Below are 52,876 nucleotides of genomic sequence, written 5' to 3'. Positions count from 1 at the left end.
TTTTATTTTTGTTCAATTTCTTATTCACTTTTTTTTATTATTTTAAAAAATTTTAAAAAATATAAAAATATATAAAAAAAATATCAATACATTAATAATTATTTTTTTAACTATTAAATAAAAAAATAAAATAAAATATATGACGTGTCAAGATGAGTAAGTAAAGTAACATTTCTCATATATATATATATATTATATACGGAAATGATGACAATTAATTAATATTTTAATTAGTGGAGCCCATCAAGCGACTATTAGTAAAAAGTGTATGGCTATCCTTCATAGCTAGCGAGGTTAGGAAATGAATATTAGTTCAAACTTCAAAGCAAACAAGAATAAAAAGACACATCACAACTATTCAATAATATTGAAAATGAAAGCTAAGAGATCACTTGGTTATAACGTAAGTCAGGGCTCTTTTATTTTTACGTATAAGATGAGATTAAAATTAAAAAATTAAATAAAATATTATTAGAATATATTTTTTAATATTATTTTTATTTTAAAATTTAAAAAAATTAAATTATTTATTTTATTTTATATTAAAAATTAAAAAAATTATAATAATTAAATAAAATAAGATATTTTTTAAAAATAAACAAGACCTTAAGATGCAGCCCCAACGACCGGAAGAGAGCCGGCCTTCTTCTCAATGCAAGCTAGCTTGGTGGTCTTCCTTATCCTTATAAGAAAGTTGCAAAAACACTACCAAGAAAATTTATCAAAATTCTCTTATTATTGTTATTATTACTTTTTATCCGCATAAAAGGCTCCGGCCATTATCCAGGACGGACAACACAGCACAGCACAGCACAGCACGTACCCCAAGTCCAAGACTTTACCACTTTGAGCTAACTCCTCGGAATTATCTGTAATCAATTCTTATTCTACTATATGTGAACACGTTGCTGTTTTCATTTTTTTCTCAGTCTTTCCTAAATATATATAAATAAATAAATGCTTTTTTCACAAATGTATTTTACGCGGCCACCGCTAAGTCCAAGAAACCTCCCAATTTGTATGAAGTATCTCCCTATTATTTTTTATTTTATTATTTTTTATTATTTACTTTTTTATTATTTATTATTTTTTATTATTATTTAATATTTTATTATTATTTTTTTACTATTATTCATAAATATTTTCAATACCTTTTAAATATTCTCACTATTCAAACCAAGCTCACTATCCATATCATGCAAGGAGGCAAAACGATTTCCTATTTGTCTTTATATATAATATACGGACGATGCTACGTCGTGGTGAAAGTTATGTTAGGCATAATTGATCTTTTTTATTTTTTTACATGTATTTTTTAATATTTTTAAATACTTTTTAAAAAAATAAAAAAATCAGAATATTATTAAAAAAAATACTTTCTTAATCACTAAGTAAAGAAAATAAAAAAAATAAAAATAAAAATTTCAACAATAACACCAAACAGTAAAATCTAATAGTGAAAGTTTTATTTTTCTTAAAAGATTACAGATAAATAAGATACTATAACCACCGGTAACTCCTTGGGAGCTGTAGGAGCTATTGCTAGTTATTTTGGTGTTTTTTTTTTAGTTTTTTTTTATATGTATTTTTTTAACATTTAAAAAAATTTTACAATATTATTAAAAATTACTTTTTTAATCACCAAATAAAAAATAAACAACAAAAAAAAAATGTGAGCGGTAGCTCCCAGGACTAACATTATTCATAATATACGCGTACACGTTAGGATCACCTAGCGGCCACGTGCTCAATTTTAATTAACTTCATGTAATTAATCAATTAAAGCTCGATCGTTTTGATCAATTCCCATCTATTTCAGGTATATATGAATTATTGTCAGTACCCATCGAATCGACACTTCACAACAAATCACTAGATTATTGATTAGCATCACCATATTTTTATTAGTAATACCAAATATTATATCGTCCACATAAATTTAAATTAAAAGAATATTATCATTTTTGTGCTTAATAAAAATGATTGTGTCGATTTTTCCTCTTGAAAAATACTTTTCAACCAAGAAACCACTGAGTCTCTAATACCAAGCTCTAGGAGCTTGTTTGAGTCTATATAGTACTTTTGTGAGCTTGAAAATATGATTTGGAGAAATATTATTTTCAAAACCTGGAGGTTGCTCAACATATTCCTCTTCATTTATAAAACAATTTAAGAAAACACTTTTAACATCCATTTGACAAAGTTTGAAATTTTTTTAACAAGTATAAGCTAGTAGCATTCAAATAGCTTCTAATCTTGCGATCGGTGCATATGTCTCATTATAATTGATTCATTCTTTTTTATTGAAACTTTAGGTTACAAATCGAGTCTTGTTTCTAGTGATGACTCCGAACTCATCTTTTTTGTTTCTAAAAACTCATTTTGTTCCAATAATAGTATGATTTTTTGGTCTAGGAACAAGTGTCCAAACATCATTTCTTTCAAATTGATTTAGATCTTCTTGCATAGCTAGAATCCAAAATTCATCAAGAAGTGCTTCATCAATATTTTTAGGTTTAATCTGAGACAAAAAAGCAGTATTATTGCAAATATTTCTAAGAGATGATTGGGTACTTACACCTCGTGAATGTTCTCCTAGAATTTGTTCTGCTGGATGATCTTTCATAAGTTTCCATGTTGGACTTCCTCTATTGTGTTCTCTTTATTGAGATTGAGACTCTCCGCGTTATTTATACATTATGTTTCTTCATCAACATATTTGTATTCCTATGATCTTCCATTTCGAGTTGTCTCCAAATGTCACGTGTTCTTCTTCTTTAGATGTAAGATCAATGAATTTAGTATTGTCGCATGTCATGTGTCTTGAACATTCACTATCTAAAAACTATTTACTTTTGCTTATGGGGGACTTCATGCATACCTACAAAAACAATTAAAATGATTTTTCTTGGTACCCAAGTTCTTTGGGTCCTTCATTCATTAGTATTAAAAAAAAAAAAAGATTTTTAGGTATACATATGGCCTTAATAATCATTGTATGTTTTTTTCCTAGTGTGACAAGCATGATAATTATGACTATTTTTATTACAAAAATCGCAGATAGCATGTGACAAATACGAAAAACTTGAGTGGTTGTAATAGTATATTTCTTTGAAAAATTTTCCTTTATGAAAACAATTTTGAATACTGTATTTTGATTTAGAAGGATATCAAATAAGTTTTTATAAGGTTTGTATTTTTGTTTTGGAATGTATCCCAAGCCTGCCTTGTCTAAAACACATCTTTGACTACCAAAAAGTTTTTCAAAATTTTTTTTTCATTTGTAAATTTTTCAACAATCTTTTCTAAATCAGTCACTTTCTTTTTCAACTCATGATTTTCAACTTTCGAAATGATGTTTTAAGAAAAATGATGTTTTCTTTTCTTAAAACATCAATTTCGTTTGTTAAAGAAGAATTTTTCTTTTTTAAAATAGTATATTTGATACCCAATTTCTCAAGTTCCTCATATACCTCTTCCAAGACATTTTGCAATTCTTTATATGAAAGATTTCCAATATTATTAAGATTTGTTACCCCGAGGTCGTCTTTAGTAATAAGACAAAGATTTGCAAATACTCCATTACTTGTTTCACTGTCTAATTTGCTTGAATCATCATCCCATGTAGCTTTCACTGATTTATTGCCCTTGTTTCAATCTTTCTTTAACAGAGGACAATCCGCTTTGATATGTCCAGGCTTATTGCATTTATAACAAGTTAAAGAGTCATTTTTACATGTATCCTTCTTGAAATTTTTTTTGAAAGATTTCCTTGGAGGAGCTTTATTTCTCTTTAAGAATCTTTTAATTCTCCTTGTTATCATCACAACTTATTCATATTTGTCATTACTTTCCTCACTTTCATCACTTTCGCTTTCATGAGGAACAACTTTAAGTGTCTAGCTCTTATTTGGCTTTTATTCTTCTTCCCCTCTTTTCAATGTGTACTCATGGGTAGTAAGTAACCAGATAAGTTCATTTATTTTGAGTTTCTTGAGATCTATAGCTTCAAGAATCACTGTCACTTTGACTTCCAGCGTTTTGGTAGAGAGTTAAGAATTTTTCTTAATATCTCCATGTTAGAATAGACTTTGTCGAAAGCTATCAAGTTGTTTATGATATTAGTAAAATGAGTGTATATACTAGAAATATATTCATCATCATTCATTTTAAACATTTCATATTCATGAGTAAGAATATAAATTTTTTATTCCTTGATTTGCAAAGTTCCCTTCATAAATAACTTCCAAGTTATCCTAAATTTTCTTTGTTGTCTTGCAAATCATTATTCCATTGAATTCATTCCCGTTGAAATTATTATCTAGGAGATTTATAGTCGTTGAATTCAATGTTGTAATTTTATCGTCTTCATAATCGAACTCTTCTTGTTCCTTTTTTATCCTTACTCCATTAACAACTTTTGTTGGGATATAAGGTCCATTTATAACGTATATCCAAATTTTTCGACCTTGAGCTTGAAAGAAAATTCTAATTCTAGCTTTCCAGAATGTGTAATTGTCTCCGCAAAATAGTGGAGGCCTACTGCTAGATTGGATTTCACCAAATGTAGCTGCAATGTTAGTCATAAGATCTTAAGTCAAAATATAGTTAATCTTATAAAAAACCTTTACTCTGATACCAATTGATGCCCAAATGACTAACACAAGAAGGGGATGAATTAGGTTGTATTTAAGAAATTAACAATTATAAACCAAATCCACAATATAAAATATGAACAAAATACGAATCAACAATAAATATAAAGAATAAGGATAAAAGAGAAGCAAACTCAATATTTTAACGAGATTTAGCCTCACTGCATACGTCCTCGCCTCAAGCTACCCTTTAAGGATTCTCAAATTCACTATTCAACTTCCTTCAGGTGGTAATAGAAACCTATTACATTATTTAACAGTACCGCTGCAAAGAATCCATGTAGAACACCCTCTTCATTTGCAATCACCTTACACTTAGTGATTCAACTATTCCCTGTGTAGAACACCTTCTACACGTACAAAGGTTGTACACACCCTTTTACTGATACAAGAGCGGATAGTGGGTAAGTTATCAAAGAACACTCATCAATGAGTGAAATAAGAACAATACAACACAAACTATATCTCTCTCAATGAACAGGGGTTAAGACTCAATGTTTAGAGAATAAAAATTAAAAGTTTTAAATGAGTGTTGTAAAATTTGCAATACAACGCATACAGGAAATTCATCAGGCTCAGGGCAGAAATTGACATCACAAATCCTCAACAACAAGGTTTTACGTTGCTAAGATGTGGAAATCACGAGACTTGGGTCTCCTTTTAATATGAAAGACTCTGTTTTTTGCTATACATGTGGTCGATTAGGTGACTCCCAAATTTTCTACAACAATCTGAAATCCTCACCCATAAAGCTAACCTATGGACCATGGCTGAGAGCCAAATTCACAAACTCATCCACCACTTGGTTATTCTATCAAACACAGGACATGGAAGAATCGGAAATGTATTATTCAGATCAAAATATTCAAGCATCCGAGTCTCAAGATAGAAGAAGAAAAGGAAAAAAGCTTCAGATCACAATTAACCGGCAACAAAGAAGTAACAATCACTTTCCTAAATCAGAACAAGCTTACCAATAGCACTAGAGAGCAATTCGCAACTGAGTTGCCTGAACTTCATCACTTCTTCCCATCGCCCGAGCCGCACCAAGAACAGCCTTTGATTTCTTCTCTTTCGACGTTTCCGAGCTCGAGCCCACTATTCAACTACAGTAATCCAGCAGCATTAAAATCGGCATCAACAACAAAAATTAATTTGTTCATTGTGGAACCAAACCCTGCTCCAACTCAGCCGAACTCAACATTCAGAAGTAAATTCCCCCTCTCATCAACTGAACAAGAATTAATTTTGCTGATAGGATGAAAACGATGCAGCAGAGAGGCTCTGATCTCACATCAAGGAATACATCATTGTTGGCTAAAAGATACACTCCATGGAAAGCACAGTGGAAAAATCTACTCAGCCATGTAGGGGTTTAAAGCTCAGCAAGAAAAGCAAGGGTCAAAGGCCTCAGACACCCACATCGGTGAGACCAGTTTAATATCATCTTCTTTTATTAAGCAAATGCCTCTTTTAATAGATGGAAAAACAAAAAGAACTTTCTCTGTAAAGCCCATAACTCTTTATCCATTAGGCCCACCCCCTCTTTTAATAGAAACCCAATCGGGCCCATCTCCTGAATCAAGCCAATCCCCTCTAATTCCCATAAACATCCCACTTGCAATTTATTCCATCTCAAGAAAAGAAAACCCAACAAAAGGAAACCCAACTAAAAACCCAAAACCCAACCCAACCAAACTCATAGCCCATCCCAATCAAAACAAGCTTTGCCCAACAATCTCTCCAACCCAAGCGTCCTTCACAAATCCATCCTAACCATCAGACCTCCCTTCGTCCCCACCACAAACAACCATGCAACCAACCCAACAGAAATCCCAACCGACCTCACCAATGACAACTAACCCCATAAACCTTCCATTCAAAAGAAAGAAAGCCTCAACTGCCACTGAAGTGTCTCAACCTTTAGAAACGGCAAAAAACAGATTGAACCAAATCTACCAAGAATACAAACATGCATGAGAAGGAAAGAAAAGAGATCAAGATGTTTTCTGAAAACCTCCACCACAAAATTTCAAAAGCTTCTCCTTTGACACCGCAGTTAGAGACTCATTCTCATCATCAATAGTGATATGCAGAGATCATAATAGAGTAATCCTGGAGATTAGAGCAGAAAAAATTCAAACCATAAATCCCTTGATTGCTGAAGCTTCAACAACACTTTTAGCCTCCAAAATAGCATCACAACATCAGCAAATCGTGGCAATAATTAAAGGAGACGCTCAATTAGTCATCACTGCCATTGAAAGCACAGACACAACCCTACATTGGCAAATCTCCCCAATCATTGAAGACATTCAACAAATCTTTCATCATCACCAGGCATGGAAAGTAGCCAAAATTCATCGATTTCAAAATCAATGTGCGCACTCAGTGTCGTAATGAGCAGCAATCGACCTAGTTTTTGGATGCATACCTTTAGATATTTTCACTAGATATTTTCTTATCCTAGATAGTAGAAATGATCCACCTTGAACACTTTGTATTCTGGTTTCTTTATAATATAAGAGTATTGATATACACACAATATATTTTTGTAACACATTTTACAACAATGCTGTGAGATTAGGGTATTTTTGTAAAGTAATGTTATTTTTATAAAGTGTTTTACAAAATTACCTCTCATTTAATACATTGATGTGAAATGTATTCTGAAAAATATTGTGTATAAATCATTTTCCGAAATATAATGCTTGATTAGAGAAAAAAAAAGGTTGAAAATTGTAGCTATGTTTGGATTCAGAGATGAGTTGAGATGATTTTAGATAAGTTAAATAAAATATTGTTAGAATATTATTTTTAATATTATTATTATTTTAAGATTTGAAAAAATTGAATTATTTATTATATTTTGAGTGGAAATTAGGAAAGATTATAATGATAAAATGAGATAAGTTGAGGTGAATTTTCAATCCAAACAAATGGCTAATCTCAACCGCTTTGTACTCAGAAGTCAATGATCATCATGATCACTATATATAAAAAGCCATACAAAAAATATGGGGAAAAAATTATAAGAAAGCATATTAATTGCATGCCTAAATAAAGGCTTGACATTATTTTTGATAAAAACAAAAGGCTGAAAGGCTTGCTTGCTTTGAGGCATGCATTGTGGCTTATTTTCTTGTATATGTTGATTATCTCATTTTGACAGGCAACTCTGGATCTTTTACCAAGTCTATTATATCTTCCCTTGGTGCAAAATTCTCTCTCAATGATCTCGGCCCCTTACACTATTTTTTAGGTGTTGAAGTTCTTCCTATGTCAAATGGGCTTCTACTCAATCAACATAAATATATTAGAGATCTACTCCAACGCACGCAACTAGATGGTGCAAAAGCAGTGTGTACCCTTCTGGCAACCACAACCAAACTCCACCTAAATGATGGCACCCCAGCGGCTGATAGCACTGAATTCCGACGAGTCATTGGTAGTCTCCAATATCTCTCACTCACTAGACCGGACATAGCCTTTCCGGTCAACCGCCTTGCTTAGTTTATGCATTGTTCGTCGCAGACCCATTGGAGTGTAGTCAAACATCTACTTCGTTACCTCAAACATACCATGCATCATGGCCTACTCCTCCAAAAAGATTCCAACACCACACTCACGGCCTATTCTGATGCCGACTAAGCAGGCAACGCAGACGACCGGACATCCACATTAGCATACATTATTTTTCTTGGCCGCAATGCTATCTCCTGGTGCACTTGCAAGCAACGAGCGGTTGCTCGCTCTTCTACCGAGGCAGAGTATAGAGCCCTTGCCACAACTCTGAGGTAGCTTGGTTATCTTCTTTATTCACTAAGCTTGGGTTACAGTCCACTAAGCCTCCAAAACTTCTTTGCGACAATGTGGGTGCAACTCACTTAAGTGTCAATCCCGTGCATCATTCTCGCATGAAGCACATAGCCATTGATCTTCATTTTGTGCGTGATTATGTTAACAAAGGAATCGTTGAAGTCTCGCATGTATCTACGCAAGACCGGTTAGCTTATTTGCTCACCAAGGCACTGCCCCGTACCAGATTTCATTTACTGATGTCCAAGATTGGCGTCACTGATGGTGGCACCATCTTGCGGGAGTGTGATAAGGAAACTGAAACTCCACCAGTCACGTCCCAAAAATCACGTTGTACAAACAATAGAATAGCTGGCCTCCTGTACAGCATGCTTTCACGTAAATCCCGCACCTAGTGGTTTTTGGAAATTCCCTTGTATAGCTAGACCACTTGTTGTACATATCTAGTCATTTATGGTCTTACCGTATATAGCTAGACCTTTTCCTGTATATATATTCATGTAGAGCTTTCTTGTAATGTGTGAGAAAATATTTTATTTAAACCTCTTTAATAAGATGTTTTGTTAAAAATTAAATAAAATATTGTTATAATATAATTTTTTAATATAATTTTTATTTTAAAATTTGAAAAAATTAGATTGTTTATTATATTTTGTGTGGTTGTTTGAAAAAATTGTAATGATTATATAAAATGAGATAAGATAGTTTAGTTTTGTGTAACTAAATCAAGGCTCAGTGGGTTGTAAAGGTTTTTGAGTGGTCTTTTCTTCTTTGAGATAGAGTTATAATTAATTTCAATTAATAATCGATCATTTTTATCTTGAATCTTGCAGCATTCCTATACCTCCATGGGTGCTAGAAGAAATCAGCAAAAAGCTTGAGCTTGTGTACACAGACAGATCAGGCAGGAGGAATCCTGAGTACATATCTTTGGGGTGTGATTCACTGCCTGTTCTTAGAGGAAGAATACCCATTCAGGTCTATAGCGACTACATGAGGAGTTTCCGTGACAGATTCAGAAATTTCTTGGGCGACGTTATTGTGGGCATCCATCTACAGACATATTTACAAACTAATTAATAACTATCGGGCCTAATTATTCTGTAAATTGAATACTGATTTTAAACGGTATTAGGAAAGAAAAATATTACATTTTTTTTTTTATCAGGTTTCTTTTTTTTTTTTTTTTTGGTCCTTTATTGGTAGGTTCTTTTTATCAAGTTTCACAAGAACATACATATAAGAAACTACTATTTTCATGTATCAATCTTTCTTTTTCTATGTTTTTTTTTTTTTTCCATCGAGTATAATACACGTAGTTCATGTTAGATCCAAATTTAATGAATCGGGAACACCAATTAAATTACCTGTTTCAGATATCTGTGGAAATTGGGGAGATTGAGAAGTATGGATTGAAATTTAAGGAAAAAGAAAATTTATTTAGAGAATTTTAAAAATTCTGATCCTTTTGGGGACACTGGTGGAGCTGAATGCTTAATCTAGTCCTTCATTTTCCAACAGTACAATTAATGAAATCATTTCTTTCAGTTTTAGGAACTCAAATTCTTTTTCTTTTTTTTTTCTTTTGGCAGGGAATTCAAGTGGGAATGGGTCCTTGTGGGGAACTCAGATATCCATCTTATCCAGAGAGCAATGGAACTTGGAGGTTTCCTGGAATTGGAGAATTTCAATGCTATGACAAGGTAAATGTTGTTTACTTAAAATAGGAAAAAGGACAAGTTCATACTCCAATAGCTTCTGATGATGACCTGAAATTCAAGAAATTGTATATCCCAATTAAGCTCTGTTATATTCTTACACAAGCTTCTATATATATCATGCAGTATATGAGAACTTCCCTGCAAGCAGCAGCAGAGGCAATAGGGAAGAGAGACTGGGGAACAAGTGGACCCCATGATTGTGGCCAGTATAATCAATTTCCCGAGGATACTGGATTTTTCCGTAGGGATGGTGGAACATGGAGCAGCGAGTATGCAGAGTTCTTTCTCGAGTGGTATTCGGGAAAGCTATTAGAGCATGGTGATAGAATCCTTCTTGCTGCAAGAGGAATATTTCAAGGAACTGAAGCAAAACTTTCTGCAAAAGTAGCTGGAATCCACTGGCATTATAGAACAAGTTCACATGCTGCTGAACTAACTGCTGGATACTATAATACTAGGCATAGAGATGGTTACCTTCCAATAGCACGAATGATGGGCAGACATGGAGTTGTATTTAACTTCACTTGCATGGAAATGAAAGATGGAGAACAGCCCGGCAATGCAAACAGTTCGCCAGAAGGATTAGTTCGGCAAGTAAAGATGGCAACTAGGAGTGCTAGGATAGAACTTGCAGGGGAGAATGCTCTAGAGAGGTATGATGCAAGTGCATATGGACAAGTTTTGGAGACAAGTAGGTCGACTGGGAATGGATTGTGTGCATTCACATATTTAAGAATGAATAAGAAGTTGTTTGAAGAGGAGGATTGGAGGCACCTAGTTCACTTCATAAAAAGCATTGTCAGAAGGTGGTCGAGACACAGAGCTTTCAGAGTGTGACTCTAGTGGGAGCAACCTGTACGTTGGATTCATAAAAAGAAGACCGGGAAGAATATTAACGAGGCTGCTCTTGTTAAAAGAGGTTGCTCTTGGGCATAGTTGTGTTGTCCCTCAAATTTTAGATCTGTAGAGATTTGCAGCTTGGACTAGACCATGCCAGTCATGGCTGTGTACTAGGGAGCTATTAATGTTGTAGTTGGCTTGTAATGTATGTTTCAAGTCCAGTTTGTAACGTCTGTTATTAATGAATGCAATATGCTTTTCTCAAAAAAAAAAAAAAAAACTTCAGTCTCCTATACTTTGGTCTGAGAAGGTTAAGAGATCTGCAATACGCTAGTGTTGGGAAATTTTGGGGCCAAAAATTTTTCAGGGCAGTGAGTTGTCTCGTGGCTGCAACATGGTAGTCATTTGACAAACAACTAATTTGCTTGTGACTTTTCTCATTATTACTTTCTTCTCAATACAAAGGTCTAAGCTGTTAAGATTGTGCATATATACACCTCTGGTATCAAAAGCTCAAGCTTAATTATGCTGTCTAAATTTTCCATTTTGTTCTTTGAGGTGAGATCCAACTTCTTTTATCTGTGGAAATTTTAACTCAAATGGAGGTATTTCCTCATATACATGTAATTGTTCAAGTAAATAGAGGACATTTTTTTTCGTATTAGGTGCAAATAGTGCACAAAGGCTGACACTCAAGAGACCATTACTTTAAGGTACAATTTAGCCAAGTGGTTCACATGGATAGAAATGCAATATTGTTAACCTATTTTAACAAACAAAATTAAGCAAGCATCATAAATTAGACGTTGGGCCATAAATTAAAAAATAATACACCATGAACTCAGAATGCTTTTCACTAACAAACATTGGGCTATAACTTCTATCAATGCCAATTCTATAATCTGTGAAAATGTATACGTCTTTAGAAGACATGAATCTACAAAGTGAGGTTAACATGCCAAGGTTTTAGAATTGCCATCTATAGGGCAAAATACTCCTCGAGGATTACATAAGGCAAAGATAAAAAAAATGCTGCCAAGGATGGCTAGAGATCGCTTACAACAAATACCTTAATACCTTAGGGATTTGTGGATCAGCACAAGGCTCAAGCTTTAGGGATGAAATTACTCTTCTCTGCCTTCTGGATGATGTGGACCTTGACCAAGCATCTGAATATGCCAAGATTCAAAACTTTACTTTTTTTTCTTTGATAAGTAGAGATTCAAAACTCTACAGGTTTTTGATAACTAATTTTTCATGGACTTCATCCACATCTTGGGCAACAAGTGCACAACAACAAAAAATGAAACATTGCATTATTATCTTGATCCTCTAACAGGTCAGTCAATATTAGTAGCAACAATGAGATAAAATTGATTTGGTTGATACAATTATTTTCACACCACAAGGTTTCCAGTGTGTGTTCAGGACATTAGTAAACATCCATACATTCAAGAAAAGAGGACGATGAATTTTGTTACCATAAGATCCATTGAAAGTATGTTAATTCATAAGCTAACATAGATCAAAACCTCAAAACTTCAAAACCTTACATAAATCCTTTAATTTTGGTGCAACAAGTATATGTTGCCACCAGCACTACCATCATTAAAAAACATCAACTACAGAGCAACAAAAAAGAGAACCCTTTCTCAGATGTTATGCTTCAAAGAGGACAAAATCCTTCATTTTTCGCCTAGGATCTTTTTGTTATCTTAAAGGAAGTTAAGACCCATGATAGGGAAAGACCAACGATTAACCTCGAAGGGAACATCATAAAAACTGAGAACTTTCATGAGAATATACATGGGTAAAACAAAAGTGCAAACGCTTGAATTTATGAAAAGAAGGTAGGATGAGTTTGTGAGAGGCTCACTTTGTTTTCTAGATTTCCACAAATGGGTCAAATCCAAAGATTCAATCCGAGAAACCAAGAGGAAAACCTAATCTGTAACTCAGACAGACTACTTTTTTGAAAATGACTATGATTGATTACAATTACTTTAGAATCTAACAGGTAATTTACGCTCTAAAAAATATACCAGGTAATTCAGAATCACAACATAATGATACCGTCACATTCATCCTGTGTTTTTTTTGTAAGTAAAAAGAAACAATGAAAGTAACAAATGTGGACGAGCAACAATCGAATCGCCAATAAAAAAAGATGATGACCGAAACGATATCTTGACCATTGATTTTTTGCTATACCTCAAATGTTCTTCCGAACGCAGGAGACACAGAGCTGTCTCCCCTTTTCTGTTACACCGAACAGAGTCTTTGATTTGAAAAGAGAAACGAAAGAAAATCCAAATATGAGCGATTATCAGACAAGGTTGAGAGATCCCTAAACCCCATCGGAAAACCTATCCCTTACATTTCAATCGGCTGTAGAGAAAGAACGGAAACGCAATTCAATGTGTTATGATGTTATCGTCACATTATCGCCAAGACTCAATCTTGCAAAGTGAGATCCTATATATAGAACTCTAGCATTATTGCAAATCAAATAATACTCACTTCAAGCTCATCCCAAACCTTTTTTTTTTTTTTGACAAACAAAATTTGAGAGAGATTCAAGCTCATCCCAAACTTCCATCACAATATATTGTGATACTCCTTAAACACAATCAGAGAAAAGCAAAAGAACCGTTTTTTGAGATACCAATTAGCTTAAGTTTTCTATTAAAATGAAAAAACGAGAATACCCACAATGCAATTTGAACCAAAAGAGAGAGAGGGGAATACCATTTAGGAATGGGGAGGCGAAGAAGCAGCAGAATCAGTGTTTCCGCGGCGGAGATTTTCAATCAAGTCGCCGAGCTCCTTACGGGCAGACTCTCGGCCGAACATGAACCCGTACCTAAGAGAGTTTGCATGGAGCTTAACTTCCCGAGAAAGTGACGGAAGGTGAGAAGGAAGATGGGGAAGTTTTGATTTACCAGAAGGAAACGGCAGAGAACGCTCCGGCGGTGGTGACTGTCTGAATCAGAGTGAAGCTCTTCCCCATTTTTTGCCTTCTATTACTCGATTCCAATTATATTTCTACGGAAGGAAAGAAGAAAAAGTTGGGGCTTTACAGAGAAAGGGCTTAACGTAGACGCCTACCCACTGAGACGGATTGCTGAAACTGGGTTTCTGCAAAGGGTTTAATGTTTACATACCGATAACAATGTCAACTTCAATCCCATATTCGCATAACCAGCAAAACATCTACTTATCGAAGATGAGAGCTGCTGAAGATTTAGTACCGATTCATGCTCCCCTCGCACCAAATGTAAATGATGCGCATACGGCATAAAATAAACTGTTCAGAGTCAAAAATAACTACAAACAAAAATAACTACAAATATAAATATGCAAACAAACAAGATGCGAACCGACCTTAGCTCAGTTGGTAGAGCGGAGGACTGTAGTGGTGGAATATCCTGTAAGCTATCCTTAGGTCGCTGGTTCGAATCCGGCAGGTCGGAATTTTTCGTTTTACTTTTTATCTTTTCCTATGCTGAGCATTTTTAATTCCTATTACTATTAGGAATGGAGAGAGAGCATCAACTTTAGTTCCATAAAATAAACAACACCAATCAAGAGACAGAGAGTTGACTAGAAAGAAAGGAAAAGGAGTAAACTTGCAATCAGATTCCTAGTAAAACCGTTTCTCGAGAAAATGGTTTTCCTCAATAGTCGGTGTTTGGTTGGAACAATAAAATTTTGATCAACTAAATAGATTGGAAGAGTTTGTTGAAGATGTTTAATGCACGAGCATGACTGATATTGGGAGACAGCGTATGACCTCAGAAACCTCTCCATTAAAAGGCCTAATTTTGAGGATTAATATGTGTTTTAACAAGGGGTGGGAGGGATGAGAGTTTTCACATTAGCAATGAAAAGAACAAATCATTAGATTGCTCCAGTTATAAATCAGAAGATTGAAATTTGAACTCCCAAGAATCGGAACACAAAATTTTAATATAGAGATTTACAACCATTCCACATACCAATCTATACACCTCTTCCATTCATCAATACAAAAATCTTGAAATATGGGGACAAAACGTATAGATGATTGAGCGAGGACCACGGTTTGCTTGGTTTAATCGAGTTGAATCAATCTAACATTCCAGACCCAGATGAGTTAGAACTACTATTTATTTTCTTTGGCTCTATGGTCACAAACTTCTCTCGATAGTCCTATTTTGGTTTCTGTTGGAAAATTTTAGATCCAGATGAGCTAGAACTACTATTACCGGGAGTAGTTTCTGGGATTTGTGTTGCTTCCTTCAAGATCTCTACTACCTGGCTCATTGTTGGCCTATCCTTAGCATTCTTGTTTAGGCAGCTATCTGCCAGTTTAGCAATTTTCTGAGCTGCAGAAGGAGGATACTGGTTTCTGATTCTTGGATCTATTATCATGCTGAATCTGCGACTGTTAGCCGGGAACTGTTTCACCCAATCTAGAAGCTTCTGTTCCGAAGTGGGACGGTTTCTTTCCAATGCTCGCCTGCCTGTGAGGATCTCATACAGCACAACACCAAAACTCCATATATCACTCTGGGTTGCAAGATGGCCTGTTTCCACATATTCCGGAGCAGCATATCCATATGTCCCAACCACCTGATAACAAAATAAAGACAAGTCAAGTCAAGTCACCATGGGGATGGCAGAATACAACTTCGGATAAATATATGAGACCAAACAATCCCATGCCTCTTGCACGGTCTTTGGATAAATATATGCTAACTCACGAATTGGAGAGCCAAGGGGTAGTTGGCAACCATAAGATGAGACCAGCTAGCTAGAACTTGATCAATATCAATGAATCTGACCAAATAAACATAGACAACTTGCCGCAGGTATCAAAAAAAGAAGAAAAATGTGTCAGTGATTTGTCCCCTAATTACATCCTTTAATTCACAAACTTACTTCATGTGCCATCAAAGTGTCCCTACTGATAATTTAATACATTGTTCTTAAATTAAAGCATACACAAATTAGTACAACTAAGCCACACTAACTAGGATACAATTAAGGATGGTTTTGTACACTATATATGTCAAGTCAACAAATTATCCGCTTTTAGAGACTGCAAGAATGCTGCTCAAGAATATCATCTATGACCTACTTACCGCAGTGGATACATGAGTATGGTCACCCTGTGGCCCTTCCCTAGCAAGCCCAAAGTCTGAGAGCTTTGCCTTGAACTCCTCATCCAAGAGCACATTTGAGGACTTGAAATCTCGATATATCACCTTTTCAACCAGAATAAACAAAAATGAGTACAGCCTCGTTTGTTTATATAGATGAGATGAGATAAGATGAAAGTTGAATAAAATATTATTAGAAAATTATTTTTTAATATTATTTTTGTTTTAGAATTTGAAAAAGTTGAATTGTTTATTGTATTTTGTGTGGAAGTTTGGAAAAGTAGTAATGATTAGATGAGATGAGATGGTTTGTAAAAACAAAAGAGGCAGACGTTTAGTAAAGTATAGATTGGAATATTTTCTTCACTTTAATGAAAAATATTCAGAAAAACCTACTAAGATGTCATCTACTGCTACTTTTTCTTTTCTTTTCGAGTCTGTAGGCAGAGAGAGTGAAAAGAGGGGCTCAATAGTCAAAGACTAGGAAAAATTAGGTGACAACAGAATTTAGGCCTCTGAGGATTAGACTAGAGGTTGTTTGGATGTTGAGATGGTTTTGTTTCATCTCATCACATCTCAAAATCCAAACACCACTCAAACATACACTTTTCAACTTTTCATCTAATCATTACCTAATCATTACAACTTTTCCAAACTTTCAAACAAAACACAAAACTCCCTATTCAAAGCTTTACAGGTGTAGTATAGAGAATTCCCCATTCAATAGAGCTACTATGGATGGCAAAATTTGAGTTTACTTACAAGATGTGACTATCTAATCTTTATGAGAGGTTTGAATCAGACTTCAACTTGTAGGTTTATAAAGAGTGGTCCAATTTGAACAAACCACTGAATACTGAGCATTCACAAAAACACCTAGAGATACAAACTACACAACTGGCTGTAATGTGTTTTGTTTCCCTTTTCTCGGATGAAGAATTAGAATATGTTTATGGTGCCCATTAGTAAAAAACAAACTAGCTAGAATTCAAAATTGGAGTTAAAGCTCGATTTCCAACATCATTTAATATTCAATATCACACACATTGATGAGAGATAAATTCATGAATTTATGTCAGCTGAATTAGAGTAAATCGTACCTGGACTTGCAGTCCCCATGTAGATAAGCCAATCCTTCGGCCGCACCAAGGAGAATCTCTAATCTTGTTTTCCAAGTAAGTGTGGGCAATGTCCTGTTGAAAAGATGAGCTTCTAGGCTTCTGTTAGGCATGAATTCGTACACCAACAACCTCTGGATACCTCTTTCTTCATCACTAGAACAGTATCCCAGAAGTTTCACTAGATTTGGGTGATTGACAACACCAAGAAATAGAACTTCTGCTAGCCACTGTTTATGACCCTACAAAAAATATAAAGTAACCATAGGAAACAGGTTTTCATCTGCATAACAGCATAATTTATAATAATTTGGCAACCAAAACAAAGAACACAGCACAACGAACTAATCACAATCAGATACAATTAAAACTAGGATAAAAAAAAAAAAAAAAAAAAACTAAAACTAGAATATTGGATCAAGTCTTAACATAAGGAAAAAGATGCCAATACTGTAAGTAAAAGATGGTCCTGTACAAGAAACAAACTAGCCATAAGAAACGGGTTTTCATCTGTTTGACAGTGCAGGTAATAATAATTTTGGCAACAAAATAAAAGAAAAACATCTCGATGAACAATAACAATACGATCCTAATCTCAAGAGACGAATATGCCAATATCACAAGTAAAAGATGGATACTTACCAAGAAGTGTGTTTGGAACAGAGGATATCTAGTGGATTATGCTTTCGTTTCCTCAAACAACAAAACTGGAAGGTCTATCATGACATGTATGGAGCAGCAGAAAATTAAAAAACTTTGGCCATCAAAGCACATAGAAATGACTTATCATCTTAAGGCAATAATCCCAGTTATGAGAAGGCAAAAAGTGTATACAAATAGCAGCCCTTATAGCAATACCAATCAGTCAACTTATAGCCCTGTTTTTCTCCTCGTCAGGGAACTCAGTAGGGCTTACAAGCTCATACATCTACAAACCAACAGAAAAGAAAAGGGAGCGGAGTGAAAGGGGATCAAGGCTGCAGAAAATCCCTTCTTGAGAACAAAATTTCCATTAGCACTCAAAGCAGGATTAATCTGTTTTCCATATCATGTGAAAGAGACTATACTTTCAGAAACATGTCTGAGGATGTTTTTAGGATCTCATAGAAGGAAGTTGATTCAAGTTTCAACTCAATAGTTTTTAGTGATAGCTCCAATGTCTATAGCACCAACATTTTAGAAGATGCTTTGTGCCTCTATGTGGTACAGATAACAAGAGTAATGGTCGCCTGTCATAAGCCATCAATATACACCCTTTGAATATCCCCTTTCCATCAAGACGACTATACAAGTTATTCACTTTTTCAAATGAATCGTTGCATAACTGCATCATTAGCTTCCTATTGAAGACAGCTGAATATAGAACTCAGAAAACCAAGAAAATATATAAATTCAACTAATTTTAACAGCACCATGGTTTGAGAAAAAACCATTTAGATATATCTCTACTTTGTTGTAGTGGATCCCATCTCTCAGCAGAAACTCAAGTTTCTGTTGGTTATGAAGTCATAGATGCTGTGATTTATAGCGGATCTACTGTAACTATTATTTACTGTGTTAATTTTGCGAATGCAGAAATGGGCAAGAAAGCTGTATACTCCATGGTCCAAAGAAAGCAATAGCATTAGGTTGCTTTCTTAAAGTAGCATCTTGAATCAACCTTATGAAGCAAAGATAAGATTTTACCAAATTCTAGAAGCTTCAATTCATCCACTTCCTCTATATATATCCATGTAAGATTAGAAGTTTGCAGCACATTCTAAACCCTAAAGCTAGAAATGTCATGCACCGATCAATGTTGTTAATCAATCATAGGGCTAGGGGCATTTGGCTATTCCAAGAAAGTTCAAGTATAATTCATAACGCCTTTCATATTGGTACAGGACTCTGCTTCTCCCCTCTTACTTAATTCTGTGTTAACATTGACTTCCAGCCCGATTCATAATAGTATCCATTATCAATTTTTTTTTTTTACAAGTACCATCCATTACAATTTTCAGTCTTATGTAAATCCCAGTATCTCTACCTAATTAAAAGAAGACAACACAATATTATTTCACCCGGTATAGGTTAATTAGCATACCATGTTTGGTCTTTAACACAGGCTTTCCAACCATACTTGTAAAAAAAAAAACACTGGCTTTCCAACTGATTCACAGCATGTTAGCCATTTAGTCCTGACTCGTACAACTCCAAACGGAGTCATCATTGATCTTTTAGCAGTTTTCACCTAATAACAAAAAGAAAATTTAAAAGAGCAGGAAACCTCTTGCCCCTGATACCCGTTTTACGCAGTAGTTAATTCAAGTTAAAGTCTTTTTGGCAAAAGGTTTTAACTATCATAGGAACAAAATGCGGTAGCAGATAATATTTATGAACTTATTACACCCAAGTAAATTGTGCAGGATGCAATACTTTAAAGCCAAAAATAGCATACAAATATAATAAATAAACTTGGCAAAGCCAGTACCTGCAATCCATTCGTGTTAAGCTTTTTTATGGCAACAACAGTTGAATCACCTTGACCATTTGGAGGCCTAATAGTACCTTTATACACACTCCCAAAACCACCTTCTCCAATCTTTAGCAACCTATTGAAACCATTTGTTGCTTCCCTCAACTCTTCGTAGGTGAAAACTCTCAAATTGTGCTTCTTTTCTTCGTACAATTCGGGTATGCTCAATGGCGATGGTAATGAACTCGATGACTTGGTTGCGCGCTTTACAGCCGAACTATCTGATTTACTTTGGCTTTGCTGCTCTGGAGCGGATCTCGATCCTCTCTTGGTCTTGGATTTGTCCTTGAAGGGAAAGAAGCACTTCATCTTCTTGAAATTTTGAAACCAAATGCCAAAACTCAAACTGTTGTAGTAGTATTGCAAGCAAGCGAGAGAGGTTGAGATGGAGGTGAACCCAGGAGATAAAAGAAAACCCAGAAAGGAAACTAGAAGAAAGGAATGAAAATGGACCTCCTCCGGATGTAAAACAAAGGGAAACTAGCTAATTTTAAAGACCAAAGAAGGAAATTCCACAAAATAGTTTGAATAGGAGGACTGAGGACACGAACCCACCCAAGGGTTGTAAACAGACAGAAGATAGACAAATGGAACTCAACATTGGACTAAAAATTTGGAGAGCCGTGCTGCTGAAAGATGGGAATTTATAAACCAATAACAAAGCTACCAGGCAAAAACCAGACTAAAAAAACAACCATGTCCACAGAAAGAGAGAGAGCGCGGTGTCGTGAATGAAACGTAAAAGACAACGAATGAAAGCGACGGAAGGCAAAGACCATCAACTTTCCAATATCTCTATCCTTGTTTCCTTCGAATCATTCATATTACACAGCGCGTTCCCGCGTCTGGTAGCCAGTTTGCCTTTGCTTGGACCGTTTATTTCTTGAAAAACGTTAAATGCTTGGACTATGAAGAGTGCATAACAGATCAAAAAACAACTAAAAATAACAAAATTCAACTTCCATGAATTCTTACCATTGTACAGAACTTCGCTCTTTTACCTGTGTTGACAAGTTTACGTTAACATGAGGTGAAGGAATAAAAAAACTCAACTTTTTATCCATAAAAATATAAACTTAACTTTCAAAAAAAAAATTATATTCATCCTTTTTTTTAATTATTCGTTTTTTATATATTTTTTTAAAAAATTTGGCATTATATATAAATAATAATAATAATAATATTTTAGTTATTTAGTATCATCTACAATTAAGTTTTTTGTTTTTTTTAATGTAAGTCTCGTGTTTATCTATTTAAAAAAAAATGTATAGTATTTATACACTTTATGACTGTATGTAACATTATTTTCTTTTTATTATAATGTAAAATTATGTTAATTTGTAAGTTAATTTTTATGAAATCTCTTTTTAGTTTTAGCAATTTTTTAAAAATTTTAAAAAATTTACCTGTTAACGTGTTGATGTTCCAAGACATTGGATCGTGGACTTTGAAATTGAAGGCTTGTATTGAATTTCAAATTAAATACGATGATGCAACCTCCTTCAATTTTTCTACGCACGACTATTCCTTCCATCAACTTGTGACTTTTGCTTACATTTGACAATAGGTTTTACAAATTGATAAAAAAAATAAAAATAGAACGATAAAAATATGGGACAGACAGGTTATGATGATCATGTTTTGGAGTAATCATCCGGTTCTCATAGTGTTCACACTGGTAAAGGTTTATTCCAAAGAATTCAAACATCGTTCAACGTGCGATCGAAGGTTTGGAGAAGCACTGATTGTTTCGATCTGATAAATATTTTAAGCCTCGATTATTTTCAGCGATAGATGAGATTAAAATTAAAAAGTTAAATAAAATATTATTAAAATATATTTTTTAATATTATTTTTATTTTAAAATTTAAAAAAATTAAATTATTTATTTTATTTTGTGTAGAGATTTAAGAAAATTATAATAATGAAATGAGATAAGATGAGATGAGATGAGATATTTCTTGAAAACAAACGAGACCTTAATCTGTGTGAGTGACGACATGAAAAAATCGAGATTGACACAATCTCATCTATATATCATCTGGGAAAAATTTAGTTATAAACAATTCTGCATATTAATACGTACATATATTTAATATGATTAATTAGAAAGTATATTTTATTAAAAATAATACTAATTTAAATTTAGATTAGGAAGATAATAAATTTATACTTAAACTTATTTATATATAATAAAATTTTATAATCTATTAATAGTGCTAGGATAGTAGTACTATCTTATTACTTTTCAAATATATTAATAGTGCAAACCCACCGGTCCCATCGAGAGTGAAGGTCAAAGGTTGGTAGATAAAGTCATTGGATTTTTTTTTTTTATTTTTTTAATATTTTTTAAAAAAATTACAACAACGTTTAAAAATAATTCTTTAATTATTAAATAAATAAATAAATTATCCGGACTCATTTATCGAGACAAGTAGCATTAATTCATAATCTATAGACAGGTTTGGAAGAAATTTCATAAAATAAATTTAAAAATTTATACGAGTTAAAACTTGTAAAATTATTATTTTTTTTAAATAAATCTAACAATATCATATCCAATTATGATTTTAGTTTTGTAAAATCTTTTTACCTTATAGTATGTTTCTAATTTATGTAAATAGATAGATTAATTAAAGTTTGCATTTTTTTTATTTTTTATTTTTTTATTTATTGTCACTAAGAAGGTCTACGTGCCGCCTCCAACTACTTCATAGTCCTTAATAATGATGGCCCTTTTTTATTTTCCTTCTCCTCAAGTACAGAGGACAGTCCTAAGTTTTTGCCTCGTGACAAGGGGTCTCCATGGTCCTAACTTCTTTAATTTGATTTTTTATCATTTTTTTTAAAAAAAAATCTAGGCATGCTGCCACTGCACACACTCTAGTAAAGTGATAGAGAAAAAAAAAAAAAAAAAAAAAAAAGTTATATAGTGTACAATGAGTGCATTGCTACAGAAATTTCTCCCTAATTTTACTTTTTTTTTATAAAAATTTTTTGTGTCTCTGAAGTGGGTGACACAAATTCTTGGTGCATGCATCATTGGCTGAACGGGAGGAGGTCCATGACCATTTACAAGAATAAATTCGTTAATCCCTCGTTTGTTTTTCGCAGATAAGATAAAATTAAATGAATTGAAATAAAAGTTAAAAATTAAATAAAATATTATTAAAATTTTTTTTAATATTTTTTTTATTTTAAGATTTGAAAAAGTTAAATTATTTATTTTATTTTGTATAAAAATTTAAAAAAATTGTAATGATTAAATGAGATAAGATAAGTTAAGATGAGTAGTAAAAACATAAACCCATTGATTAATATATGTGAATATAGTATGAAATGAAGGAATTAAGTAGATGTTTGTTTTTTATTAAACTTAAATTGGGGTCTGGATTCAATTGACTCATTCTAGTGCTTCAATCCAAAGAGTTGTGCATAGATTCTGAGAAATTATACCTGATGGCTGAATTTGGGCTTACAAATTTGGCCTAATATTATTCATTTACCATCCTGGTGTTTACTAAAATTGGCCTTTCTTTTACGAGAAGTGTTACTTTAACCATAAAAAAATTTTACAAACTGACGTGACTTCAAATGATATATTAAATTTATTTTATAATAAAAATAACTTTACAATATGATGTACCACATTTAACCACATCAATTCACAAGATTACTTTGGTGAAATCTCCTTGGGCTTAAAACATTTCTCTTCTATAATCTCTATCAAACTTATATCTTAACCTGTATATTAAGACTTTCCATGAAAATCCCCAAATTACTAACCATACAACTAACCCTAGTTTGTTCAATGCCCACTAGAAGATTTTCATGTCGAAAAAAGATAGCCTACTTTTTTCAACCGAAAGATTATCCATCCAACACGCACACGCTTGCCAACATTAATATCTGATCAAATGAGAAATCAAAGGACAGTTGGGTGATTAGCTCTCTTTCTCTCTCCAAGCATGCACATCCATTATGAAAGATTTGAAAATGGAATCAAGATCCATTTAATTTGTCTGTGAGAGACTTGTAAATAATAATAAATGTTATAATATTTATTTCATGCCTATTCATTTTTTTTATAAGTAAAAATATATTAATATTAATAGGTGTATCCAAGTACATTGCGTGTAATTTCATGCATATTCTATCTTACTTTAGACTTTGAAATTTCGACAAAAACTCTGAATTATTCTAATCCGTGTAAACAACGCATTTCAAATTAACTCGTTGCGACCTTCTTTCATTTTTAGTCTCTCTTTCTTTCCCTTCTTTTGGTTGGATAAACCAAATCCCCTTTCCAACGTATGATAAAGACCAAAACTGCCAATGTGACTTGGTACCCAAGCTACCTAAGTTTTGTGACTTCATTTGAAATTTCAATGGCATACACAATTAGCACATCAATATGACCCAAGTTATGTTTCAAAGCCTATCTATTATAATCAGGTAGTACTTGGACTTCAATTCCATTTGGAATTTCCTTTCTATTTCCTAAAGAAGTTTCCAGCATTGTAAAGAGGTTCAATTAAAAGGTTGTCAAAATGCTACAATTATGTTCCCACCTAACAGATATATTTCCATATGATTTCTGTCAGTTTGTTGGAATTCTGGTGCTTGACTTTTAAGACTTGCCTAACAACAAACCCTAAAGGAATACTAACAAGAAATTTTCAATTATCCTATGGTAGCTTTAATTTGTGGTTTGGAATTTAAACCCCACTGCTCTAAAAGCATGACCATCTTTATATATATATATATATATATATATATATATAAGAGTAATGTTAGATACAATCTTAAGATATATAAAGTGAAATCTATCATTAAAAAAATTATTTTTTCATGTGAATCACAGATTTACCCACTTTTTCAAAAGAAAGCATGAGATAGATTACAATCTCACCAAGATCGGGATTACATGGCTCTTAGTGACAAACTGAAACGTCGTCTAAGGGATTGTTTACTCAGGGAAATGGTATTTCTTCATGTCGGATTTATGTGATAGTTTGAACGTCTCAATGCTGCATATGATGTTTCCGAATAACAAATGGCCAAAAAAAGGGGGGGGGGGGGGGGGGGGGGGGGGAAATAGGAACAAATAGTGGAGCAGACCAATAAGCATCTTACAAGTGTAACAATACATGGTTTGAAACAACACAATCTACACAATTTTGAGTTTCTGTTGAATACAAATTATATTTCAGTCAAGGCGAATAAATAATCAAATAGAACACTTCTAATCGAACTAATAAGCGACAGTTTTGAGGGGACTAGCTTGCACTCAGGAAAGTTGACCAAACTCTCGGAAAACTCATAAATCCACAACTCAAATAGACCAATTCTGTATAATGGGTGCCGCCGACAGAATCCATCCATCCAATCAGATGGCAAAATCATCCTCAACCTCGTGTGATAATCCCTTTCTAACATTTAACTAGCATTCCAAAGTAATCTCCGAGTCATCGCTGGCGGGGCTAATCCAGGAATATCCCGGATGTCCTTGTTGTTTGGGTTCACAAGCTGAAATATACAAGCAGAGATTTGAGCAGATCAATAGACATAGAGAATGCAAACTGCAAAGGATTTATATTGACATTTTGTTTCACAAACTAATGGCTTTTTAAGGGCAGCAGAGACTGCAAAAGATGTGACCTTTTTGTGATTAAGAAACCATTTCATTGTACAGAATGTTTGGACATGTCAACATGTACAACATGAAAGTATAGACTGATATTAAAGGCCATGAAACATAGATCCTCTGGACACTAAATTTAGAAAAGCAGTTCATTCTCCAACTCGAGCTTATATACAACTTGAGTTTAAGATAAGAAAATAAAAACTATAAAATTTTATCTATGTTATGCGTAAATTTAGCTTGTTTCCCAAGAAGAACATATAGGAGCACCGCCAACTCAATTATCCAAATCCAGAGGGTCCATCAAACTATATTAAAATGATATGTGAAAATTCAAATTACTATTTTCCTCAATCCGTGTGATGGAAAGCAATCCGTTCAGAGAGAAAGGGAATGGAGCTTCTCCTGAAGATGACATCATTTACAATCTGTGCATTATTAATGCCAACACTGTAGTAGCTCCCTCATATACTCAAGTGTTTTTTTCCTTTCACGAAATTTTAATTACTTATCAAAAGGAAGAAGATAAACTGACTTAGATTCACTACATTTAACTGCACCATTTGGCGTTATTGAAGTAACTTCTTGTTTCTTTAAGTGTAAAATGAGACAACTTTTGCTTTGAAAAGCAATGAAAGAACTCCCAAAAGGCTAACCAAACAACATTTTGGATATAAAGGCCATCACACTATAACAACCTTATTAATTAAACAATAAAGAAGGATGAGCAGGATAGAAATCACAATGCTATTTCATATTAAAACAGTTGGCCTGAGTGCCTCTTGCAAAAGAAAGCGAAAAAAGTGGCAGTACTTGTGAAGCTAAATATTAAAGGAACTTGGTTACCAGCCAGATGAGGAAAAGCTAAATCTAGTATTAGAGAAAGCTAAATCAAAGGCAAACAGAGATTTTCTTTTTATATGATTTAAACATTATAAATGATAAAATAAGGTGTTGCCCAAACAAAGGCAAATATAGATGTTACCTTAACAATAATAATGGCTACAACTCCAATGACAATAAGGAAGAGTAGTGCCATGATACAACGGTCAGTTGCAACCTAATGAAATTGGGGTCAGTATTGAAAGTAGCAACTAATACTCATATATGACAAGAATAGGAAAAAGATGTTTTCAGCGATTGACCTGCCTACCAAGTTCCTTAACAAGTTGAGAAGCTTTCTTGATTGAGAAATGGATAGAATCCAGCTCATTGACAACCCGACTCATTTGTTCAGTCTAACATAAAAGTAATAGACATCTTTAGTTCCCCTGGGACTGAGATTAAATATGGTGAGAAATTGTGTATGTGTGTGTGTGTGTGTGAGAGAGAGAGAGAGAGGGGGGGGGGGGGGGGGGGGGGGGGGGGGGAAGTAAATTCAGTACTAGAAAGTGCCATGACATCCATTTTCTTTCAAACTGACAAATTACACACCTGAGCCTTTAGGGCTGCTGCAGTCTCAGTTCCAACATTGATAGTGTCATGAACAACCTGTCATGAACAGAGAGATCCGTTACTTTGCTTTGCTATAATTTCAGTCTTACATATGAACTCACTTGGGGGCGTAATATCTTCTTTCTTTCCTTCTTTGTTTTTTTTTTTTTTGTGGGGAAACTACAAGACATAGTCTGACATCTGTAACCTTTTTGGAGAAAAACAAGTATTACAGGAAAAATATAAGCACTCCATAAAAGAGCATACAAAACCTATCACTGTCCACCTCACCAAATGGAGAAAAGAAAATATCTCAAGGGATAATCCAACCTTTTTTGACCTCTCAATAGCTTGATCAGTATCATCCATCATCCGGTTTCCACTATCTACTAGCTGTTGATTTGTCATGGCTGCAAAATATAAAGACTCTGTCAGCATCACTTATACATTATATTGGAAAAATATTCACTGCATTAAATTAACTTTCGAAGGGCATCCCAAGGTATGAAAATATCAAACACAGCTTGATTCTGAATGAAACTTAAGATGATGCATTGTTTACTCCTGAATTGCATCAATTAAGATTAGGATGATGGTGAAAGGACACAAACTTACACGAAGCTAGCAAGACATTTTCCTCCCCATGTCCTTCAGTACCCCCATCAAAGAGATCAATTCGCTTGTTTTCAAGATTGGATGCATATCTGTATGTTCAACAAAATGAAAATTAAGTCCTAAGAAATAATCAGAAAATACAAGTAGTTTAATGATGCAAATGATCGATAAACAGAAAAAATGATGTCATTACACACGTTATTTTTTCCTCCCTCCAATCCTTTTCATTCATTCAACTTGAGCAATCACTATTTCGTGATAGTGCATTTATTAAGGCTTTTTAATGCACAATAGGTGCCACCCTCACTTTAACTGGAGAAAATAGTCTTTTCCAAACAATGACACCTGTATCATCTAAAGGTTACTTAGAAAATGCTTTTTTTTAACTGCTGAAACAGTGGAGAGGCTAGCATGTATATAAATTCTGTTATGAATAACGCAATTTCACAAATTGTGTTCGGGTTTGAGAAAGAAAAAAAATTCAAGAAGCTCAATGCATTGCCACATTATGTCTTATAGTGAGTGGTTTTACAAAATTACACTTGCAGTAAAACAATAAAGGAAATCTTCTGTGCTGGCAAGTTTGAATATTTCTGGTTTATGCATTTAAGTTGTTTGAAATAAGATAATATGGAAAGGTTTAAGACTTCAATTCTTTAAAATTTTACAAGTCAACACTCCATGGAAAGCACATATGTGCATGCACAAATAGGTGTGAAGCTCAATTTGGGACAAAGGGAAGCAACAAAGGGATAAAAAAACCTAATACAAAGAAAAGAATATTGGCAATATATAAATATATATGACATGTCAAATGCATTGTAGATGAATGGATTTATCTTTTGTTGCTTTGAGAACTGAATAATAATTCAATTGATGTTACTTACTGCTTTTTGAGAGCAACATATGAATTCAACTCTTTGATCTGCATAAAGTATGAACATCAATCAGCACATTTTTTGGAATCAATCGGTGTGAGCAACAAAATTTTGGAAAAATTTTAGAGCATCAAAGGCTAAATAGAAATACAGATAATAACCCACCATTGACTGTTTTTTCTCATTCAGCATCTTGTTAGTGCCAAGATCATTTCTACTCTCCAGATCCTTGACTTCTCTGTCAAACTCTTTGATAAGCCTGAAAAAACAACCCATATTTGTCTTTCTGAAAAAGAAAATCGAACAGACAAAAAGAAAGGAAAGGGGAAACATTTTCTTTTATAGGTGGATACAACTCAAGCACCCAAATGGGATTCAGCCGAAGACCTATCTAAGAGGGAAGGAAATGCCATTTGATCCAAAGACCATTGGCAAAAGGAAATTGAAATACAAACACACACAGAGCGGCAGTTGCATTATATGAGACATTTATCTCAGATGGCCAGCTTTGTTAGCTGCAACTTTCAATCACAGATAAGTCAGGTACAACCTTGACTTTGGTGAGAAACTAAACATCCAATGTTATATGCAAATTACATGATCTGTAGGTTTTAGCATGGCATAACTCCTTAAGCATACTATTTTTTATAAAATTATCATAGACAAACCCTCAAAATTTCATTCATCCTATACTTCAATTAATTGCCCGTGATCTTCAGATGCAAAGAATCTCATGGAACCTCAATCATCTTTAGCATGAAGTGCATTACATTACTTTTAGCCCACTACACTAAAAAGAAAACCTGTGTAGTGGTACATTCAAAGTAGAGCTTGTAAATGCTGCTTATAAATATTATAAACGAAACCTACGAATCAGAATTTACATAGAGGCAGAGAAAAAGATCCATTGTCAAATACCTCTTACACTCGCGCATCTTTTCTGTGAGTTCTTCCAACTGCCTACTTTGCCTATTAGAGTCCTTAACCTTCTCCAACTTCTGAAATCCATTTCTGTGATATCACATTACACTAAGTAATCAGAGATGAGAAAATGTATTGCATCCAAAAATTCACAAAATGATAGTGATGATTAAACTAAATTTTCATCCATCACTATACAATCTTCAACATCTGAAAACCATTTTGGTGACTTCACATTATACTACGCAATCAGACATGAGCAAACAGATTGTGTCAAAAAATTCACAAATGATAAAGATGAGCCAGTTAAATATTCTTCTTTTTCTTCTTTGTTTCTTTGTTTATTTGTTTATATGACCTAGCTAAAATTCCATCCATAACTAAGGCAATAGTAGCTCTAAAATCCAAATTGAGAACCAAAACAAGTTTAGCCAAGGCTTCCTTAGCAATTATTGCGACAGCTGGAACCTCCAGGTGAACATTAGATTAAGCAAACTATAAATGTACCGCAATCTGATTGCAAAACAATCGAAGCAGAAATAAACAAAGAAGCTCGTGATCCCTTACGATAATGCTCGGAAGATGTCGCCGATTTGTCCGTCAATCTCCGCGAGCTCTTCGCTGATCGTAGATAAAGGATCCATCTCGAGTTGCGCAAGATTAAACCAGGGAAATACCAAATGAGACTAGTTTTTTTTATATACAGAATGGCAATCAAAACGACAATTTCAATCACCAAAGCAATCAAGTCACGGTGGATTGAACCAAACGCAGCTATCGAGGGAAGCTCCAGTCAGATCCGTACAGAATAACACACCGCAGTCCGCATTCAATGTGGATTCAAACAAAGCCAGAAAACAAAAATGTTTGGCTTCCAGCGAAAAATGAATGGGAATCAAAGAAAACGGCCTCAAATCCCGGTTCCAGTCGAATTCAGATTCGTTTGTTAGCTTTCTGAATTTCGGATCGGATCCGATACGGACAGTGTAGGTATTTGCAGCGACCGTGAAGAGAATATCGAACGCTTACCAGTATCACCGACCTAGAAAATTTGAAAAAAAAAAAAAAACACACACACACACACAATGCAAAACAGAGGCTCCTCGTCCTCGTGATTTACAGTAAATTATTCCGAAGATTATTTGAAATTTTTGATGTTTTCTTTTTATTATTTGTTTTTGTCTCAACGGGTTGGGGCGGGAGGTTCGCTTTCAGGGGCGAGAGATTTATCCTTGAAAATTAAAAAAATTAAAAAGACCGACATTTTGGCCGTTTAAGGCGCTAAAAATGTCCGGGACGACCCGGACGAGGTGCAAGGACCCACGAGGAGTCCAGCGTCATGCAATATTTTTTAACCTTTTAAATATCATTTTTTATAAACTTTTATAAACATGGTGAGGTTTGAAAATGTGATACAGCCCATTACAAATATTGGAAGGGAGATATAAACGCATTGGGCTAAGCCCATATTATCCCCACGAGGCCCAACATTCGTGACAAGAGTAAACCAGAGGAATATGAATAAACTAGGCCCAGACAGCATCCACCACAGGAAGCGGGGTTCGGTCGGCGACTTGTCCCCTCTCCTCATCTCGGTGCATTAAAGGGATTAGGACCACTTAATCTGGTCCTCCAAGAAATCAACTGCATTAAATGCCCGTTCTGAGTGACCTCCCCCAAGGGCGGGCTCGATGCATGTTGCTAATGTCCACATTAAATGCAGCATCCCCCTGCCGTCACCACATAAAAAGGGGAATGATGGTGACAAACAGTTTTCGCGAGGAGCAATGCAAAAGCGAGCCCAAGTCAACGGTTAAAAAGATAGAAAGCTACAAAATACAGGTAGGCATCATTTTTTCTCTGGATCCCTGAGAAATGAAGGAGAATTCAATAGCTTCAGTATCGGAGGCTTCCCAACTTCGGCCAACATTCCCTTCCTCCTGCATGTAGCAGGTTGAAGACCACTCCTTCATTAGGCAGCATACAAAACAAACCTTAACAAATACATTGAAATAAATATTTTAATTATAAAAAAATCTCATAAAAGTAAATACATAAATTGATATGACTTGATGTGAAATATTAAATTATAAATATATTTTTAATATAAATTAGATCTAACATATTATATAAAATCATGTTAGTTTATAAATTTATTTTTATAAAATCTCTTTGTAATCCTTCTCATTTGTGAATGGTTTATTTTTAACTATCTACTAAGTGAAATTGAATTTTATAAGTGATAACAAAGCTTCGAATTAAGTATCATATATAGCCATCTAAGAAAGCCATTTACGTGATATTAGAGTACTGCATGATATGACCTTTAAGAGTAATGCTAATGTGCCATCTAATTTATACTATTCATTTTGTCACCTTGACGGGCATTACAATGCGGTGTTACACGATTTATTAAAAAATTAAAAAAATATTAATATATATTCAAAATAAAATAGCACTTAAAAATACAAAAATATGAAAATTAAAATCTTAAATTTTCTCTACCATTTTATGTTTATATTTTTAATTTTTTTAATAAGTCATCTAATACTGGTACCACGTTAAGAGGTAAAGTAAGTAATATAAATTTAAAGCATATATAATAGCATTTCTCATAGTACTAGCATTAGATTAGCTATCTCAAAGTCAAAATTTGGCTAATATGTGACTTTTTTACTTTTGACTAATTAGTCAAAATTTGAACTCTACGTTGAATTAACTATCACATCTCTATAATAATAAATTACTATAATTTTTTTTAATGCAATTTTTTATTTTTATTTTCATAACCTCCAACTTTCCCCAACAAGTTCTAACAATTATTTTCATTTTTATTTTCACAATTTATAAAAATTATCATTTCTAGTTGAGCAACAAATTAAATTATTACTATCATTTTCACAATCCAACGATGTATAAATACATTTATAGTTGCTATGTAGTATCAACTATAAATGGATGCTGAAATGTACTTGGGAAGACGGAACAAATGGCACAAATACTTGCTGAAATGCACGAGCAGCAGGAAGCAGAAGGATAACTTGTGGGACAGGGTTTGTTGGAAATAATAAAATATACATATGATTTTGCTACCGTTCAAGTCATAAATGACTTGTGGGTTAGATTTATTGTAGTTAATATTATGGATGACTTTAATTTGACTAATTCAATATATGCTAAATTTTAACTACATTAGCTAAATTATGAATTTCACTGATATTTAGCTAACTTAGGTTTCGTTTAGATCCTTAACTCCTCTCAACTCATCTCAACTTATCATTATAACATTTTTAAATTCTAACATAAAATATAATAAATAATTCAATTTTTTCAAATCTCAAAATAATAATAATATTAAAAAATAATTTTCTAACAATATTTTATCATCTCAACTCAATTTAACTCAACTCACTTCAACATTCAAATACAACCTTAATGCTAATGCTCTCGTGACCTTATCGCAGACGTCATGTGAGTTCAAAAGGATAAAATGTCTTCTTACATTTTGGGGCGATTTTTCATTGTTCAAAATGGATATATTGCTAAAAATAAACATATTTATAGGGTTACATGGCATAAACTCTAAGCCCTCGTTTAAATTCAGAGATGAAATGAGATTAGTTGAGATGAGATGATTTTTCAAAATTTTGTGTTTGGATTAGGAAGTGAAATGAGATCATTTTAACTTTTTAGAGATTTTATAGACGTGGATCCCACCAATTATTACATAATATTTGTAATGATTTATTTTATTTATAAATAATAATAGTAATTTATAAATTACCTACTCAAATATAATTTTTTATAAGATGTTTCATAATGATATTATAAGATGACAATATTTTTATTAAAATATATCAATTTAATAAAATTGAAAATTTGTTTATTTTTTGCCAAGAAAATAATTAAATAATTATTTATATATTTATAAAATACATTTTATCAAAATATTGTGCTTAAAATCATTGGAGATTTCCAAACGTTGGAGAATCACAATCGTTTGGATTGAAAAGTGTTTCACTGTACAAGCGGAGATGTCTTCAAATCCAAACTGTCTTTTCAATTTTTTATCATATTCGCTCAAGGGAAGTATCGAGCGCGTATTGAACAAACTCTATGTCTATTTTTATCTCGAGTGACTGTCAAACGAACTTTCTGTCTGGACTTCACTTGAGTCCACTATCGAGCTCACTATCAAGCGAACTTTCTGTCTGATCTTCGCTCAAATTTAAAGTCGAGCAAACCTATTGTCTCGGTACTTCCCGAGTCAATAACAATGCCAAAAATTTTCATTGAAAATTCACTCAAAAATCATAACGAATCATTTTTGGACCGAATTGTCAAGTCGGGTCACCACAATAATAAATTAGGCTCCACAAACTCAACAATGTGCACAACCATCTTGATGAAAACTTACTTATCTTTTAGGAAATTGAAAATAACTCCATTAATCGAGAGAGTTCAAAAGAAAAAAATAAAAGTTAATGCCAGAAAGCAGAAAACTCCTCATGGGCAGCTGACTTTAAAAGATGAAGTTGCCCTTCATTTTTTTTGTTTTTTTTTTTAACTTAAAAGGATGAACTTCATAAAATAAAAAGAAAACAAAAAATAAGACTGACTTTAAAATTGAATAATAATTTAAACAAGTACCAAGGATATAAGTTTTATATGGATCTTTATAAAAAAAAAAAAAGATAATATAATGATAAAGCGTAATTAAATCAATTGTTTTTATTTAAAAAAGGCGAGGTAAATATGAAAAACAAAAAGTTTTATGGTATAATTTTGGAAATTAAATTTTATAAGAGAAATGTTAATTGTATTTAAAAAAAAAATGTATAAAAAATTAATGGGCTTTGCTAGCTACTCATCATTTCCACTCATAAAAAATGTATCACACTTATTTTTTATTTTATATTTTTTATATTTTATTTTTTTTAAATTAATTGAATTTTTTTATTCATTATCTATATACTATATATTTGATAAGAGAAAAAAAATTTTATTCTCATTAATTACTATTCACCACTCTACAGACATATACTCTACATTCTATGAAAAATACTCATATATTTAATGAAAAATATTTACATAATTTATAAAAAATACTCCTATATTCTATAAAAAAATTATAAATATTAAGTGTAAAAATAAATAATGACAGACGTATATCATTCATCTATAATATATTAATTTACTCTGTGAGAATAATAAATAAAATTTTTCAAAATTAATTATGGATAGGATAATCCACGCACTTCTTAAAAAGGATCGTTCGCATGGCATGGAACATCCAAAAGACAACATTCTCACGCGGATCGTCGGGTCCAAGTAGAAACAGGCACCAAGTTTGAAGGGCAATGTTGACAATTCGGCACATAAAGACAAAGTAAAAGTTTTTTCAGACAGACGGTAGACTCTAGTTGCCAGCTTAAAGTCCTTAGTCGGAAGGGAAAAGCCAAAAGTCCAATTCATTTTCACCATTGTTTGCATGCAAGCTTCGCGCCCTTTTTCTCTCTCTTTTTTCTCTGTCGTTCTCTTTTGTTCTGTCTCGGTGTTCTTCGGGTTATCTCTCTCGAACTCGGGCTTTGATTGTTGAAGGTAGTTCTCTTCCTGAATCGGACGTACTCTGTACGTTTTTCTATGTATGTACTTGTTGTATAAATATGCGTGTTTTTTATTTCTTCGGTGTCTGATTTCTTATTTCGGGTTCGTATTCTTTTTTTTTCTGCTGTAGGCTTTGTGTTGAGAAAGACTGCGTCTTTTTGTTGAGGCGCAATGATAGACTATAGCTTGCCGATAGCGAAGAGAACTAGGCAAAAGCAAGCCCTAATTTACAAGGAGTACTCTGAGCAAAAGAGAAAGAACGAGAGGGAGGAGAATAATGGGGTTACCTCGTACAGTTCCCGCAGACCCAGTAGAGGTAATCGGAAGAAATTACTGGAGGATAATACTAAAGGGGTTTGTGGTTCTCTGAGATTAGGGACTAATTGTAGAGCGGAGACACAGACTGAGACTGTTTCTGTGTCTGATAGAAGTGAGGAGGCCAGTGTGGAAGAGATTCACGTGAATGATTCGGTTGAAAGATGCAGAACTGAATCGAGGGATTTTGTGGGTAGGAAGAGTATGGGGTTGAAGAATGAGGAAAACTCCAAGACAGGTTTTGAGGGAATGAACAATGTAAAGGAGATTATGGTGGATGATAGTGACGAACAGATGGTTGTTTTGCGTGAAGGGGTAGGTTTGGACTGGTTAAACTCGAATTGTTCAAGTTTGAAATTAGGGGTGGAGGGAGACGAAGGTGTTGTTTGCATTGAAGTTGACGATGGGAATGGTTTGAGAGGGAAACATGTGAATGAATGCGGTAGTCCACATTCCAGTGGCAAGAGGGATAACGATGAAATGATTTCATCGTTGAAAAGAAAGGTTGAGAGTGGTTGCTTAATTTTTTCTGACAGGAAGAGTAGCGGTGTGACGGGCAGGACTCAGTCACGGTTAGGATTTTTGAAAAGGAATGAAATTGAGGATGGTGATGATGACAGGACTTGGTCACGGTCAGGACTGTTGAAAAGGAATGAAGACGGGCATGGTGGTGTTGATGCTGCATCGGATAATTCAGATGGTTCGAAAAGGAATACGGACGAGGATGGTGATGGCAATATTGTCTCTGATGGATTGAGAAGGAATGTGGATGAGGATGGCGGGGATAATGTTGTTTCAGTTGATTCAGATGGGTTTGAGATATCGTTGAAATTGGAAAGCTGTGATAATTTTGCAGCATTGAGCTCGGATAGCTGGGCTGAAGAGGAAGAGAAAGAGGAAGATTACGAGGAAAACGAGAATAGAGGAAATCATGAGAGGGTAAGGCCAAGGGGAATCGACAATGGATTCAAGAAGAGAAAATATGGGTTAGATATGTTGCTTAATTCTCAAAACGACAAAGATAGCAATATTAATAATGACAAAGGCTGCTGTTCTGTTAACCCCAGTAAAGAGTTCGATTGTGTGGCCGGAAGAACTCGTTCGCATTTTACCCCGAAATGGGGAAAGAAGAAAATGGAGCTCGGAACTTTAAGTCGCCCTTTTTGTCTTGATGAGGAGGAAATGGAATCTTTTTCTGGGCATGATGACAGTGATGATAGTGGTGATAAAAGGGAAGTTGGGTCTGATTACGAGAATGAAGATGATTTGAGTGATGACGAGAGTGAAGATGATTTGAGTGATGACGAGACTTATCTCGGCGTTAAGAAAGCTGTGTCTACGAGAGAGAAGTGCAAGACTAACAAAGGCAAGCTGAGGATGCCCACCGAGGGAAAATGTATCCGTTTGGTAAAGAGTTGTGATTTTATGAAGATTCTTGTAGATTCCATGTTGGAGAAGGGAGAATTTTCTCTGGAAGAGTTGGATTGTTCTAGAGACGTAGCTTCCAGAAATGAAAGCAATCCACCAGTTGCCGAGACAACTCTACCACTGAAGTTCACTTTTGGAATTGAGGAGTCAAATCCACCAGAGAAATCAGAAGACGAGAAAGAAATGGATGAACTTTGGGCTCAGCTTGAGCTTGCTCTCAGAGCTAGTGAAATTGGTTCAGTCGATTCTGCTAAGGTATGGTGGTATTGTGAAGGAACAGGCCAAGAAACAATACTGTTTTTTTCAACTCATTCTATTCTTTCATGTATTGCTTTAAACCTTTCTATGAGGCGCTGCAGGAACTTTGCTTTCCTTTCCGTTCGCAAGAAGTTTTATTTAATCGATTAACCAATGATCCGTTATACTATTTATTTTGGCTATCAAAAAATACTGAATGGGTATGATATGTAAAAGACCTCTGTTTGGTGAAATTATGAATTTGAGTATTTGGTTTTGATATAGTCACGATATTGTTGCCAAGAACCAAGAGTCGGGACTAAGTTTTGCACGGCTTACAGATTAGTCAGTATATTTGGTTGGTTCTATGCATCCTGGTATTGAGGAACATGCATATCAAATTCCAATACCAGAATTTGTTATACTGCTTATGGATACAAATTCTCATCCTTGCTAATTCTGTTGGTCCATGGACACGGCATTCACAGTAGGTGAAAAGTCTTTTTGGGCCATTAGAAATGTCCAAGACATGTCTGCCATATGATAGGTAGGCCGGTTTCCTATTTATTTTGTCTGATTCCAATGTAACTGGAATTATGTTGTTGACATGATTTGAAAATGAACATAGCACCATGGATGATAAAATTATCCGGTTAAACAAATTCACAAACTGCCTAAAGCATGTGTTTGGAAAATGAGGTTAAAACATGCACATTTATTGGTATTATTTTCGAGTCCCCCTTCCCCTGGCCTTATTTATACACATGATGACCATCTTTACAGGCTCTTCAATTTTCTAATCTAGACGATCTCTCTCTTTGGTTTTCTGTTTGCCCCACCTGTGATTTTTTAGCACCTCATCTGTGTATTTGTTTCAATGAGACTTGAAAGGTTAGATGTTGACCAACAGGTTGAAGATGAAGATGCCCTTCCTCCTGAAGATGACATTGATAGAGCTACCCTTTGTCACCTAGGGAATCATCGACTTATTCTTGATGAACAAGTTGGACTTAGATGTGCATTTTGCTCATATGTGAAAATGGAGATCAAGTATATTCTACCATCTTTTGTAAGTTATGCAATTTTGTCTTAGTCGTGTTCGTAATAATCAAGATTGTTTATGTTAGTTTATCTACTCTCTCCCTCTGTTCCATGAGATATAATTAATTACGTTAATATGTTTTGATGGTTTAATGTATAATGACAGTGGAAATGTTGAATTTAAATAAATATAAGATAACTCTCTGCTACATTTACTTCTAAATTAGAAGTTCTCTGCCACACTTGGACACGAGACATTGATTTCTAGCAGGACACACATGGTATGGGCATTGACTTGATAATGGAATTCCTTGTTTGAATTGGAAAGGACTGTATTGGACGAAAATATTCAGTGATGTTACCTCGTAGGACACGCCTGCCCACACACACACAGAGTTCTATATGTACAGAAGTAACTTGGCACATGTTGTTTTGCATTTTGCACTGACCATAATAAGAATTATGATTCTAAATAAGATTAAGGGGCGGTGATCTGTGTCAAACCTTTTTTCAAAAATTTTTGTGAGTTGTGACTACCAGCTCTAATAATTTTCTGTACTTGTCAACTTGATGATAGAGAATTTTTGCTTCAGAACTTATAAAAAAAATATTGCATCAGAATACTGTTCTTTTCTTTAATGTGGTTTTGCATTTTTCAGAGTACAAATTCTTGTGGAAAATTAGACAGGAGGGACTCTGGAGGGGCAATGAATCACTCCATCTTCAATGAGTTTGGTTCTCAATATTCTGGTTGTGATTCCTATTCTGACTGTGATACCCGAGCTCATGCTGAAGGCACAGTGTGGGACATCGTTCCTGGTATAAAAAGTAGTATGTATCCACACCAGCGTGATGGTTTTGAATTTATTTGGAAGAACATTGCTGGAGGAATTTACGTTGATAAGTTGGAAAACCAAACAGCATTTCATGGTGGAAATGGGTGTATTATTTCTCATGCACCTGGGACAGGGAAAACTCGTTTAACCATTGGTTTTCTCCAAACATACATGGAGTTCTATCCATCATGCAGGCCTATTATTGTTGCTCCTTGTAGCATGCTGCTGACATGGGAAGAGGAGTTTCATAAATGGAAGTTTGACATCCCTTTTCACAATCTGAACAAGTCGGAGTTGTCTGGCAAGGAAAGTAGGTTGACTGACTACATTGTGAGGCAAGTTGGACATCTTGACCAAAGAGATATCCGTATCTTGAAGTTATATTCTTGGAAAATGGATAGAAGCATTCTGGGGATAAGTTACAAACTGTTTGCTCAACTTACTGGAGAAGTTGAGAGAAAGGGTGAAGTAAGGCTAAATACTGAACATGCTCAGCTCAGGAAAGTCCTTCTTGAGCTTCCTGGTCTAGTTGTCCTTGATGAAGGACACATCCCGCGAAATTCCGACAGTAATATCCTTCAGGCATTATCAAATATAAAAACGGAAAAGCGCATTATTCTTTCAGGAACTCCTTTTCAAAATAATTTCGATGAACTATATAATACTCTCTGCTTGGCGAGGCCACAGTTTGCAAACATAAGACATAAATGGGGATCTCTTACAAGTTCCATTGCCAAAGCCACTGATGATAGAACGAGATGTGAGAAACTGAAAAAGGTTAGAGATATGATCGAGCCATTTGTACATGTACACAAAGGTTCCATCCTACAAGAAAAACTTCCAGGGTTGAGGGACTCTGTGGTTATATTACAGCCAGCCCAACTGCAGAAGAGCCTTTTTGATGAACTCTGTCATCATGCTTTGACGAACCATTTTAAATTTGAGTACTACGAGTCGTTGATCTCTGTCCATCCTTCACTCTTGCTCAAATGTGGGGAAGAAAAGTTTCCTTCTGACAGGGTTAAGTTAGAAAGATTAAATCCTGACGCTGGCGTAAAAACAAAGTTTCTAATGGAACTCATCCGACTCAGTGAAGCAATGAATGAAAAAGTTTTGGTTTTCAGCCAATATCTTGACCCGTTGATCTTTGTAATGGACCAGCTTAAATCTCATTTTAATTGGACTGAAGGGAATGAGGTGTTGTATATGGATGGACAGCTAGATGTAAAGCAGCGCCAGTCCTCAATTAACGTTTTCAATGATCCAACAAGTGAAGTAAGGGTGTTACTTGCATCAATTAGGGCTTGTTCTGAAGGTATAAATCTGGTTGGGGCTTCAAGGGTTGTTTTACTGGATGTCGTATGGAATCCATCAGTCGAAAGACAAGCTATATGCCGAGCACATAGGCTTGGGCAGGAAAAAGTAGTGTACGTCTACCATCTCATCGTCTTCGGGACAAAGGAAGAGGAGAAATATTATCGTCAAGTCGAGAAGGACTGGTTATCTGAGTTGGTATTCTCTCCTTCGGACAGGAGTGGTGATCAGGAGAAACTCCCACCTACAGACCTGCAGGATGAGATTTTGGAAGAGATGGTTAAACATGAGAAACTTGAACATATCTTTGAGAAGATAGCATACCAACAGAAAGAGTCTAAACTAATTGAGACATTTACCTTGTTGGAGAAGAGACCAGTTATATGATACCACCATTTAGTCCATGAAGCTGAAATCGTTCTCTTTTTGGTTCAAGTGTCCGGTGGCATTTAGAAAGCTTCCAGAAAATCTTTGTAAAAACTGAACATAAATAATAGAAACGGTATGTTTCATTTCTAGTTGACACTTGGTGATTCTCAGTTCTTTTACTTTTAGTATTGTTAACTGGATTTCACAATTTAGAGCTTATTCAAAGGCTTGATGCATATCATGATATCAATGGAAGTAATCTCCTGTGCTTACATTCACTTGTAGGAGTGATAGAATCAATTTTCATCACTCGAGAAATTTCTAGAGATCTGATTCAATGAATGGTTCAATTTGCATTGTCGAATGATAATTTTAGCTGAAATCTTGTGCTGAAATTATATGCATGTGCGTGTGATGAGTTGAGTCATTTGCATTGTCGAATGATAATTTTAGCTGAAATCTTGTGCTGAAATTATATGCATGTGCGTGTGATGAGTTGAGTCATTAGCATGTAGTTTATTATGGAACTGGATTGTGATTCTGGGTTCTGCTTATTATGACTTTTGGGATTTGACTAGTAATGTGATGAGTTGGATCATCCCAAAAGTTACAAGAGTTCTGTTACGTATAGTTACTTTTGCGTATTTTTTGCGTACTTTATTGATGTGATTGGTCAAAATAGTTATTTTATATTAAAAAAAAGTAATGCGGCTAATTATATCAGTGGAGTGCACAAAAAGTGATTGTATATAGAGTTTTTGTTTGGCAAAAGTTGTATGATTATTATTATTATTTTTTAAAATAATTTGAAATTTAAAAACAAAGAAAATGGATCAACCTGAACAGGATCATCCCAAAAGTCATAAAAGTTCTGTTATATATAGTTATTTTTACGTATTCTATTGATGTGATTGGTAAAAAGAGTTATTTTATATTAAAAAAAGTAATGTAGTCAATTACATCAGCGTAGTGTGCAAAAAGTGATTGTATATAAAGTTTTTGTTTGGCAAAAGTTGTATGATTATTATTATTATTATTTTAAATAATTTGAAATTTAAAAATAAAGAAAATGGATCAACCTGAACCTAGCGATGGAATGAGAAATGAGTTTAGCAATCTATGTAAACGCTTAACAATTCATTAAAACAAAAAAATATTCCGTTGCCGGGACTCGAACCCGGGTCTCTCGGGTGAGAGCCGAGTATCCTAACCAACTAGACTACAACGGATTTGCTCTCTCTGGTCGAATATAATATTATTAAACATATTTATCGAGACATTTCTACTAAAGTTATAAAATCGAGTCAAGAACCCTAACTCTAGGGTTTCTCCAATTGCTCGCTCTCAATCAGCCGCTCCTTGTCTTTCGCAGTCCGTGAGTACCTTCAAATCCAGCCAACATGGTACTTTCTCTCTCTCTCCCTTCCTCTCGCATTCATTCACTGCCAGCTGTATGTTATACCAAGCATATATGTTCATCGACGCTCTGATTGTTTTGACTGAAAAAATAAATCTCTATATAATTTTCCGGCTGACACCGTTTTATTATCTTGATGTGTACATATTTTGAAGGTAAGGGTGTTTTTATTTCTTCAGAAAATGGTTTGTTACGAAGTTCCCCAATACTGGCTATGCTTTTAAGAATGATGAGATTCATTTTATCCTTCATTTGGTTATTTCCTCTTATCGTTTTTTTGGTTCCTACATGCTATGGCACCTAGAGAACAAGACAATAAATGGTCCCAGATGCATAATGTATCGTTGGTTTCGCTCATTTGTAAATTAGGTGCTATGCGGAATGTGCTGTGAAATTATCATTATGATCCATCACTGATTCTGTTTGAGTTTATCATGAACTTGCTTCAGTTATTCATTTGTTGAATTTGCTTGCCATTGTTACTTGGGGTTCAAACAGTAGGATCATCTTAGGGAGTTCAATTTTGGTAGGCACGTTGGGTTTTTAGCTAAATCTATTGGCTGCAATTTATCTTTTGGCGTTTAAGATGGCAATATTAAGCACATAGTTGGTGCTTAAGAGAGAAAGAGATAGGGCTTGGGTTGTTAGGGCCTGTCATTGGCATTACTCCTTGATGGCCTGCAGGGTGCATGTTTGATATCTAATAATGCGAGGCTTTTAAATTTTCTGTGTATGCAGTTCTCTGGCTCACTTCATTATGAATTCATGACATGCTCAATATTTGGTGCCAAGGATTTTTGTGGCCTGTAGTTTATGCAACTTAAGCCCCCTATTTTAGCTCACTGAGCTAATAGATAGTCTGGTTAATGCTTGATTGCAACAGAAAGATCCAAATTATTGACCTATGTTTGGACTAATCATTTAATGATGCTTTTTTATGATGCAGACCAAGAGAACAAAGAAGGCGGGTATTGTTGGAAAGTATGGTAAGTGCCATTCAATTTTCTTATTGATTTGCTCAGTACCTGTACTTTTTTAATCATATATGACTCAGAATTGATTTCTCCTTCTAAGCTTGAGATTGCATTTTGATTTAGGCCCGGTTTGGATACACAAAACATTTCATCTCATCTCATCTCATCATTACAACTTTCCCAAATTTTCACACAAAATATAATAAATAATTCAACTTTTTTAAATCCCAAAATAAAAATAATACTTTAACAATATTTTATTCAACTTTTAACAAAATATCTCATCTCATCTTATCTGAACCGCGTATCCAAACGAAGCCTTAGTGTTCTTGATTTGAAAGTGCCTCTTACTTACTGGCCGTAAGGCTGAACTGAGAATTAGTCTATGATTTCATCCTTGAATATATTTTTAGTTTTCACATACAATTATCCTAGGCGGAAAAGAACCTCTTCTACTAGTCTTTTTGATCTTGTTTTTATCCCGACTTAAGCTATGGGCTACTACATGGTTGGCATGTGGGGTATACCATATTACCACTGCTAAAAGGTGGGATATATGGTTTCTACATTAATGTTGAAGTACAAAGTGCTTTTTATTTGGAACTGTTGAAATTATGACATTTGCTTTATATTAACTGTGTAAATTTTGTGCTTTTGGTTATACTGAAGTTAAATTCAACCTAGCTTATCTACTAGTCATTGATAATTGGATGTGCTGTTTCTTCACAGTATTTAGTTGCTCTGTGTGTGTGTGTCTGCCTCTTACAAATTTCTGAATATATAGGCAAGTTTCTTTATAGGAAAATGTAAGCTGAAAATTTGCATCAATGCTTTAAATCCCATTCTGGTGATCATTCTAGTTTAATCACTGGAACAGAATATTTTGGTCCGGCACGGAATAGGGCCTGGAATGCCAATTCCGGCTGGAATTTGACTAAAATGGCCGAAACAGGCTGAAATTTGGAACGAAACGGAAAGATGTATAGTGTACTGGGTACTACACCAGAACAGAAAATTCTGGCCGGAATGGCTGGAACGGAATGGAATTGAAATCTATTATTTGCACTATTCATTGTTACTTGCATTACACGGGAGAAATATTGTGGTTTGAAAATATTCATACTATTCCAACCTTATGGATGTCTTGTGTAGGGGGATTTTTTAAAACAGCATGTTGCCTCTTATTGTAGGTACCCGTTATGGTGCTAGTCTGCGAAAGCAGATTAAGAAGATGGAAGTCAGTCAGCATAGCAAATATTTCTGTGAATTTTGCGGGAAGGTAAGGTGTCAATCAGTTCTTATGTATATTCCTTTTCACTTTTATCAGATGGCATGTTCTACCGATTATTGATTTTCCTGTTACAGTTTGCAGTGAAGAGGAAGGCTGTGGGTATTTGGGGCTGCAAAGACTGTGGAAAGGTCAAGGCAGGCGGTGCCTACACTTTGAAGTAATAATCCTAAGTTGAAATGGTCTGCTGTTTTTATTTTTTATTTTTTTTAACACTTGTAAATAATAATCCAATGGCTGTTTCTGATTTTTTTTACAGCACTGCTAGTGCTGTGACCGTAAGGAGCACCATCCGGAGGCTGAGGGAACAAACTGAGAGTTGAGCTGCAATCAGACTATTCTATCTTATTTTGGATATGTGCACCTTAGAGAAAAATCTACTTTAAGATTTGTGGCTGTTACTATTTTAACCTTTCGTTGTTTCCGAAATGGGAGTTCAGTTTAATATGAGAATTTCATTTTTTTTCTATGGCGGAGTGGTTTCTGGTAATGTTACAACTCTTTAAAGTTGAATTTTAATGACTTCAAGCTGGAGTTAAAAGCTACAAGTAGTAGCCAATGTTCTTGTTACTTTTAGGCCCCGTTTGGAGTCGGAAAGCGTTTCATCTCATTATTACAATTTTTTTAAAATTTTATACAAAATATAATAAACACTATCTTTTTTAAATTTCAAAACAATAATAATATTCTAATAATATTTTATTTAATTTTTATATTTCATCTAAAACTATCTTATTTTATCTCTAAATTCAAACCAGCACTTGGTAAGTTTGGATACACAAACCTATCTTATCTCATCTCATCTTATCTAAGCTCTCCATCCAAACCCACCCTAATTTGATGTATTCTCGGAAATTATACAATATGATATCCCATTAACATTCTAATATAGTGTTGATTGCTATTTGTTTTCTTGAAAAGTAAAAATTACATGCACATCATTACAATGTTATAGAAAGAAGTGGGATGGGAGATATGGCGTATAATAATTTCCATTCTCTCGAGTGCACCGCTGAGATAAACCTTAATACTATATATACACAGACAACCTAGTACCCGTTTTTACTCGACTTGTAAACTTAAAAATGTCTTGTGTATTCCTATATAAAAAAAAAATGTCTTGTGTACGCTGTTACTGAAGCCAAAAAAATGGCTTGACCCGTTTGCTCCCCAATCAGCCATTCAACTCCAGTGACTGAATGTGGTTCCAAGCAGGTACCTGGCGTATGCAGCTCTGACAAGAATTACCGTCAAAATAAGGAGAGCAACAGATACAGATTCAATTGTAAATTTTTTTGCTGTATTTTTCTCTTGCTTTCTCTGCTGTAAAAGCATTTTGTAGTGTAAGGTTGATGTTGACGAGGAAAGGTCACAGAGGATCAGACAGGAGCAATTGGTCTCTCATCAATGTCGTTATTGAGATGATGCACTTTGTTTTGGACGGCCTTTACAGCCGCAACTCTTGCTGCATTTGCCGCTTTATTAGCTGCTGCTACAGCTTTGCTAACTCTTTCATCCACCTTTCCTACTACATCCAATGTTTTTTCAGCAGCTCGCTGTGCTTCCTGCTCATAACACACCTCCATTAGTAGTTGATAGCACTTTAATAATTAAGGTTGTCTACGTTTAATAAGCTGGTCTCCACGATTAATGGGAGGTCAGCCATCTGTAGCTCATTGTAAAACAAACCAAGCATAATCTTGACAAATATCATCATCTCGATGGCCTTCAGAAAAGACCTAACACCACAATCCAGGGATATGTCCTGCCTTTTGACCGCCCAATACACCTTTACCAGACAAATAACACAACTGTATTCTTTCTAGCCAGTCAGCTGGTGGGTAGAGGCCAAAACATCTATCGTCAGCAAGCATGTTAATCTTAGCCATTAGCTTAGCCTCTAGATATATTCTGTATCTAATATTAACATGGACAGAACTGAGATTGTGATAGTAGAGCAACATATATATTAAAATAAAATGGGAGAATTTCCCTTTCACTGAACAAGTGTACAAATCCTTCCCATCCATACATTCTTTTCCGGCAAGGAGCAAGGCAATTCTGCCTCTCTCACCCATTTGGAGCATCTTTGGAGGTGAAATAGGCAAAAAGCTAAAATTCTCAAAGTTCATCAAGATTGGACACTGACAGAACATCCACATGAATTTTATGGTTGGCATTCAATTTTGGTGATTTCTACACACAACACAGAGTATATCCTGATTAACAATCTAACAATACCAATGGCCTTTAGGCCAGATGGTATTCCATCCCCTCGTAAAAATGGGTTAGAGGGTTTGCTCATGGTTCAAGTTGGGATGTGTGAGTTTCTTATTAATCGCCCCAAAAAAAAGATATTGATTTCAAAGTAGCCTACCATTGTCCACATCATTAAAACATTTACCACTAGTGACCAGGAATTGAAAAATGGGTGGGCTTAGGGTCGGGCATTATTCTGGCAATTTTCCACATGCCAACACTGGTCGGAGGCATTGGCACAGAGAGAGAACATCCATTCACGTTTTGGGGGAATCAACTCCTAAAACTAGAGGAGTGGAGGTGAGTGCAAACAGTGACAATGATTATTCTAGTTTTCATGTTTTTTCATGGCGCATGAATATCCTTTCACCACAAGGGAAAAAACCACAGATACCTGGACTGCATTAAGAACTTTGGTATAGTTGACAGCATAGGATGATTCGGAATGGGAAAGTTGCATGCATGGAATGTCAAGAAGCCCATTTTTCCAATGACCAGATTTTGTCTCCCCGGTCCTGAAGGTATATAAACCAAGTCCTTGCCTTCTTCCCTCATGCCAGGCTCCCTCAAACTGATGTCCATTTCCAAACTGATAGACTCCAAAACCATGCATTTTGTCAGCAAAATATTCCCCTGCGTATGTGTCTCCATTCCTACATTATCATACAAAGCATATTAGCAAGATGCTCAATCATACATATTATAATTTGCATCTGGCCATCCATTTTGTTGCACCATGATGAGATAAAAGTGCTGGTATTGCAATTTGACCATCTGGGATACCACGAGAGGTGCTGGTATCAGAAAATATGAAGCTTTCTGATTCAGCATCTTCAAAACGAACAAAAAGCAACAAAGAATGCCAACAGTTGAAATATGGTCCAAAGAGCTTCAATGTTTGTGACCCAGAAAATGTTTGATAAGAACGGGCAGCTCAAGTAGAAATATAGCATAATGTTAAGAACTTCTCTACAGTAGAAGGTACCAAACAATCAGTTCAGAAGCCGTTAAAAGTCAATTACAAAGTAGTCTAAGACAATAAATATGCCTGCTGAGTAGTTACAGAGAAACTAATTAAGATTAAGTATTAGTTACTACTAACAACAGTGTAGAAAACCTAATAGTTTTCTACTTACAAAAAAAACAACTAATAGTTTTCCCTCAGCAATCAGCATGTTAAAAAAATGAATACTTCATCAAGTAAACAAAATAACACTCATCAAAACTTCAGCAACCAGTTCAAACCTCAGACAATCACCATAATTATGTTAAGCAGGAAAAGAAAAGTGAAAACTCATAAAGGAAAAAATGGGTAGTCCCTTCAACGAATATGTGTGGGGAATGGCAATAGCGGTTAACAAATGTCAAGTGTAAGAATGCTTTTTTTATTTTAAGTAATCGAAAACTTAATTGAATAACACGAAGTCAAGAGTAGGAATGCTTAAAACCAGAGAACATTTACATTGGGGGTTCTAACATATATGTGGGTGATAACGAAAGTGATGATCTGATAATTTTCAAAATTACATAAACAGTGAAGACTACAAAATATGTGCAGGATCCATTTCGTGAATGAAAGCAACGATTTGACCTAGATTCCTGATCTGTTGTTACACTAAACTAGCTACCTTTTAAATCTGTAGCCCTGAACAAAACAGTCTTGCCATGTTCTTTATTAAAAACATTCTCAATTAGGGAAGTTTTAAAAGAAGAAAATGTGCAGAATATCATCTAGGTCATCTACCCAATGTTAATTCCACCTATATATGTGATACTCCATATGATATGGATAAGGATAGGTAGTGTATGGGATCCCACATTGCTTGGGAATGAGAAGTTCTTACTCTTTATAAAGTTTCAATGGGACTCCAATTGTATCATTGACTAGTCCTTTTGAAGTATAGGCCATGTGGTTTGAGCCTTCCATTTGGGCGTTACAATATAGGTATGTAATGACATATTTCGTACACTGCTTTCAATGAATCAATCAGCCAGGGCACAAAATCTAACTCCATAATACGAGATTCTACAATTTAACAATCCTAACTGGAGGAGAAAACACAAATTAACTCCTCTCTGAAGAAAAACTGGCGTGCTTATCAAGAAATTAAAATTTCGTAAACACTGCAGTTTGGATAAGCTAAAAATCATACATCTCCAATACAATACATTGGTGAAAACATTAAAAGACCAAAAGTCACCTTGGGCAAAGGCTATTGTATTTGAGGGGGATGGTTTTAATGACTTGTATGCTTCTTTTTTCATCTGTAGATTGGGCTATGCCTAATTATGAGGATGAATAAATTTTATTAATTATATAAAAAAAAAAAAAAGACCGAAAGTCACGATAATTCACCTGTAATGGTAACGACCAAGCCCGTGTTTAACACCCCACTTGAATTCCCCTACATACTGGCTCCCATCCACACAAGTATGAACTCCACACCCATGACACTGCCCTTTAGACCACTCTCCAGCATAGACATCGCCGGTGTAGAACCTATACAGCCCAATCCCATGCCTTAAGCCCTGCCTATACTGCCCACGGTACCGGCTACCTTTCACCCACGTCTCCACCCCGTACCCATCATACTTCTCATCAATCCAATCCCCCTCGTACCGGCCACTCATGTGATAGTAGTAAACTCCACTTCCCGAGCACTTCCCCTTATGGAATTCACCCTCATAAACATCCCCATTACTATAAACTTTCACCGAAGATCCCGAATTTGGCCTTTTAACCGTCTTGGGCTTCGACCCGATTGACCAAAGAATAGGCTGATATGGCCTTGAGGGACAGGAAGATGAGAAAAGCGTAATTGGGAACGACCGACCAAGGAACAATCGAATCGAGGGAAGGCGAGGGAGTGCGAGATTGAGAGAAATCAAAAGGGTAGCGGAGAAAGCTAGGAAAGAAAGGAAGTCGAGGGTAAAAGAGCGGGGAGGATAGGAGATGAAGAAGTAGAGGGAAGGTAAGCAAAGGAAAATAAGAAAACTAAAACGAGCTCGTATCAAAGGAGCACATCGTAAGTGGCGGAAAAACTTGAGGGTCAGTGATAATTTGGCAAAAGGAAACGTATATGAAGTATTCGAGTATGGAAAAGATGGTGATGAAGATTGTACATTTAAATTTATGTGGTGATAATTGTCGAGAGAGGACAGTGTAGGAGAGTGGGAAAGTGCGGAAGGTGCTTGGGTCATTAAAGGCATCTTGTGGGGGCGAGGAATGAAGGGTTTGTGAAGCTGATGGATTGCTGGAAGTGGGTTGATGATGAAACTCCTTTTGGTGGGGTTATGTTGGTGGGTTTTGGAGTGTGAGATGAGGGTGTGGGGTTTGGTTTGGTTGGAGTTATTGAAGTGGGTGATGGTGCTTTGTTGGGTTCTGCAATTGGCTTTGGATTTGAAGGTTCTTTAATGGTGGATAGTAGGAAGGAAAAGTGCTTGGGTACTTTAGTTTCAAATCGGAAGCGATGCCTCTGCTTTCTCTACCAATATGCTGAGTTTCAGGCTTTTTCTGATGCAATTACATAAAAAAAAAAAAAATGCTACTCATCAACTCTCTGTTTGTATTAGAAGGGTTGTTGGGTTTCTCTTCCCAAGAGTGAGTGAGAGAAATTACCTGGGAGTTAGAAAATCTGTGTGTAAGCTCCTGGTTCTGGTTTCGGAGGTATTGATGTCTGGTTTTTCAAATTTTTTTCTGAGGGAGACAAACCAAATAGGGCTGACAAAGTCTCAGGTTTGGAGGTGAGACCGTGACCGTGACCGTGACAATTAAGAAAGAAATCGGAGGGATCAGATGATAAAAAGCCTCTGGCATTGGATAAATTTACTGATAATGCCACGACCTCCAACTTGATTGAGAAAAAAGAATGATTTGCTTTCAAAGTTCTGGTTTAAACCAGATTAGTTAGTGTGTCATCTAAGGAATTATGAACCTACCAATTTCTTGTCAATGGCTGATAATAAAAAAGAGATATGATTTAAAGCTTTTTAATAGTGCCAATTAACTTTGTGCTCTTTTATCAAACCAGTAAAATGTTTGTAGGATATAAAGTAGGGCAACCAACACAAGTCTCTAACATAGTAATGTTAAAATAAATCTCAAATAGATAAGTTTCGTATATACTTTTTATAAAAAAGTGAGTGTTACTAAAAAAGAAATAAATTAAAAAATATTAGTTTATTTCTTTTTTAATTATTTTTTTTTAACATGAGATCCATTTTTTATAAAGATTTGTACAAAATTTATTTATTTGAAACTTATATATATAATTTCTCAGTTAAAAAAAAAATAATGCTAAAAAAGAGCATGTTATGGTTTGGTTTGACTTTCAAATCTCAACAAAAGCGTAACACCCACGTAACATGTGTTATAGTTTATGACTACTGAATGTGTAACATTCACGTAACACTACTGATGTAGCAGGTATTTATCAAAGGTTATGGTTTGACTCTTGAGTTTCATTTTCTTTTTATAGCTAATACATCAGCAGTGTTAGACATCAGCAATCTTAGACAGGTAATATTAGAAGGTAAATTTTAAAAGAAAACGAGTGAAAAGTATAAAGAAGTCATATTCCAATTATTTGGGTCTTGCTTATATAAATCACATGGTATTTATAATATTTTACTACACCCATAAGAATGTCACGTGATACTTCTAAAACTTCTCCAACCATATAGAATAGTAGTCTTTTAAGTTTGAACTACTCAATTTGACATCTAAGGCATCTAGTTAGTTATATGAGAAATTATATTTACAGGTTTAAGGTGTTTAAATCTCGTGCGCTATATATGAAAAAAAATGATAAATATGAAATCCACTGTTAACATGAAAAAAAAAAATTTAATAGTAGATATTACTTTTTTTCAAAAAAAATGCACGAGACTTGCATAACTTAGCACTATAATTAGCATTAATTTAATTATATACTCTAGATCATGACTTCTTATATATTTTTATTATTTTATGTTATTTTCTTGTAACTTATGTTACCAATTATTCGACCAATCTTTAAACATATGACAGATCATAATTAGGAGGGGGTTTTGTGCGAAGAAGATTGATAAATAATAATCAGGGTACAAAAACCGGAAAGTAGAATGGCAATTTTGTAAATAGAGTTAGATTCAAAGGGTAAATATCCTAAAGGTATTGCGGTTGACCTTCAACTCGAACTGAATTGTCTTTCGGGTTACCACACTTGCCAATTGAGATCCCTTAACGCGGCATGCCGTTACGAAAACGCAAGCTCCCGTTAACAGTTAACCATTCCGTCTATCGACATAATAAATTAATAATAAAGTGAGAAGGGAAGGGTACACTTTCGTACTGAATTTACGGGAACGCCACTCTACCTTTTTCTTTTCAATCAAGTAAATGTATTCATATTTCATTTTAATGTTACGTACAGTTCTTATTGGAGGACTGCATTATAAGTTTAGTTAATTTTATTTTTAATTTTTTAAAAAATTACAATAATATCTTTATTAAAATAATATTTTTTTTTCTATTTAATGAAAGACTTGTATATACAATCTCTATTTAAAAACTACAAATACAATTTATCTTCATTTTATACAAGTGAAGGTATGTTTATTATAAAAAAAAAAAGTAAATGGAAGAGGTCGCCTAGAAAAAAAAGTAAATGGACGAAGTGGACAAATCTATTCCGAAAAATTTTACTCATCATCTTCACACCACATATCATATATAATTTTTTCTCTTATTAAATGCGTGATATATGGATGATAAGTAGAATAATTCAATTAGTTTAAAAAGAAAAAAATTTAAAAATAAAATAAAAATAAAAATAAAAATAAATAAGTGTGGTGTGTGTAGATGATGAGTGCAAAAGCTCTTTAGTGGACATAGTTTTTTGTATGTAAGTTAGTTATATTTTAAAAAATATATATATATATATAAATAATTTTTAGATTTTTTTAGGGTTTTGCTATATATCATCCTACACCACATATCACACATGTTTTAATTTATTTTTATTTTTATTTTTTTGTTTTATTTCTATGAAACTAATTGAATTCTTCTACTCACCATTCCTGCACCACATACTTGCTAAGAGAAAAAATAAAAGATAAAAAATCACATGTAATGTGTGGTGTAGGGATGATAAGTAACATTTTTTTATAGGCTTCTTAGCGGTGCATTTGATAATTACACCTGAAAAATAATAGTAAAAGTTATACAGTAACATGACGGCGGTTGCCGAAAGTTGCTTTGTATTGATGCGTATGCGGAAACAGTAATGATAATTTTTCTTGTCTTGGCTTGAAATATGTTGTGGTGGACTAAAACTTCAAGAACTTTAGTAACTTAAGAGAACATCTTAACAACATGATCATAATTATACTTTTCTCACCATTTCACTGAGACTTGGCTTGTTAAGAACAAATAGAAAAGGGATGTGGGGTAATGACATACTCCTACTTCATAATCCAATTTAATTTTGTTTTAAAAAGAAAT

General features: G+C 34.5%; 6 protein-coding genes, 3 non-coding genes and 1 pseudogene across 12 annotated transcripts; 4 read left to right on the top strand and 6 right to left on the bottom strand.

The window, feature by feature from the left end:
* Window positions 1-9,290: 9,290 nt before the first annotated feature.
* On the top strand, window positions 9,291-11,384 carry LOC121236645 (annotated as a pseudogene).
* Window positions 11,385-11,933: 549 nt separating this feature from the next.
* Window positions 11,934-14,320, bottom strand: LOC121237029. 4 transcript variants are annotated; one of them, XR_005934862.1, is made up of 5 exons: window positions 13,978-14,320; window positions 13,784-13,898; window positions 13,556-13,654; window positions 13,247-13,423; window positions 11,934-12,204 (listed from the first exon to the last, which is right to left on the bottom strand). XR_005934862.1 is itself a non-coding variant. In XM_041133583.1 (4 exons), the coding sequence occupies exons 2-3, from the start codon at window positions 14,043-14,045 to the stop codon at window positions 13,787-13,789; spliced, it is 180 nt and encodes a 59-aa protein (XP_040989517.1). In that variant the 5' UTR covers window positions 14,046-14,080; window positions 14,200-14,317; the 3' UTR covers window positions 11,934-12,204; window positions 13,784-13,786. The 4 variants fall into 4 exon arrangements, 2 of the variants coding, with proteins under 2 accessions (XP_040989517.1, XP_040989516.1); XR_005934861.1 differs by lacking the exon at window positions 13,556-13,654; XM_041133583.1 differs by lacking the exons at window positions 13,247-13,423; window positions 13,556-13,654 and having other exon boundaries at window positions 13,978-14,080; window positions 14,200-14,317.
* On the bottom strand, window positions 13,165-13,299 carry LOC121237976. Its single transcript, XR_005935024.1, has one exon. It is a non-coding gene; the product is annotated as a small nucleolar RNA snoR111 (small nucleolar RNA).
* A 94-nt stretch (window positions 14,321-14,414) lies between the features above and the next one.
* On the top strand, window positions 14,415-14,508 carry TRNAY-GUA. The gene is made up of 2 exons: window positions 14,415-14,451; window positions 14,473-14,508. It is a non-coding gene; the product is annotated as a tRNA-Tyr (tRNA).
* A 411-nt stretch (window positions 14,509-14,919) lies between these two features.
* On the bottom strand, window positions 14,920-20,701 carry LOC121237028 (probable serine/threonine-protein kinase PBL19). The gene is given in 6 exon segments (XM_041133581.1): window positions 14,920-15,649; window positions 16,162-16,284; window positions 17,280-17,296; window positions 17,299-17,539; window positions 19,768-20,240; window positions 20,293-20,701. Coding segments are annotated over 5 exon segments (1,158 nt in total). The 5' UTR covers window positions 20,122-20,240; window positions 20,293-20,701; the 3' UTR covers window positions 14,920-15,226.
* A 4,244-nt stretch (window positions 20,702-24,945) lies between these two features.
* Window positions 24,946-30,650, bottom strand: LOC121237027 (novel plant SNARE 11-like). Its single transcript, XM_041133580.1, has 10 exons — window positions 29,875-30,650; window positions 29,305-29,397; window positions 28,552-28,645; window positions 28,396-28,433; window positions 27,509-27,597; window positions 27,224-27,303; window positions 26,894-26,950; window positions 26,605-26,697; window positions 26,445-26,519; window positions 24,946-25,344 (listed from the first exon to the last, which is right to left on the bottom strand). Exons 1-10 carry the CDS (start codon window positions 29,949-29,951, stop codon window positions 25,255-25,257), a joined length of 786 nt encoding a protein of 261 aa, XP_040989514.1. The 5' UTR covers window positions 29,952-30,650; the 3' UTR covers window positions 24,946-25,254.
* Window positions 30,651-34,769: 4,119 nt separating this feature from the next.
* On the top strand, window positions 34,770-40,608 carry LOC121237026 (SNF2 domain-containing protein CLASSY 4-like). The gene is made up of 4 exons (XM_041133578.1): window positions 34,770-34,908; window positions 35,045-36,912; window positions 37,805-37,963; window positions 38,595-40,608. The coding sequence occupies exons 2-4, from the start codon at window positions 35,086-35,088 to the stop codon at window positions 40,470-40,472; spliced, it is 3,864 nt and encodes a 1,287-aa protein (XP_040989512.1). The 5' UTR covers window positions 34,770-34,908; window positions 35,045-35,085; the 3' UTR covers window positions 40,473-40,608.
* Window positions 40,609-41,610: 1,002 nt separating this feature from the next.
* Window positions 41,611-41,683, bottom strand: TRNAE-CUC. Its single transcript has one exon. It is a non-coding gene; the product is annotated as a tRNA-Glu (tRNA).
* A 49-nt stretch (window positions 41,684-41,732) lies between these two features.
* LOC121237025 (60S ribosomal protein L37a-1) lies at window positions 41,733-44,600 on the top strand. Its single transcript, XM_041133577.1, has 5 exons — window positions 41,733-41,857; window positions 42,818-42,857; window positions 44,036-44,124; window positions 44,211-44,293; window positions 44,393-44,600. Exons 1-5 carry the CDS (start codon window positions 41,855-41,857, stop codon window positions 44,454-44,456), a joined length of 279 nt encoding a protein of 92 aa, XP_040989511.1. The 5' UTR covers window positions 41,733-41,854; the 3' UTR covers window positions 44,457-44,600.
* A 650-nt stretch (window positions 44,601-45,250) lies between these two features.
* On the bottom strand, window positions 45,251-50,142 carry LOC121237024 (phosphatidylinositol 4-phosphate 5-kinase 4-like). The gene is made up of 4 exons (XM_041133576.1): window positions 50,012-50,142; window positions 48,749-49,906; window positions 46,787-47,045; window positions 45,251-45,698 (listed from the first exon to the last, which is right to left on the bottom strand). Exons 2-4 carry the CDS (start codon window positions 49,600-49,602, stop codon window positions 45,513-45,515), a joined length of 1,299 nt encoding a protein of 432 aa, XP_040989510.1. The 5' UTR covers window positions 49,603-49,906; window positions 50,012-50,142; the 3' UTR covers window positions 45,251-45,512.
* Between the last annotated feature and the right edge of the window lie 2,734 nt (window positions 50,143-52,876).

Source organism: Juglans microcarpa x Juglans regia, chromosome 6S (genome assembly GCF_004785595.1).
Source record: "Juglans microcarpa x Juglans regia isolate MS1-56 chromosome 6S, Jm3101_v1.0, whole genome shotgun sequence".
Taxonomy (NCBI): domain Eukaryota; kingdom Viridiplantae; phylum Streptophyta; class Magnoliopsida; order Fagales; family Juglandaceae; genus Juglans; species Juglans microcarpa x Juglans regia.
The sequence above is the reverse complement of the archived record's forward strand: the minus strand, read 5'-3'. Positions and strand labels throughout refer to the sequence as shown.

What these genes read in the sequence shown, in the direction of transcription:
- LOC121237029 (XM_041133582.1), bottom strand. Translation starts at nt 14,045, where the DNA reads ATGGGGAAGAGCTTCACTCTGATTCAGACAGTCACCACCGCCGGAGCG. An exon ending in TTCTCTGCCGTTTCCTTCTG is followed by an intron (nt 13,899 to 13,977) that starts GTAAATCAAAAC and finishes AAACTCTCTTAG; the next exon opens with GTACGGGTTCATGTTCGGCC.
- LOC121237027 (XM_041133580.1), bottom strand. Translation starts at nt 29,951, where the DNA reads ATGGATCCTTTATCTACGATCAGCGAAGAGCTCGCGGAGATTGACGGA. An exon ending in AAGATGCGCGAGTGTAAGAG is followed by an intron (nt 28,646 to 29,304) that starts GTATTTGACAAT and finishes TTGTTTTTTCAG; the next exon opens with GCTTATCAAAGAGTTTGACA. An exon ending in TTAAGGAACTTGGTAGGCAG is followed by an intron (nt 26,520 to 26,604) that starts GTCAATCGCTGA and finishes CAATTTCATTAG; the next exon opens with GTTGCAACTGACCGTTGTAT.
- LOC121237026 (XM_041133578.1), top strand. Translation starts at nt 35,086, where the DNA reads ATGATAGACTATAGCTTGCCGATAGCGAAGAGAACTAGGCAAAAGCAA. An exon ending in GTTCAGTCGATTCTGCTAAG is followed by an intron (nt 36,913 to 37,804) that starts GTATGGTGGTAT and finishes GTTGACCAACAG; the next exon opens with GTTGAAGATGAAGATGCCCT. An exon ending in AGTATATTCTACCATCTTTT is followed by an intron (nt 37,964 to 38,594) that starts GTAAGTTATGCA and finishes TGCATTTTTCAG; the next exon opens with AGTACAAATTCTTGTGGAAA.
- LOC121237025 (XM_041133577.1), top strand. An exon ending in TCTGTGAATTTTGCGGGAAG is followed by an intron (nt 44,125 to 44,210) that starts GTAAGGTGTCAA and finishes TTCCTGTTACAG; the next exon opens with TTTGCAGTGAAGAGGAAGGC. An exon ending in GGCGGTGCCTACACTTTGAA is followed by an intron (nt 44,294 to 44,392) that starts GTAATAATCCTA and finishes TTTTTTTTACAG; the next exon opens with CACTGCTAGTGCTGTGACCG.
- LOC121237024 (XM_041133576.1), bottom strand. Translation starts at nt 49,602, where the DNA reads ATGCCTTTAATGACCCAAGCACCTTCCGCACTTTCCCACTCTCCTACA. An exon ending in CTTGGTCGTTACCATTACAG is followed by an intron (nt 47,046 to 48,748) that starts GTGAATTATCGT and finishes ATGATAATGTAG; the next exon opens with GAATGGAGACACATACGCAG. An exon ending in AAGTTCTTAATGCAGTCCAG is followed by an intron (nt 45,699 to 46,786) that starts GTATCTGTGGTT and finishes TGTTATGAGCAG; the next exon opens with GAAGCACAGCGAGCTGCTGA.